The 72,089-nt window shown below is 45.8% G+C and overlaps 1 protein-coding gene across 3 annotated transcripts; it reads right to left on the reverse strand.

Annotated features, from left to right (window-relative positions):
• Window positions 1-786: 786 nt before the first annotated feature.
• Window positions 787-59,901, reverse strand: LOC135367037 (disintegrin and metalloproteinase domain-containing protein 10-like). Of its 3 annotated transcripts, XM_064600113.1 has the most exons (15): window positions 59,791-59,901; window positions 59,158-59,287; window positions 58,954-59,072; window positions 49,384-49,622; window positions 49,235-49,317; window positions 42,971-43,193; window positions 32,160-32,352; window positions 23,504-23,676; window positions 22,182-22,362; window positions 12,530-12,686; window positions 10,929-11,027; window positions 8,955-9,148; window positions 4,888-5,096; window positions 3,239-3,386; window positions 875-960 (listed from the first exon to the last, which is right to left on the reverse strand). In XM_064600113.1, exons 1-14 carry the CDS (start codon window positions 59,840-59,842, stop codon window positions 3,240-3,242), a joined length of 2,199 nt encoding a protein of 732 aa, XP_064456183.1. In that variant the 5' UTR covers window positions 59,843-59,901; the 3' UTR covers window positions 875-960; window position 3,239. The 3 variants fall into 3 exon arrangements, with proteins under 3 accessions (XP_064456193.1, XP_064456183.1, XP_064456174.1); XM_064600104.1 differs by lacking the exon at window positions 59,791-59,901 and having other exon boundaries at window positions 59,158-59,770; XM_064600123.1 differs by lacking the exons at window positions 3,239-3,386; window positions 59,791-59,901 and having other exon boundaries at window positions 787-960; window positions 59,158-59,770.
• Window positions 59,902-72,089: the final 12,188 nt, after the last annotated feature.

The following is a 72,089-nucleotide window of genomic DNA, read 5'->3' on the forward strand; positions in this document are numbered from 1 at the left end:
CTGAAGTATATGACTGTCAATAGCCACTACGCATAGCAAGTGCTGGTTCTTAATCGATGTGGATCATCCGATTTGTGCACGGCTGTGAACAACGTCAAAGTTGAGCAGGTGGTTCAGGTGTCTCAATTTAAAGCGTGTGTAACCTAGTCATTGCAGCCTATTGCTGCTATCTTGTCTCAAAGGAGTGCCGAATTGTGAAAGCAATAAAAATATCTTATCTTCCATAGCCTATAGTCCGAAACCACTCAGTAGCTTGTCAAAAATGTAAGATACCGATTGCAACAAATTAATTGCAACGGTGCTTAGTTTTGGCGCATTTTTTGTGTGGGGGTGGAAGGTCCCCCCCCCCGCTCCCGGGGGCATCAAGCGACTCCCTTCATGGGGTCACTTGATGCCAGTGGGGGTCAAAACAGATCCATGCCAGTGGGAGTCAAATGACTCCTCTTGATGGCATCAAATGACCCCCTGCCTTGATGGCGCCAGTGACTCCAGGAGGGTGGTTATATATGTGGCAGAGTTTGACTCCCGCAAGAAGAGTCACCCGGACTCCCTTATTTTTTACAGTGTAGGAATGACACTGCATTTTCACAATTGACTGAAACCCTTCCGTGATACACCGGCGGTTAATGTTTTGCAGGGTTTCCAGTATTTTAGTAATTTATGCCCTTATTCACTGAATCTCTTGCGGTGAGCTTGTGTAGCCTCTTCCACGTCGAGCAGGATCTGCGCACACATACTTATTCTGTGGAATATATGCCATGCAACAAATGAGTGACCAAGTTAAGGTGTTCGGAGTCACTTTATTATGTGATTCGTGCAAAACATCGCTATAAGTTGAGAACATTGCTATCAACGATAAATAAACGATAATCATTTGTTCTGTGTCATGTTGACTGGAGATGATCGCTGGTTCATAGCAGGGTAGAAATGCGTCTGCTGGTTGTGGAAGGGACACCGTATCTGAAAAATACATATGACAAAAGTACGTTATGCCTGTTAGGACAAATACAGCATGAAGTGCTGGCTAAGAGACATTGGGGGAGACACACCAGCACTGGGCAGCTGCGTATCAACATACACATGGCCAAGAAGTGGTGTCATTAGGTTATCTGAACGTGATGGCAGCATACAGCAATACTAGAGGACGTCCTGTAGCATTAGTATGCCAAGGTCTTCCCGTGAACACGTTGCAATCATAAACACAATCACTTTGGCAAAGTGCACACAGTGTGCTCCACATAACGTATCAAGTAGAAAGTTTTCCACTCGTCCGAAATGCGTCTGATCCGAAATTCTATTCTGATCCGAAACTCTCCTTTAGGAAATTCTATCCTTAAGGTAGCGCGTTGCGGAGATACACAAATACGCGAAAACGTAGGCTCTATATTGCAATCGCAACAGCTGAAACCCTGTATCACAGCTTTACGACGCAGGTGAAACAACGCCAGGTGGTCGAAACTAGTGCAAGTGGTGCAGGTGGTGCACTAAATATATTCCGAATTATGTTATTATTTCCTTCACAACAGCTTGACAACGCTGGGTTTCCGCCTGCGCTGAATTCCAGTGGGATATGGCATTTGGATCTATATGGGAACATTCACGCGCCATTAGGGAGAGCTTAGGAGAAGGGTGGTTGAAGCTCGCGCATGACCGCATACAACTCCGATCTGACAAGACGGCACTTGTATAACCTCTACAGCAGGAGCTTCCGCCATGTTAGCGAAAGCCATGGCTAAAGCGAAGGAAGGGCAGCGTCTGAAACCGGAAGCATAAACCACCTGACGCGGGAGTTCCGGTCAAATCTGCCTATTTCGGTGGAGCAGTCTGCGCTGATCCGTGGAGTGCAGTTGGACCAAAGGCCGCGCGAGAAGAGCCATTGGACGACGCTGCTCCCAATCTGATTCTTCAAGCCTTTATGAATCAAAAGTTCCTTCAGCCAGAGTAGCCAGACTTGCTCCGGAAGTGCTCCCAATCCGCCATTGGAATTCAACACTGGTTTAGTGCGAGAAGCTGCCGAGGGAGGAGAGACCTTTCATTTGCGCTTTACAATGGAGCGTCACTAATTTTGCGGCCCCAATGAAAGCGAGGGCAATCAGTTCGCCTGTCCAGAGCCCTATCGGAGCTTTCGGCGCGTGCGCTATATCGTGGGCTGCAACGTTACAAAAATGAAATTTCATCACTTATTTCGGTGCGGAATGCTGCGAGATGGCAGACCGAATATATACCCCTGCTACACTGGCAGCCTTCGAGGACCACTGATACCAACTGCCTTGGGAATTGTGCATAGCGCCAGCAAGCGTGTATCGTGTACCTGTCAAGCGGCATCGGATTCAATGCCATTTTAGACGTTGACACATTTACCCGGTTGCTGCCATACGCACTGGCGCTTGCATACGCGCGTTTCTCAAGGCAGTTGCTGTAGTTCAAGGCACTGTACTTTTTCGTTGTCGTTGTTCATAGCAATCGTATATCGATTTAACAATATCTTCATCACAACTAAATTGTATCTTTTAGCTGTTAATTCTTCAATTGTGTTGGGACTGTACCACAGGGCTTGGCCTCACAGTCCCGCTTTGTGTACATTTTGCAATATTAAGTAAATAAAGATTACGATTACGATTACAGTTGGCTTCAACGGTCGTCGAAGGCTTCCTGTATAACAGAGGTGTTAGAGACAGGAAGGAAGACAAGTTCAAGGAACACACATTGTTCAGTGCAACGTAACTTCAACAATATTTCAATGATATTTCCATTATAAATTCAACGAATTTCCCACACGGAACCGATGCTCTGGCTACAGCCTGATAGTGCTACAAGTGCAAGTGCTTGCGGTTTTGTGTTGACAGTAGAAAAAATCGCACACACACACTTTCACGTTGCCGTCGTTTGTTTCACCGCTACGCCGTCCATTGTGTTAACTAAAACTGTGTTACATATTATGAAGCTCCCCGTCTCACTTGTGCTACTAGTAATTGTTGCTCTGGGGACAGCTCCTTGCCCCTTCATCTATCCTCTTCATCTATCCCCATAGAACTCAGCATAGCCCAGCGATTTTGCTTGTAGCGGATTAGGGAGCATATTACAGCAACTGGATTTCAAAATCAATAATCATTAGCTTTTATCGAACTTATTAACGGTTCTCCTGTTTTCCATCAACAGGGCGTTCCTTATAGTGAAGAAAAACGTGTCTCTGTTTAAGCAACAACAACCTGATCAAAACACAGCTCATTGGACCTACATTAAAACTTCGTCATGGCGTCCTTAAATGTTCTGGCCGGGCGGAGCACCGGATTGTTGCTGGGTGTAATAACGGCGCAGCATTTGATGAACAGCGCTACGCCAAGGATGGAAGCAACACCAATGGCGATAGCTAACATCATATGTTCCTTAAAGAGAGAACGGAATCAATGGCCGATATAGAATGTAAGTGCATCGCACACGCATGATAAACGAAGGAAGGCACGGGGCAACGGTGTGCAACTGATAAGCGGATCGCCCGCTAGGGCAACGCTATTTTGCAAACAGCAAAAGAACACAACCAAACATCCAAAGCGGTTATGTGTTCAATTCAACGACTGCCAAACATGTCAGGGAGCCAACCAAAGATCAAACTATACACTGTCAAAACCATCATTGTCATGTCATGTCATTACCCCCAGTTCGAACCACTGCAGGCCACAATTATTTCTATACCATGCCATTTTGCATCGTAAACTGGGACTTTTGTACCCTTTCGGTACTCTCGTCACCATTACCGCTAGAGCTCACTGTTTTAGCATTAGAGTGTTTTCGTGAATCGTTCTCGCTCAGACGGTTCGTGAACGGTATCTATGGAGAAAAGAAGAAAAGGAAGCGCCCTAACGGCTCTTCGACAGAATAGAGAAGCCTGGGGCAAGTGACGTGAGGATAGGTGGTGAGCTGTAGCTTCTTTCGAGCCACGCCAGGGTCCCGTTACCTGAATAGCCCAATGAGGTCGCTTTGCACGCGCAACCTTGGGGGCCACTTCAGCTCGCTACCTGCACACATCTCCAAAGTATTCCGAAACTATGCGTTGGGGGTTTCCATAGGGATGTATGTAACTGAAACCGTAAGGCCAGCGGTGACGTCACTTGAGGCCTCCAAACTCGGCTTCACTTGTCAAAGCAATAGGGCTCCCCTCTTTTCTTCCTCCATGACGGTATCACAGGTGACCATGAGAAGGTGCAGTGACTCAGTGACCCTGCGGTTGGGCAGTAGTAAAGCCCTTCGCGTATAACCGTTTGCGATTGAGAAATGCTATGCCCTGAGGAACACTCAAGGGCCACGTAGGATGATTCGAAATCTCAATAAAAAAACAGCGCACTTACATTAGAATTGCTTGAAACCCTGGTCATGAAACTATTTTAACTAGAAGTTGTAGAGTTACTGCGCAATACTACCTATAAAAATTGCCAGCAAAAGCAGCCCATGTTGAGCAGGACCGTATAGCCAGCAGCCGCGAACTGGCACGCCCTTAGCGTCCTCTGGGCGTCACCGAGAGTTGTCAGCATCCACTCTTCGCTTACGGGCATTTTGAAGGAGCTGACACCTTTGTAGAGCGCGTACGGATCAGATTTCTCCGAGCCCACGCTACAGGTTACCAGCTATAATCTCAAAAGCGACGAATCGCTTCCTTTTCCTTGTGCAGCCTGCAGGTGCCAAAAGCGAACAACTTATGGAGGGCTCTGGTTAAAGCCGCGTGCGAGCGTGCCTTCATGATGGACACCTTCGTAACAAACCTTCCGTGAGGGCTGTTGTTCTTTTGCGTACGTCTTCTGCTCTAAATCCGAAATGTGTTTTCTAACTCGCTGTTCTGACTAACTAGGTCTACCTGACACGTTCCTATCATTGCGCCAAACGCATGCTAACCTCGATCCAGCGACGAATGGCGCCATGCCTGAAGAATATGGACTGTAACCTCGTGAGGGGACCCTCTTCATTGATATGTCTGCATTTCAGGAAGACGTCGCAGTATCCATTGTTGTTGTCACAAGGTGCCCCCGGTTGTCGTTTCGCGTCACAGAGGGGTTTCAACGCTGACACGTCACATGGGTTGATGCACTGCACGTCGGTATCATCTGAAAAATAAACGAAGAGCTGAGGACGCTTGGACCTCCCACACTATTGTTTGTTCATTGTGCGATAGCCAGAGTCTGGGTACACACACAAGGACGACACTAATGAGGTGAGTGTTTTGTTATACCGCTGTCAGATGGGTTAATTTAGTGTCGTTTTCGTGAAGTGCAGTATTTCTAAGAGTATGTCACTTTCACAACATGCTTGCTACACGTCTTATACTAAACTAGAATGGTACAAAAGCCAACGACGATACGTGAGAATGAACGGCGATAAAATCTGTAGGCATGCGCCACAATTGTGTCGTAAGAATATTTGCCTGATTTAGAAATTTGATTTGGCTACCTAAAATGACACAACCCTTACGAAAATGAATTTCTAGTTTCTATAGGAGTTTTATAGAATGCCTATCTAGCGTATCCAGTGTCCATCTTGTAGATAAAAACTGCATAGGATCTATATAGAGAGCTTAATTAGTGGGGTCTATATGTTTTCTATAGAAACATATGAATCCAGTATGTATATATTCTGTATCCATTATTTATAGATATAAATCCTCCATCAAACATATATTTTCTCACAATTATGTAGCTAGATACCTGCGCACTATCAGTAACAGGCTCTGCAGCAATCAAATTAATTTATTTTCTGTGGAGACATCCGAATCCAGAATGTATATATTCTGTATCCATTCTGAATAGAGACATATCCCCTATCGAAATGTATCTTCTCACCTTACGTAGCTCAATACCCGCACAACAGTCAGTAACTGTCTTTGCAGCTATCAAATTGATTTATTTTCACAAAATAAATTAGTGAAAAAGAAAATAATAACTTTCAGAACAAAATTGAAGAACTCAAATTATTTACATTGTTGCCCACTCACAACAGTGATTTTGTACATTAAATGTAAATAAATCTGAGTGTGTTTTACCTTACAACATCGTCACTGTTGCATGTTCCTCAGGGCTATGCAGTCAACCACCAAGCATCACAAATAAAGACAATGTATACGTGCTGTATATACATCGAACAAGAAATGTATAGAATTCGGACAGCTAGTCAATTCAATCTCTATTCAGTTTCTTTACAGTTCCTAACTGCTTTGTATAGGATTTGTATCCACCCGCCTGTATCCAGATTCTATAGAAACCAGTCACCAATTATCTATAGAAAATATATTTAAGAGTACATAAAAACTGTACAGTATTCCTATAGAAACTCAATCTGCTTTATCTAGGCATTTCTATACAACTCCTATAGGATCTAGTTAAATATTTTTGTAAGGGAAGTGCGTACTGCGTATCAACGTTGCTCTGTTTCTGGGACTTCGTATGACCACAACAAATACGGCACGGCCAGATGGCCAGACCAGATGACAGATCTGAGTCTGAGAGTACTTACATGTTATGTCACCTCAATGTCAATGTCATAAGCACGTTGTTGAAAAATAGTTGTTTAAAGAAGCATGGAAAGCGTATTCAAGCTGTCTAAAAACCGCTCGTATTTCGTGAAATGGCCAGTAAAAACATTCACGAAAAATATTGCGTACTGAGTATTAACGTTGCTCTGTTTCTAATACTACGTAAGACTAGAACAAATATGGCACGGCCAGATGACCACAGCAGATGCCAGATCACCAGTTCTCACAGGCAGTTCTCTACAGTACTTACATGATATTTTTGCTCAATGTTAAGCTGTACTTAAATCAAATAAGCGCGTTGTTGAAAAATACTTCTTAAAGGGTATTCAAGCTGTCCGAAAACCGCGCATATTTCGTGAAATGGCCAGTAAAAACATTCACGAAAAATATTGCGTACTGAGTATTAACGTTGCTCTGTTTCTAATACTACGTAAGACTAGAACAAATATGGCACGGCCAGATGACCACAGCAGATGCCAGATCACCAGTTCTCACAGGCAGTTCTCTACAGTACTTACATGATATTTTTGCTCAATGTTAAGCTGTACTTAAATCAAATAAGCGCGTTGTTGAAAAATACTTCTTAAAGGGTATTCAAGCTGTCCGAAAACCGCGCATATTTCGTGAAATGAACAATAAAAAACATACACGAAATATGGTGGCACTACATCGCAATTTAATTGTCAAAAACGCTGCCGCAGCGGGAGGTTTCCGGACACCATCTCCAGGGCACTCCTCCAGTCCTATGACGTCGCACCGGCAATGCACCTCATTCGCTGCGAAAAATTAGTCTGCTCTCGACAGACCGACGTTCTATACTTATTCACTGCTGTTCATTCTGGGATATCGAACAGGAAAATAAACGTTTTGAATACGGTATCGGTTTATTATTGGCACGTTACAATAGCTCTTTTGTAGTCCATTTAACATAATTGCGTGAGTCTACGAGCAAGGAGTACGTACAGTACGTATATTGATATTTGTGTCTCATATGTGTCGGTGTTCAATGTGGCCCTTTGCGGTATCATGCAACCCTTATTTTCGTTACATTTAATCGAGATACAGTCTGTGTAACTGCCTGTACACGCATGTTGCACAAGTGTATGTTTAATTGAAGAAGCCTATGATGATGCCATGTGGACTTCGAAGGTGCAATAATGAAAAAAAAAAGAAAACAAAGGGGACGCACGAATTTCAATGTGGGATGTTCAGCCTGGCATTAAACTCCGAATATGCAATCTACATTTCAATTAGACTGATTATGAGCCAACATCGAGTGCCGGGAGAACCGTAGACCCCGACTTCCGAATCGATGCGTTGCTCCGTCGTTAAATTTACCTAACGCGAGCGAGCAATATGAATGGCAAACAATGAGCGCCTGCACTCTAACCCGAGTATGAGAAGCTAGACATCAGAAGACGCTCCGACCTCCGCTGTGTCGATGACCGATCCCGGCTGACGTCTCTCCGTTATCCCTGCTCTGAGTATATGCAGGTGCTTCTTCACGTTCTTTTGACTTGTCACATGCCCTCCACAGAAAAGCGGAAAGCCTCGTGCGAACGGTCTAATGAAACGCCTTCCGTGGGCGCAACATGTTAGCTGGGGCAGCATTTAATGTGTAAAAACATAATACGGTGTTGAGACATTCGAATGCGGTTCAAGAGAACCCTTTTCTCTCCACTTTCCGTGCTCCTTCAGAAACATTGTGGTTGCTCGGGCGTTTTGCTTTCCTCATCATTTTTACATGTACCTCAAAGCCTGCTGTCGACGCTACGTACTCGGTCCCCCGAAGTGAAGTGAACAGAGTTTCGGAACTCATTAAATCCTTAGTCTACTTTCTGCCGAGTGCCCTTCAAAAATGCCGTATGGCAGCACATGAATGACATTTGTTGCAGAAGTTGACATTGTTCATCGCGAAAAACTAAAGGTGTCTCTTGTGCAATAAAAACGGTGTTCCGGATAAGTGTTCGGAACGTAAAAGTGTATCCCCACTGCCGGGCCGGAGCAGGGAACGCGCCTGCAACGTACTTTGAGGACGCAAGGAGGCCTGTTTTCTGGCGCCGTCCAAGCAGTCGCTCCTTGCCCGATTGACGACGGCGGATGGCAGCGACCAACCAATCACAGCGAATAACAAGATGGGGGCCCGCGGCACACGAAAACAAAATATCGCCTGTAGCGCGCATGGAAGTCTCACTTGCCTCGGTCTGTTCGGTTTGTTCCAGGAGTACAGGACGACGTCCCGGGCGGGGAACCAGCAACCTTTGGATCAGTAAGAGGATACGCTACGAGGTGAACGACCGAGGCCTGTCACTATAATATTTTTTGTGCAATTGCTTCACACATGCATCACAGCTGTAGCATTGTGAATATGGGATGTCACGATTAAGATATCTGTATTACTCCCACGTTATAGACAAGGCAAGCGGAGAACACTCACTTGAAGGACTTCGGCAATAAATATGACATAACTGGCTCAGTGAGTGTTGACTTCCAGTCAGCTGGCAGTCTTCGTAACCGTACTTCTGGCAGATGGAACCTTCGCAATGACCTTTGAGGCACACTTGCGTGCCCTTGTTGCATTCAGTAAAGTCGGCCTTCGGCTGTCTAGGTGTACACTGGGCAGAGACGCTGGTAATCCTTCGTTAAGGAACAAGTTAAGTTCAGAGTTACCAATGATTTGTAATTTCAAGAATATCCGTTTTTTGGACGGCGGTATATAGCAAATAACCATGAACAACGAGGGAACACCGTAAATTGATAGAACAAATAGGGCACATCCCAAATATCACTGTGGACTATCATAGATGTGTTACTTCGTACTATCAATTAAAATAGCTCAGAGCCAGTACGCAAAATATGAGTGCCTTCAGTAGCCATTACAGGATTAATGAATCGGCCTTCGAAGGGGGTTGTTGCCAGAGGAGTTGGTCGATTGGGATCTCATGGCGTCAGATTCATAATACTTCCAGCTATCATAGAGAAACGACACTTTTCATTAACACAGTGTAATAAACTTAGAACGCGATGACACACTCAGTAGGACGCGGAATACACTAAATTTATTGAGTAGTTCGCGCTAGATGCATTTCTATGGAAAATGCTTCACGAAAGATGGCTATGGATAATGGCAGATGCATTACGATGCAGATGCACGATGTTCGCCATGTGGCACAGGCAAATCGCCATCATAACTTATGCTGGTTCTTGAGGCTGCGTGAAATTCTTACTACATGTAAAGTAGGTTTTTCAGTGTCGTTTGCAGAGGGAGACGTGTCAGAGTTATTCGTAGCTTGCCACCAAATTTCCGCGTTAAAGACGACAACTTAGGCATCCACATACGCGTGCACCTCACCAGCTAGTCTAATCGAAAAGTGAGACGAGACACACTCGGGTCCGTACTTATCTTATTACCGGAGGGGTGTATCGCGCCTGGTGCTTATTTTACCGAACGCACATTCATAAAGGCGAGTACGGGTATAGCCTGGGCATACCCGCGCAAGTTTGTTCTTCACGTGTGCACGATTCCCTAACATCGCGGGCCAATGGTAAGGTGCGGTTGCACCCGCAATACCGGCAGGGGCATGGCCAGTTCGTCGGCTTTGGGTGGGGTGTGACCCGATTCATCGCAAATATTTGGCCCAAAATACTTTCCAATACGTTCTTCACTTTCCCCCATATCCAGACCTTCCGTGGTGTGTGAGATGACAGCTTTGCACCACCATTTACTGGCACCACGTTGTATGCTTACTCTTTCATTATGTTTGCCGCAACGGGCTAATTTTGACTATCTTTCGGCACCACGACGGGTACGCTTCGCGTTAGTAAACTGGCAACCACGTCAACAATCCCCATAGCGTCTGCCGCGTTGGAAAAGTGGCTCCCTAACGGACTGTGTCCCAAGCATTAATAAATCATTTCGTGGTCTGTCGAGTGTCGATATTGTGGCACAACTGAAACCTGCGTATGCGGGTACGCTTGGGGTGCGGGTGTACCTGCGAATATGTGGGTATGCGTCGAGATGTACGGGTGTGGGTTGAACCGGTGACATTACTGCAGGTGTGGTGCAGGTACGAATTTTCATACTGGCACTCACCTCTACACATTCGTCCTCACACACAGTCAGTCCCTCTCACACAAACACGAAACTAGCAGAGAATTACTCAGGACAATTAGGGCAACGCAATCACATAAGTCATCCTTACGATCAACTATTGATAACAGAAAGGCAAAGGAAATCGTCGAATTCGTGAGATAGGTGTGTGCCCCTCCTGGATTATGCAGCCCTTGTAACACTGCCTGGACGCTAGTCAAGCCTGAATATTCGGTTAAATCAGCGTTGCGGCCTACGACATTTTCCTACGTTCGTTCTTCTCAGGTTTGTTACGTTCTCTGCTGCAGTAGGCAAGGATATTTGCAAGTGGAGCTTAAATTACATTCGTCTTCCTCCGAGCACTTGTGATTTTGGTCCATGAAAGTACATGTTGTGCTGCAACATGCACCTGCAGTGGGGCTGGAATAAATGGGTCAGGGTGTTAACAACATCAGCCACGAAAATTCTGGCACAGAAATGCGGCCCTAACTGACTTAGATGTGCTTGTAAGTGAAATGTCTACCAAAACGAAAGTTAGTGAACACCAGTGTCGTACCGGTTGCCGTTACTATGGTATCGCGATACTGATACTGGTTGCTAGAGTAAAAAGCAGTGAAAAGCCTGTATCAACACTTCCTTTTTCAGGAAATGAAGTATCACTACCTTTACTAAACCAAGGAACGCGATATTTTCCTGAATAAATTTCATGAAGTTGGAGAGGAGGCGGAGTTCCTCTACATGAGTCCCGACCGACGCAGCCATGGAGATCTCGCTTACGTAACACCGCATTTCGACAACAGGGAATTGGGAGAATACCTTTTTCTGCCACCAAAAGTAAAATACTTATCATACAACTTAGACACTTTGGTTGACTTTTTACAATAGCTGGCGCTCAAACTTTCCGTGCGTCATCCTACATTGCGCTTTCCTGCAAGTGTGCATGCACATACAGTGAACAGACGTTCCGCTGAAGCACTAGAGAAGACTGCTTTGTTCACCTTTTTGAACACACGGTGAAGGTTCTGAAACATTCCGGATACGTCCTTGCCATTGCTGCGCGCGAGGTAGACCAGTGAAAGCGAATAAAGTGTAACAAATATGACAGATAACGAAAGGGTGCGAGCACTATTAAAGTTTCGGTACCGGTATCGACACCGAAAGCGCGTCAAAATAAATTTTTAAATTATTTTCAGATTGAGGAAAGTATCGCGATCTGCGCTTCGATACCGAAAAAAAGTATCGATTACAGTAACGGCGTTAAGTACAACACCGGTGAGCACTACCGCTTGCTCCTATAGCGCTCCCTCACTGCACACTAACGACGTTCTCTATTGCTCCCCCATGGAGTTCCAGTACCACTCATGGGCATATGGTGGGCTTTGACGTCATAGCTGCCTTGCGCAGGCGCGAAAGAAGTGCCGGTCTCCTCCGTGTACAGGCCGAAGTGCAACAAGGAAGTGTATGTACATCTACATCAAAAACCCGCACATGTGGCAAGTGCAGCGATAAGTTAGGGTTGTTTTGTTGAGGATTGAACAGAGCTATGTCTCAGGGAAGCTAAACAAAAGCTAAACGAAAAGCAAAATTGAGAAAGAGAAATGGACAGCTACAGCTAATGCCCCGAAGCGAACAAAAAAGTCATTGCAATGCGCTGCATCGTGACCTTTTAAGTGCTTGGCGATGAGCCCATTGTGCAGGAGATCCGATACAAAGAATCTTGTACGACACAACACCAGAAAGCCAGTCACAAAAAAAAAGCAGTCTAATTGTCTTCATCTTAGTGGTGACAATAAGCGACATTCTTGTTAACCTATTGGGATCCGGCCGCTTATGGTTGCTGTAAGTGAACCGACAGAGTTCCGTGGAACTCCGGGGCGAAATGCCTCGACAGCGTGAAGGGAACCAAAGACCCTAAAGCCTACCTGCACATTGCATTGGGTCGTAGTTTGCAACCGGCCTTCTTGTCTTTGTTCACTTGGGCATAGCAGCAAGGGTCTGTGCACTCGTCTCCTGTGAATCCGCAGTCGCATTCTTCCTCCCCCTCGCGAATGTTATTTCCGCATAGGGGCCCTTCGCTCTCTGTACGACACAGGTACAAGTATTAGATTCACTATTTTTTTTCTGGAAAATCTTCAAACCCTGTATCACTCAGCAATAATCTACCTTCTACGACAGGTCCTGTCTTATTCTCACTCCAATTCGGTATAGTATCCGAAGTGGAGTGAGTGTACCGATACTATACCGATACCGGTATAGTATCGGTATAGTATCACATAGTATCGGTCCCGAGCACACCCGATCTGGTATGCAGACGGGTAGAAATCCAGCGATCGGGTAAGGGAGTATGAAGGGAAGTGCCTCAGGACCAGAGCCGCCGATATTTCGAAGAGAGACTGTTTTTTCTGGACCGATATAATTATGTACGCCAATGACACCAGTATATTCTTCACTTCCCATTCATTAAAGGTCAGCTACGCCGATAGCCTAAATAGTCGAAACGGCTGTGATATTCTGAAAAGCCACATCCAACTCTCCCCAAAATTTGGCTTCATTCTCCTACTTTGGTACAGTACCACGTCAAAAAAAAAAAAAACAGATAATTCATTGCCAATCACACGTGGGCACAGCCATGTTTTTTTACGTAGATGCACCCGAACGGAAACTGTGACGTGTACGCGCCTTCGTGCTTGTCATTGGATTCCAGCTACGGCTTTTCGTGGCTTCACGTATCTGTGCTTGAAGATGACGGACAGCCGAGTTTCACTGGTTCCGCGATGAGTAAACTGTGCGGCAGCTGCGAACTCATTCGTGAACCAAGCTCTTTGCGATTTTGTGACGGGAACACGTCATTTGCGTTTTGTGAGCTCGAACAACTTGTATCAACTCGCGTTTGCGTTGGCCCCGAAAACAAACAGACCCAACAAAAACTACGAAACAGAAATAGTAAGAAAATTAGTAAAACTTCTGCTTTAGCCCCGCCTGCTTGATTGATCGCAAAGGAGCGCGCGCCAAATGTGCCTCTGGAGGAGAATATGTCCCTGCCTTTTGCCTTCTTTGTGATATGATGGAATTGTCACCAGCATCAAGGTCAAAGCGGGGAAAGAAAAGGTAAAACAAAGAGGTGGAAACACATTCTCCTCACCCCGCACCTCCCGTGCGTTCTCCTTTGCGACAATCGAGCAGGCTGGGCTAAAGCGGAAATTTTCCTAATTTTTTCGACTATTTCTGCTGCGATACTCTGCATAAGCTCTGATACTCTGTTGGGGCTTTGGTTATCCGTGGAGGACTTCATATTCCTGTAAAGAATTCCTGCTTCGCTTGGCAATTTTCAAAGTTAATTGGACCGACAAAAATAAATTTCCCGAATTAACAATTGTCCAAAGTCTCCCTAAATGGCGGCAAAAGTTTCCAGAAGGTAATTGATTAAAGTCCCACAATCCTCCGGCGAGTACGTTGCCAGTTAGAATTTTTTATCTCGTTAGGTGAAACAAACACTCTGTATATTCCCCAATTATTTGACACCCGTATTGCCATGTCTGCAAGCGCGCTTTCGTATTTGGGATCGGCAGCGCCCCCAAGATCCCACCGCTCATTAAAACAGAACGGAAAAAGAAAGAAAAGAGAAAAAGGTGCGGGAGCGGGACCGGCCCAATCACGCATTTTGTCTTCGCAAGGATATCTGTTCGCAGGCATCTGATAATCACGACATCGGATGTTTGTCTGTTTATTCGTTTGTATACTGCTCTGTTGTCCTTCCTTCACCCCGTACCACGGTGTAAGGTAAAGATAACAGGTGATGACACCCACGCTCCAGATAATGTTTGCTTTCCAGGCCCCCTCGCCTCATCGCCATCTCTCGGCGCGCAGTAGGACTGACAGGACCGCCAAAGGTTACCTATGCCTTTCCCGGCGTTACAAGCGAATGTCTTGTGCTCTTGGCCTCGGCAGCTGTGCGCACCGTGCAGCTATGCAGCTGTGCGCATGTGCGGCAGCTTGCGCACCGTCAGATGGCGATCAGGCGAGGGGGCCTGGAAAGCGAACATTATCTGGACCCCGCCTTCGCATGGCGAGACAAGAGTGTGTCATAACCTCTTATCTTTATCTTACACCGTGCCCCATACCTTAGGAGGGACAACTTGAACGAGCGCGTCTTGATGAGCGACATTTCCCTTCTTTTTTTTTTTGTGTGTGTGTGTGTGGTTGTTTTTGTCAAATTTTTGTGGAAACATATTGTGAAAGATCCTGTATTTGTGACTGAAATGGTGTGTTGTGGGATTGGCTTTCTAATTAACGAAAATAACGTTACTTTTTCGGGGCAAATTCTTGAGCTCAATTAAGTTGATTAGACTAAGTAATGAGGTACACTCGCAGAAAACACCTCTTTGGGTGTTTGGGAAAGGTTACCCATATACACCCTCAAGCCTGCCTAGTAACTTTTCGAAAGCACAATACTTATAAAGAATCTCTGCTGTTAGCAACTCCTAAATCCTGTACTTTCGAAAAGATAAAGGCACTAAGCAGGCTTGATGGAGTAAAAGGGTAACCTTGCAGAAGAGATCGTTGCTCTTTGAGGTTATTTGAGAAGCAGGTCTGTCAATAACAATCTTGTTCGTCAGTCTGTGCTGTGGGTTGTGTCGTCCTTTTGTTTGTTGCCCGGCACGGGTGTTTTTATCGCTTTTAAAGTATGAAATACCGAGGAGCGCAATTTTTAACCAGTTCCTATAAAAGCCACGTGCCACGCGCGAGTACCGTAAGCATCCATAACACGACTGGGAGCTTCACAGGTGGACGTCGCTTTCGGTATATTCGCCGGATGTCGAGTGTCGGCAGTTTCAAAAATCTTCCTAGTCTTGACGGAATTCTCTGATGGAATGGAGTGTTGCGAGAGAGAAAAAGACGCACGATTGCACTGCAGAAGAACGATTCTAGGTGGATCTACAGAACATCTAAACCAAAATCAGTAAGAAACACAGACGTTCCGGTAGTCTTGAGTGCGTACCCCATGCCATTCATGGCTTCAATGTTGCGTGTGTGAGTGAATTAAATAAATTTAGCACCGCGCGCCTTCTGTTTAACTACGGCAGCGAACTGGGCCATCGGATTCGCCAAATCACGGAAGACAAGCTATAAGTATAGTATATGTGCTGTCTGCATCTACTTCCGGCTTGATGCCAATGCCTCGAAGGAAATGAGGCTAAGTGAGGCATTGGTCGTTCAGTTCTGGAGAGCGTTTATTTTATTTTTAACTTTTTCTGTTCGTTCCTTGAAATGCTGCGCGCATTGTATTGTCTTGGAAACAAATGTAAGAATTGAAGCAAGAGAAATTAGATTCTGTTATGACAGGGGTCGGAAAAGACAAAGAAACAATTTGTGTTTCTTCCAGGGTGTCGAACCGAACCCGAACCGAAAACCGTACCCGAACCGTTATCTTTGCCGGAACCGAACCCGAACCGGAACCGAAATCATCATGGCACTGTTGAACCCGAACCGGAGCAGAACCGGAAAAAAATATTAGCGGTAACCGGTTCGCAACGAAACGGTTTGGACGTAAAAGATGTCAGTATAAAAGTTCAAGTGCGTCTCAATCCCCGAACGAGGAAACAGTGTTCTCCATGACACGGATTTGACCTAGGATGCATATGGCGAATTCGGGTGATCATTTCATGGCAACACGGCCTAGCGCTCGGAAATTGCTAGGTTGCCGCCCGAGCTGGATCACGTGACCGTTGCCACCCGAACATGAGAGCGAGGAATCTAGCGGTTTTAGTCCGTTGAATCACGCTAGAGTCATCGCGGTCGCCCGTGTTCGGGTTGCGTCGTCTGCTAAACCACGTGAACTTCGACGTGCGGGCCAATGAGGGCTCTCGCCACCGTTGCATTGCGGATGTCACGACACCGGATATATTTGGGCAACCCTCAGTCGTTCCGAGACAGGCGAAAAAAGTGCTAGCTGGCAAATTCCGAGCGCTCATAAAGGGCTACGCGAACATGCGACATTGCTTCGCTTTAACCAAACGAACATGACTGTTTGGGATATGGCAGAAAAAGTTGCCCTGAAATGACCACCCGAATTCGCAGATAGTAAGTATGTTTTCAGCGTCTTGTTTTAACACGTTGAAGCGCAATTGCTCCTGGAGCGCCGCGGCTGGCGCCCCACGCACGCACTGCGGCATCTGCTCCTAAAGAGGAGGCGCCAAGCAGACGTTTGTCAAACGCTGGGTCTTCAAGCAAACAACGCGGTCGTCCTCTGCTCTGTATTTTTTGAAAGGTAAGTGGCCTGCCATCGTCTACCGAGTGAAGCAGGAATGGATCAGACCAGTTGTGTACGCTATATAGGACTCATACGGTGATCAAGCGAGCGGCCAACATTTCGCTTCACACGTGAGCAGTAAAAATTAAACAAGTCAGAAACATGAGAAGTGGAGAAGAAGCATAGGCGGAACGGTGCCTGTATGATTGTTCATGCATACTGGCAGTGCAATTGTGTTGTGCATTAACTAGTACACTTCTGTGAACCCGGACAGAGCACTGCTGGCACACTTATTTTCGACATGCTTCAGTTCCGTTTCAGATCGATTCAGACTGCGAATGCAATGCCCAAGAACTTAAATCAATTATGGCGAGATAACGTGTGTTTAATACGCTTCTTTCCGTCATAGACTTGGATATGGGCCGCAAGAGAAAGAATCCAGTGCGGAGATACTTTACCTACAACGCCGCTGCCGACGTGTCACGAAGCAACTTTGCAACATGCAATGTAGACATGAAAGGTCAACACGCTGCCAATCTTCAACGCCACTTAGAGCGACACCATCATGAGATCTACAAAGAGATCTGTACACAGTCAGCAGGACTGGATGCCGGAGCAGGAGGGTCACAGGAACTGAAGCGCCCCCGAGTGTCCATGCAGCAAAAGCTTACGTCTATGGTACCTTCTAGCGTAGCCAAAGTTGAGATAACTCAAGAGGAGATCTTGAGCGTTTGTGTGGAGCTTTGTACAGTTAACGGAAGACCATTTGCCTTAATGGAAGATTCTAGATTCCGCAGACTCCTCAATCATCTGCTGCACGGCACTCGCTCAAAAATGACCATAAACGCCGAAAACATCCGGACGGAAGTCGCTAAGCGTGCAGATGACATGCGGGAAGAAATCAGGCGGGAGGTTAAGGGCATGATGGTGTCGCTAAAAGCAGATTGCGTTATGGATAGATCTATACTAGGTATAAACATCCAGTACATATCAGATGAAAAAATCGTTCTCCGGACTCTTGCCATGAGAGAACTGAAGGAGAAGCATACACCGTGTTATCTGCATTCTGTGTTGCTCGAAGTCTTGGCCACGTATAACATCGAGCTGGCGCAGCTATACAGCATCACGATTGACAACGGCGCGAACCTGGTGAAGTATGTGAAGATGATGCCAGAAGAGCAAGAGGCGCAATCTGATAGCGAGGATGAATGTAATACCCAACCGGAACATGCAGACGTCAACGATAGTTCATTTAACATTGACTCAACTGAGTCCTCGCCCGTGGTCCTCAAAGGAGTGCAGTGTGCTGCGCACACCCTGCAGCTCGCAGTAGACGACGCCATGAAAAAAGCATCGGTTAAGGGAACTATTGCGTGGGCCCGTGAAGTCTGCAAGAAGCCGCGATGTCCTACAGTCATGATGGTGATTAAAAAGCTACGTCTAAGAAAACCCATGCTGGACTGCCCAACACGCTGGCTTTCTACATGTGACATGCTACAAAGGCTGATGGATCTTCGCAGCTTTTGTGTGGACATGGCTTCTACGAACCGCGAGGTCTTTCTGACCACAGATGAGTGGGGAAGAATAGACGGAATTATCAAGGGTCTTCATCCAGCAAAGAAAACGACACTCACTCTATAGTCGGCACAGCTAACGTTTGGGGACTTTTACGGTGCGTGGATGAGGTGCATCATAGGAACAAGCAAATTGAACTCTCCATTTTCCCGTTGCCTCTCAGAGGCAGAGGCAAGCACGAGAAGTCCTATTACTTGAGAACGATGCTTTCAGAGCCGGTATTTTTCTTGACCCGAGATACAACGTACTGCTTTCCGATGATGACAAATGAAAAGCTCGTGCGCAGTTGAGCAGCACGTGGGCAACAATCAGCCTTCTTAGTCGGGGGATGGACAGTTTGGAGTACCAGGAAAGTGCCGAATCCTCTCGAGACAGCGACGATGATCTGGACGTTCTACTGAAAGAACGCGAAAAAACAAGAGTTTTCGAAGAGTCAAACAAAAAGACAGCGACAAAATCAATATCAGCTATGTTGGACGAGTTCGAAAAACAGAAAGGACTGAAGAAAGACAGATATCCTCAACTACTGGGAAGAACAACGAATCCAACACCACGTCCTTTACCAACTTGCAAAAGTAGTTTTGGCGTGTCCGGCAACAAAAGTGAGCGTAGAAAGGACCTTCTCCGGATTAAAATTCATTCTTTCACCACAGAGAGCCAACATGTCAGAAGCCACAGTTGACAACGTCATTCTCCTTCGTGCACCATGACCGAAAATGATGACCACAAATGTACGGTGCAAAAGTTTTCCTGCATGCGCGATAGCGCTTTGCTTTGCCGGTTCAAGCTGTTCTATACCTGTAGACCATTCCAGGAGCAGTTACGTTGTAGCAATTGGATCGCAGTTAGTTACTGGACATAAATTGGAAATAACTTGACATGGGAAGTAAAATAATAAAGTATCTTCTGATTTGGCAAACAAATTGTCAAACTTGTTACACAGGAACTCAGGTTCCAAAGGAACCCCAGCCTTTTCAAACGCACCCACGCCGGCTCAGCACCGTCGTCGATGTAAAATGCTGTCAATCTTATTTGGCTTCCTCTATGTGTATGCTGCTACCACTGTGCGTGTGAAAACAGCGATTTTGGGAACAGACAGTAGCAGGATTACACCGCTTCATCAGGGTGGACGCTATTTGCAAGCGTTCATTTCTTTCTCTCGCTAAAGGGAGTACATGGCCACTAAAAACCTCAATGCAGACAACAGCAGTAAGCTATTAGTCCCGCATTTCCTGATAAACGCAGTTTTATGGGACATACGAAACTGAAGCGTTGAATCGCGAACCGGTTCAGGGCTGCGAACCGGTTCACAAACCGGTTCGATTTTTGGCGCGGCCGAACCGGAACTGAACCGGAACTAAATCCGAGCAACGCGAACCCGAACCGAACCCATATTTTTTGCGGTTCGACACCCTGCTTTCGTCTACTTTTTTTTTTTTTACTTGTGTGGAGCTCCCACCAGGCCGTAGACCCTTAGGTCCTAATGGTCCCATCAAACCGCTAAACCGTTAGTCCTATTGGGGATTACGATAGGCCTATTGACCTAATAGTTCCATTAGGATTGGCTGTGATAGATTTCTCGATCAGGAGGGGCGCGCGTCCCTATGTGACATGAATGGGAGGGACGCTCCTCATTGGACCTGGGATCACATGATCCAGGTGAGCAACACCACGCAAGCCGGAGCGTCTGCTACAGTTTCGGAGACTCTGGGCGTTCTCCGGCTGGGTGATATCCGAAACGGAGGATTTGAAGACTAACAACGACACAATCTCGATTTTTGGGGACCGCTGACACCACAGGAAGCACGAGTGGTACAGCACGAATCTAACTGCGTGTTGTACAGCGATACCCCAGCGCTTCCCGACATGTTGCATGTTCGACTGCATGTTCGAAGGTTTATATCTTGCTTTGTATCCTGACGTTGAAATAAAGCGAGCCTGTTGCTTCTTCCTGGCTCATTCGGCGGAACCTTGTGCAAGCGACAATCAGGCGTTGCCTTTCTTACGGCCAGTTTCACCAAAGCCGATTAACGCTTTTGAACAGAGAGCAACGGTCCCTTAACTTGAATTTAACGCTTAGCTCTGCGTCACTAAAGGAAGTTATTGGCACCGAAACATTCATCACATTACCAACGCGCTTTTGTAAAACGAATTGACTGTTAACTTTAGCCACGCTTGATCTCGGTTCAAAGTTAACCAGCGTTGGTGGAACTTCGTACAGCCCTGAACTCCTCGCTTGTGACCTATACGGCCACACACTTCGCTGATGTAGGTAGGTACACTTCAGATCCGTTTGCCGTGACTGGGAATTAGGGGATACATCGGAGAGGCGCCCTACAGCAAACGCTTTGGAAGTAACCTCACTTTGAACGGCGCTCTGGCCCGTACGTCGCACCCTATAGTTGTATACATACAACGAAAGATTGCACAGAATCCACGGATATTGCTCTTGTGATCGCGATCTTGTTTTCTCGGACGGCATATATGCTTTATTTTTCAGAAAACGAGATATAAATCATGTAATGAATAGTAGTCAACAAGAAACAGCTGGCAATGTTTGTTGCAGACGGTTTTTTCTACCAACGAATGAACGGCTCTCTACCACAAACATCACAGTAGAGAGTAGACTGGGTGCGGTCTGCAGCTGGAGCGCTCCGACCTGTCACCGCGGAAGCGATATTGCAAATTAATTGCGCCCGGGTCAAACAACTTTGGACAGAAATATTTTGTAGGAATGCGATTTGGTTTCTGTAGCTATGTTGATGTTTTATACTGACTTACATTTGTCTCTTTTGACCGGCTAATATGTTATGCAGTGACGCGCGTTTCCTTCGAATGTTGCAGTGTATCACCATTGCCAATTGGATGTTGCTGGGAGCCCCTCAAGTCACTATAGTGACTTTTTTTCACAGCTTCCACCACAATTTTTCTTTGTGGAAATAAATTCACATTACATTACATATTGCTTTACACGATGACAGCAGTTTTTGGCCATACTGGATGCCACTTTAATGCTCATTTAACTTCATTTAATGGAATATCAGGCGATTGTTATGCGGGGGAACCGCGTTAGTACCCCGTCACTCTCTCCTCTGTCACCAATTAGAAATGTTTTGTGGATTTGGGGCTTTCTGTTCATTAAAGGGTCAGCTGTGCTTGAGATCGTGTGCGTGTTATTCTCTGTCTTCGCTGCCCCGGGTTTTTCGCTGAGTAAGATGCCTACTGAGACAATGGTCCTTTATACCGAACGACGGATACGGAAACGGATATTCTTAACGAACCACCTTCGAAGATGGGAGACGAGTGCATTTTTTGTAAGCAACGCTCTCGTTTCAGAGCCCCGCGAAAGTGACGTAACGTGCCATCACCATACACAAAAACGTTCGTTTTCTCTCATCCCACATGTTCTGCAAGGAAGAATCGATTAACCTGTACAGAAATGGGGGATTTTAACATCTGCTACTGTGAATTTTGATAGTGCTCGGTTTTTCCAGCATGCAAACGTAATACGCGGCTAATGTGACTAAAATCTGATTCAGTACTGGTTGTACAGGACTGGACAGGACACAGCGATTTAAAGGCAAATATCTACACAACTAACTCGCTTCCTGATCTAGTTGTAACAGGGGACTGTGAAAACTTTCCATTCAGAACGTAGAATCGACCGTTTTCTGCCATGGTTCACCTATACCAAACTGCTGTTCCGTAGAGCGCGCTTGATGGGTTACCCTATAGAAGAATTTTCTCACCAAGGAAACAATTCTCCTTGCCGAATTCTTCGTGAAGCACGGCATGGATAACTCCGGCCATCAGTCGAACACTGCAGGGCGAGAACTTGCAGTTGTTCTCCTCAGTTCCAGGTGTGGCTCGTGGGTACATGATGTAGTTGCCTTTAGGTTTGCCCGGAGCACACTCTGCAGACGCATCGTGCTGCAAATGTCAACATTCTTATTTTTCCACAAGTACTTCAAGGCTGTGTCTCCGTATTCGCGAAGCATCTGATACAAATGATCAAGTCTGAAACTGTCTGTGAACTAGTAGGTACCTGGTACCCTGGTAGGTACCCTCTCGTTATGGCTGCTAAAAGCATTCCACAGAGACATGAGCCGCAAATGCGAGACGGCATTGAAATCAGCTTGATTACAACAGATAACACAGCAGATCCATGTTTTGTGGCTTGCACCTGTAGCGTCCTCTGTAAACCTAGCTATGTCTTAGTATGAAGTATCTCCACAACTTGCTAAATGTTACGAGACGCAGGAAAGCGTTAAGGTTATGGCATAGTTTATTTTATTTTTTCGTTTCTTCTGTCGCCTTAGGGCCGCGTAGCAACATTAGCTATGAGCGACCTGCACCACGTGGACTAATGTGGAGAGGACAGCAGGAAGGAGGCGAAGACAGAGAGGGAGTATACATCGCCGGCCATCTTAAAAAAAAAAAAAGATTCACTACTATGGAATTTTTTGAGTCTATCAAAGTTTTTCTTTGGGTCTCGGAGTACATGGAACCAAGGTCATGGTGATCTAAATTTTACGTAGCTATGTGGTGGCCTGAACATGTTCGACCACGATTAAGGATAACCTAATCGGATGTTTCTGAACGTGCCAGACGTACAGCGCAACTCCGCTTAAAACATTTATTCATTATTCAAATTCTCAGAATCATCATTAAGATGTGGCACGTAGAAATTACAGTACATTTAGTATGCATGTTCACTAACAAAGCAATCAACTTCTCCGCTCAACATCCGACTACAGGTTTTCCCGGCGATTTTAATCCAAGTGCCAGCTAAATTAATCCATGCCCCATAAAGTTTGCATGGCACATGGATTAATTTCGATGGCGCTTGGATTAAAATCGGCGGGAAAACCTGTAGACTAGACTACACTTGACGTGTGTCGTTTGGGCAAGATCAGCATCACTACGTGCATTTTCTACGCTCCCTTTGTGGGAGTCTGTTTTCGATGTTCCTTTATCAACCTCTTCATATTTATTGTATTAGCCTGTCTTCAGAAGAGATGAAAAGTAAAATATTATTAGTACTATTATGACATGCGCAGGCTGGACTTACAGGAGAGCCGAAGTTATGGCCCACCTCGTGGGCAAATGTTATGTGGCTGACCCTCTGAGGAACAACGCTGCCGTAGTTAAGGAACGTCATAATTCCCGTGTTCAACCCCACCGTCCGGACGCCGTCCTTGAAGTGCATCTTCCGGTACTTTTCACAGATTCCACCAGCTTGGTCTGCGTGAAGATAACGACACCCTATAGCTACCTTCATGTAGGCGAGGTTATTAAAAACAATTCCTTCGACGCTTGTGGACTACTTCCTGTCTGCCGCGCTTTATTTCTTCACATGCATCAAGAACACTGCGTCACTGTCTCCGTCAATGTCAAATTTTCGCCTGTAGTTCTCGCTGCGTGCTGGAATCGTGACTGATAAGTTGCTCATATTCGATTATTTCAAAATATAGTTCGTTTTCCAATGAGTTTGTTGACTGCGAATACAAACGTCAACGCGCTTAGGAATATAACGAAACTGCACCGAACAGGGGGTGACACGTGCCAGGAGCCCGCCGCCTTTCATGAGTGGAGTTCGGGCAGGGTGTCTCGTGTTACCACTTTGTACGTCCAATTCTATAAATTTTACTGCAGGTCAGCTTTTTTTCTTTGGCAAGGAAAACCTCTTACTTTGGATAAATACATTCACGGGTATCGTGACAACCCCGTGACGCAAAACTCGTTTCAACCGGGAGATGTTGATTTATCTTCTTCACATACATACATACATACATACATTATTTATTTATTTGCTTAGTGCTACACAAAATCAGGAACACACTTGAGGTAAGGGATCGTGAAGGGAAACCCTGTTAAACGGTCCCACAAGAAGACACGTTATCCAAATACATCTTATGTGGGAGAGGCATTGTAAAGGCAGTAGCGCACACATAATGAGACAAGGAAATATACAAGATGACACACGTCAATACATACAATATGCACAAAGGGGGCAGGTTGCTACAATGAAGTAATGGACATGAAGACAGGAAGAAATGGACATGTCATTGAACTATATAAAGAGATTAATGACGCTGTTGCAAGTACGATCTGCAAGAGCGCTGCGTAGCGCTCTTTCTAACGAGCGCTAATTCTAATTCACGTAGTGCTCGAAATGGAAACTGATTGACACATTTCCAGCTATTACACGTGTGTTATTCCGCTTATACAGGGTGTTCCACCTAACGTTAAACGAAATTCTAACTGGCGACGTACTGGCCAGAGGATTGTGGAACTTTCGGCATTTACCTTCTGGAAGTCTTTACCACGATTAAAGAAGGCTTTGTACAATTTTTAATTGCGGGAATTTTATTTTTTCAATTAAACTTTGTAAATTGCCAACTATCCCGATCGAAAAACACGACAGAAATTTCTGTCGTGACAACAGGATTTTTTGTCGTACGACAGGCACTTCTGTCGTCACTACAGAAATTTCTGTCGTCATGACAGAACTTTTGTCGTAACTAGAAAACAAGTCTGTAGTTACGACAGGGGCTCCTGTCGTAACGACAAGCACTTTTGTCGTGTGACGTACACGTTTGTCGTCACGACAGACTGTTCTGTCGTTACAACAGGCGGTCGTGTTGTAACTACAAAAGAGTCTGTAGTAACGACAGGAATGGATGCTGTACAACAAGCAGCTTTGTCGTACGACAGACATATTTCCCATCGCCGCAGATAGTCGATCTCGCTGTCGCGACAGGTACTTCTCTTGCGATAAACAGCATGGGAAAGTGCACCTAGTAAATACAAGAAAAGAAAAAAAAACAAGAAGTGACAGCTGTTGTGTTGTTATTATTGCTGTTATTATATTATTATTGATGTTATAATTGCTGTTATTATTGGTAGCTTGGTGTGTGGTCACATTTGTTTGCTGGTGCCCGGCTCTCGGTGCCGGTAACAGCTGAGTTGCTGACAATGGTTTGAGGGCGCGGGCTCACTAGCATCCTCTCTCACAAAATGATGTTCACTACATCTTTGCTTGACGACATCGACACCACAAAAAAGAAAGAAAAGAAAAGGACAAAGACAGCAAGTACCGGCACCAAAAACAGCTTCGCCGATACGACGATACACTTGAAATCGCATTTCGTGCGCGTTACTCTGGCCATGTTGCAAGAAAGTCAACCAAGAACTTTAGAGAAAAGGGACAACGAAATATGAGCAAGAAACGTTGCTTTACAGAAGAGATACTTTTTAAGTACAACGAAACAAGGAAAACTTGACACGTGGTTTTCCTGAAAATAACTCGATGGAGGTAAGAAATTTTCCAAAATTCGATTAGTTATGTCCTAGGAAAGTAGGAATTTAGTTCTTATTAGTTTAATGTACTGGTCCTTTTTACGCCTCACGCGCACATTAATTCGTAATGGATATTTCCTCTCCGTGTGGCTTTCGGTGACGACTAACATAGCGCGCCACCTGTACGCGTAGTAGGCCTGATCACATCCCAGTACTTGCTTTCGCGGACGATATCCTGCTCATAACAAAATCATCAGAAGATTTACAACACCTCCTTGACATCTGTACAAAAGAAGCACGGCCCACCGGAATCAAATTTAGTCAAGCAACGACACAATGGATGAAGATTGGAAGAGAGAGTGACGCTAGCGAATCCATCTCACTCCAAGGTTTCAAAGTCTCGAAAACTAAGCAATATAAATACCTGGGAATAACTCTACAGAATCAAGCAAACTACCTAGAGGAACATGAAAAAAAGATGTTAACAACGAGCAACAGAAGGAAAGCCCATGTCTGGCACCTCGCTCGACACTCCTATAATCCGTACACCGTAGGGACTGTACTTTGGAAAACGGTCGCCGTCCCGAATGCAACTTACGCCAATGAAGTGTTGTGTTACCGTAACGACACGACCAACTCATTGGAACGACAACAAAGGGAAATTGGAAGGTGGATCGTGGGAGGAAACATGGCAACAGCGAATGCTGCGATTGAAGGAGAAACAGGATGGTCCAGCTTTGAATTTCGAGAAGCTCAAAGACCAGATATTTTGGACGCCTGATCCACCTACCAGAGACCAACTACGCCAAACGTATCTTCCATCACGTGCGATACAAAGGAACAAAAACAGAATGGATTAAAAAAAATGAACCGTATCGACTCAAAATATAGCCAGGGCACCAATCGGCATAAATCCAATACCATCATATTGTGGCATAGACATGTAAATGAAGAAATGCGGAAAACGAAAAACGAACATTGGAAAAGACGAACCCAGAAAAAGCAAAGTATGGATCTATACAACAAGTACAAGGAAGAGCCAGCACAATATAACCAGTATAGAAGCGATCATCAAAGTGGCATCCTGTTTCAAGCACGAACAGGCGCTCTCCTAACCCGCTCAAGGCTATCGAAATTATTCGACCTGTATCTTATGTGGGGAAGAGCGCGAGGACCTCGAACACGTAATGCAACGATGCCCAGCGACACTGTCAACCCGCCTAAACCAAAAGACACCAACGGCACTTGGACTAAAAGCCCCATCAAATACAGAAGAAGCCAGCGACATCGCTGAAAGATGCAAGCGCCACCTGGCAAAAAGGGAAAGGCGAACAAGGAGCGCCCTGCGCAATCGACCTCATTATTCCCCCTAATAATAAGAAGAAGAGTCGACCCGACCGAATCGACAAGCACGGCAAGCCTCCCCTTCGGATGAACGACCGGAAGCGGAAGGGGACCCTGACGGATCCCAAAACTCGGAGAGCCCCGAAACATCACAGAGGCAGCCCTGACTCCAGTCTGGACCGTTCCTGACGGCCCTGACCCAGCCTGTGGTATCCTAAGATACCTGACTCAAAAGGGAATAAGCAACCCTAAACCTAAACCTAAACCTGATCCTGATTCTGTTTCTGGCAGTTTCTGAACATGACGGCGCCATTATTATTTGTGTCGCTCGGTGTGGTTCCCTTCGTTGGCAAGTTTGCAGCAGTTATGTTCCTGTTTATTCAATGTGCGAACGAATCGGAAAAGCATGTCGCCGAGCACAATATCATTGTGAACTTCCACGCAATAGAATACTACGACAAACGAAAGTTTTTCGGGGCATTTTGGAATGCGACGAGACGACACATGTTACACGACAGGTAAGGTGATTTCGACAGATCAGTTTTCTTACTTCTTTGTCGTAAAAACATTCCAGAAACAAGGCAGGATGAATGAGCGGCACTGAAGCAGGTGTAAAGTGGATCACCAGCCACTTGCAGAAGAAAAAAAGGTAAGAACCGGCAGTTGTATTGCGCCACGAACTGATTTATTCTGGCGCTCTAATGGCTGATTAGAAGTGAATACAGGTCACAGGTTTTGCTCGTCGCACGGTGTACGCCTGTATTCGCTGATCGAAACATGTCGTCTTTGCGGCTTTTAGGCAAGGCAGGACAAACAAGTACGGCACGAAGGCATGCAGAAGAAGACACTGTTTCTGCCCCTGGATTCCGCGAAAATCAGTGAACAAAGACCACGAGAGTTTGAAGACATGGGACGTTTGCAGACAGAAGTGACAACGCTGGCGCAAATTAATCGTATGCTGCAAAAGGCCATCGCTTCAAAAGTCTTTCAAAGTGGTAAGCAGAACTTTGCGTATGTATGCTAGCTGTGCCAACTTGTTTGTTTTCAAGTTTATTTATGAATGTACATTTGGTTTTTGTTCACAAGAGATTTTTATGATGCTGTTTTGATGTCTTCCTGCATGTTGCACTTACTGGTGGGTGAATACTTTTGGGCATTTTTTTTTGAATATATACAGTCGACCCCCGTTTATCCGGATGGTGCTGTTCCCGGCGAAATCGTCCGGATACCGGGGCATCCGGATAAATGAAACGACCGAATAGAAACGTCCTACAGAGCAAGGTTTAATTAAAACACAGGAAGCTCGTCAATGACAGCTGGTACATAGTAGTGTAGGCACTCAATTCCTGCAAACTTTTGCTCCATGACGAAAACCCGAGACTGGGAAAAAGACGAAAAACAGACGACACAACACAAAGTCTCAAAAAGAGACTTTGAGACTTTGTGTTGTGTCGTCTGTTTTTCGTCTTTTTCCCAGTCTCGGGTTTTCGTCATGGATCTTAGCCACCAGCTCGCTTGCTTTTAACCATTTTATCTGTAACATTTGCTAATTGCATAGACTTGAGCCACGTTGTTGCGCTGCTCGGAAAATGTCAGTGCGGACGCAAAGTGTCAATGTCGGAGCTTTGTTTCTCACTGGCGTCATCGGCACCGTCTTGCTGCACATCATCGGAGGCAACAGCAGCAATCACATCGTCGTCAGTCGTAGCTGTGCACGCGTCATCATCCTTATCAACGTCAACGTAGTCAGAAACCGCAGCATCATCTACGGCAGTCGCAGTGAGCTTCTACATTAGGGATCGCAGCTGAGCTAAGGGAATGTCTTCATCGGCCAACGGGCTGTAAGCAGCAGGCCCTCGGGTTGGAGTTTTCCCCTCTAGAACCGGACAGTTGCTCGAGATATTTCCAAATGACTCGACTGGTCAACGTGACCCAACGCACACAGAGAGAAAAGGGGGTCATCGTGCACGGTTGTCTCCACCTACGGAGGAATGTATGTCCCTGACGTGTGACGGGAATAACCCCAACACAGCAAAAAGGATGACGGAGCGGGGTCAGCGCCTCCTCTTACTCACGGTAGTCCGGATAACTGAAGCTTGATTACAAGAATTTTCGACTTTCGTTCCCTGGAATTCTTGTCCGAGTCCGGAAGCTGAAGTCCGGATAAACGAGAACGAAATACATGGAGGAAAATCCGTTCCCGTGCCTTTTGTCCGGATACCGCGGGATCCGGACAAATGAAGTCCGGATAAATGGGGGTCGACTGTATATGATTAGCATCGAGACAACTTTCAAAGCTAACTGTACGTGCACTAGAGGTACATATATGCACTGTTGCTCCGCTCTAACGAGTGGTGTTGACCAAATATGACTGTTTTTGTGACAGCGACATTTTTCTTCTTTTTCTTTTTCTTACTAGCAATAAATACTGAAGCCATGAATGAGAAAGATGCTGAATTACCTGTGTGTGTGTTGAAGTGTCATTTCTGCTAAATTTGACAGAATAATTTGTCGCAACTTATAGTAATAAATGTCAGAGGTAAGAATTACATGGTTAAAAACATATGATAGTAAAAACAAAAAGCTTGTGCAGTAGGCTCCATATCACACTTTTTAAAAGTATAGTAAATGCTTGTGAGCTCCTTATGTTTTGAACAGTTATAATTCAGAGCGCATGTGTTCAGGGTTTCAGAAATATGAAATCGACAAAAAAAAGTTTCTTACAAGTAGTTCGCCGGCGGCTAAAGCATCATGTACTGTAACTGCAAGTCCAATTATGCGTTCTATTAACTAGAAACTACTTTGACAGATTCCGATAAGACCTGTTTGAGCACCTCTCCACTCCCAGTCTCTCTTGGAACCATGACAAAAACGGTACGAGATGATTGAAACGTCCTCACATTTTTATAATTTTGTGTATATACTGTCAAGGTTTAGCTTTCAAGGTCATGCATAGAATCGCATATGAAAGAGATACGAATATGACTCTTACCAAATGCTGTCATGTTATGACACTGATATCGTCTCTTTTTTTCTTTCGTACAGGCTACAAGAGGCCCCATACATCCTGCTACAGTGAACAGTGTATGTATGAGTTTTGTAAGTGAAGAGACAATAAATAGATGTACTCTTCTTCGTACACAGGTTCTCCCTCATCTTGCACGTTTGCATGCAATCATACATAGCCGACACTTGTTACTTGTTACTGCAGATGCTGGATGTGATTGACACAACAACAGGGCAAGATTCATACGACACAACAAAGTACACCGGACGACAGAACAACACACGAGAGGCATCTACAACAGAACGACACACGACAAACATCTACGACAGAGCCGCACACGACAGGAATCTACAACAGAACGACACACGACAGACATCTACGACAAAACTGCACACGACAGGAATCTACGACAGACGCCCATTTTTCTAACGCACAAGACCTCTGGAACCTCAGTCGGCCATCATGACACCATGGAACTTCAACGCCCCTGTCACGTGGTCTCGAATTCGCGTAATACGTTGTAGGAAACCTGCTCAGCGTTAAAGCTCAATTTTGGCTAGTTTTCAATGAAGTTCATAAAAGAATTCCTTCAAAGAAGAATTCCTTGCAATAAATATATATTCCCCCCCCCCTCATAAAAGAAGACGACAAGGTCCCAATATGCGACAGCCTTGTTGTTTGTCGTATTTTTCTGTCGTTTTTTTTTTTCGACTGGGTAACCTTACTTTTTTTTACAGAAATGTAAAGTCCTTCATGGATAACCACAGTCCCAACAAAAACTATGCACAGTATTACAACAGAAATAGTCGAACAAAATTTGTAAAATTTCCGCTTTAGACCCGCCTACTCGATTGCCACAAAGAAGAGCGCACGCGAGATGCGGGGAGAGGAGGAAGTGTTCCCGCCTCTTGTGTTAACCTTCTTTCCCCCGCTTTGACCTTATGATTGTGACAACCGTCTTACCAGAAGGCAAAAGGCGGGGGCACTTCCTTTTCTAGACATACATTTGGAGCGTCCTTCTTTGCGAAATCAATCAGGCACGGCTAAAGTGCAATTTTTACTAATTTTTTTTATATTTCTGTTTCAATACTGTGCACAGCAGTTTTTGGTGGGACTGCGGTTGTCCGTGGAGGGCTTCATACTTCTGTTTAAAAAAGTTGGGTTCGTTGGGTAATTTTCGAAGCTCAATTGACAAAAATAAATTTCCCTCAATGAAAAATTGTCCGAAGCCTTCGTAAATGGCGACATAAATTCCCAGAAGGTAATTGCCGAAAGTTCCACAATCCTCCGGCGAGTTCAAATATTTTTAGCCCTTTAGGTGAAACACACTCTGTATGCGTGTTGCGTATGTTGGAAAGACATCAGCAGTGACATTCAAGCCCACATACTCCAGTAAGAACGTAAGAAGAATGTTACCAGTTAAATATCGAATTCACTATGAAACTGCTCATTTTAAGACTTGTGTGTGCATCCAGGCCCTTAACATGGCACTAGAGGAGTTGGGCTTACAAACAATTTCATACCGGCAATCATATCAAGAAGAGATACTGATTGCACAACGTACAACATGATTAGTAATAGTAAATGTGTAAAATCAAAATCACGAATCGGAATTATGGAAGGTGCAGATCATTCCAATCTCTCATGGCGGAGCACAGGAAACAATTAGGGTGAGCTGCCGTTTTGCATAATGGGTGTTCGGTTTTGCAGGGATGGTCTATGCGCAATGGCGTGTAGAATGGTGATGGCACGAGCATGGATGATTGTGATATATTTTACGAACAAGCCATAACCGTAATATACTTTAGGGCGAAGTGACAGACCAGGTAGTGTCACACTGTTGGTCTCTCCATGTTTCTCTCATCAACTACTACGTGTCGTCCTATTACATCTCGTTCTGTATATACCCAGTTTTCTAACGCACAAGACCTGTGGAACCTCAATCGGCCATCGTGACACCATGGGACTTGAACGCCCCTGTCACGTGATCTCGAATTCGCGTAATACGTTGTAGAAAACCTGCTTAGCGTTAAAGCTCAATTTTGGCTAGTTTTCATAAAAAAAATAAACCTACACCCGGCGCTTCCGACGTAAGCCAGTCCAAGCGTTCCCTGGCTGAAGTCCCGGAAGCTCCAGAGAAATGCCAAGCAGAACTGGTTGTGGTTTTGCCTCGAAAACCGCTCGAGCATCAAGTTGGCGTCCAAGGTATCGTCGCAGAAAGGGTTACTGTCTTTTACACTGCCCTCACATGACTTGGTACTGTTGATCTGCATACACGGTCAACAGCACAGTTATAAACAAGCATATTTGATTGAAGGTAGCAATGAATGCCAGGGCTGACACGAAAGCGTTGAAGCACAGGTTTAAGCCCACTGCGGGCATTCCGGCAAAGAAAACTCGTCTTCGTCAGTTCCCCAAAACTTCATGACTGATAAAGCGAGCATCATGCACTCTGTAAGGAGAAAAGTTAAAGGCTGTTCTTAGTGTAACTGAAATTAATATCTCTTGCAGGAGGGTTGCTCGAGCCTGACCGCCCGAAATCATCTTATTTCCAGAGTTAAGGCATGTTCTCGCATAGAGCGCTCTGCTCCATAGCGCCATAAAAGATCGCTTAAAAGCTAGCGCGGTTTTCTGACTTAGTGTTTTCACTTGCACAGTTGAGCTTAGAGTCACGGCCCTTCGATCATCCCTCTTTCCGGAGACAACGATCGGGGGCCGTGGTACAGCGCTCTCCATGCCTCCGACCTCTCAGGTCACGCCACATCTCGTGGCAACATCATGCACCGGCATTTTGGTGGTTGCAGTTTCCAGGCCACCACCACTAATACAGGGGATCCGGAAGAAAGCGCTCACACAGCTTCCGCGACGTCATAACAAACGGAGCAGTCTGATTGGCCAACAGAAAACTAGCGCTAGACGTAGCGCTGAAAAAAATGACAAGAGTTGAACTTCGGCAAGTGCTGTCTTCCGTCGCTTCATAGCACTCAGAGGAGGAAAAAAACAGAGCTGTTTTTCAGAGCTCTACGTGGGAACTAGCCCTTATATGTGCGAACTAGCGGTGGGCCCGCACCAATGGTGTTTCACTGTAGGCTGTTCTGGTGTGAGCGTCGTCTTCCGCTCTGCTAGTCACGTGTTCTCTGCAACGAGACGGGAACAATTCTACGGCGGGAAAGACGCATACGCTTCTCACAAAGATAATTTCAAACTGGTGGATTCCACTGTATTATAACGTATATAATAAATGACTCCGCTCAAATTGCACAATGCACTGTGCATCCAAACAGAAACCTACGATTTGACGTTTGGAGAGACAATTATCCCTTTAAGCGCAAGGTACAACTACACTCTCGGAAAAGCAGCTCTTAAAATAACTCTTACTCCGTGTTTTACTCTTAGAAACGTAATATGCGACGACGACGCCAACTGCCCTATCCGTTATCGGGTATTTTACTTGTAGTATCCGTTAAACCCCGCACTGTATCCGTTAAGGCACTTGTTTTCACCGTCATTTGTGCATTGACCCTTAAAAATTGACGCATAGAATTTCCCCTTGACGGATAAACAAACGTCATGCATCATGACGTCACTGCTTTTACGCTTATTCTTGGTGAGCCTTGCCGAAAAACAAAGTCTGCGTGTGCGTGCTTGGTTTGGGAAGCAGGCTTTCTCGATTGGATCTTCCGCGTTTCGAGCAACCTAACGTTTTCGGCGGCGGTCCCTAAGGCTCGCGGCCGCTCGACGATGTTTATCAAATGGAAACTAGCGCCACTCCGTCGTGTCGTGCCGTTTTAAGTTTAGACTGGCGAGCCTGGACTTCAAGAGCGGCGGGAAGCACGTGCATCTGTCGTGAAGTAGAACGCGTTCAGGAGGTGAGTGTTGTAGACTTTTCGCAGGACCACGTGGGTGAGCCCTGCAGATTTCTTGTTTTATTCGGTGTGAATGCTCCTCGTTGTTATCCAGAGCACAGGTGATGGTTGTACAAGCGCCAGTGGAGAGATGGCACAAACAACATCAACGGATTTAGTCGGTAAGCTGCGAGGACGCTGTCAAAACTGCCACTGTTCGGGATACCTGCTGGCTGTAGACTCGTTTGCCTATGCTAAATACTCCCCTGGCTGGTGTTTGATGTGTGGCCACCTTCCCGCAGACCACGGTCTTGTAGGTGGGTTACCCACTCATTGGCGTACACTGTGATTCGTTCTGTTGATATAGGTGCACTGTTGCATCGGTTCGTCGAATTGCCCTGATGCAATCGCCGATTTCAGAACCAAGATGGAACGCATGAGTCGGCAAGAAACGTTCCTTCTTCGGAGGTCGTCCTTCTTTGTTGGCGCTACAGCCGATGCGAGCGCAAGAGGAGCACGATGTTGCCTTTGGGGGACCAAGGGAGGCCACCTTGCACCATTGACGGCCACAGAGCTTGTTCGTTTACCCATGCTATGCGGTATACGTGCTCCAATAGGCGGTAAGGGTAAACATGTGACGGATGGCGTAACAGTCAGCCATTGCAAAGACGGGGGATATGTAACGCAGTGGTCTGCTGCATTTTCATTTCACATGCACATGAGGCACCACGTTACACCTCGAGCGTTACTTGCCGTCTTACCTTATTGTCCTAAGCGGAACCTTATTGTCCTAAGCGGACTGAACTAGTTTGTCCGCACTTGAACAAGTACATATTCTTTCAGCCCAGATAACAGACGTGACACGCACATTTTGTATAAGAAGAGACGTGCTGTACAGCATCCCAAATGCAGCTCAACTTTTAACATTTTAACATAACTCTATCCCACAGCAATGGGGTAGAGTATAGCCCCTGGTGGTGAAACTTCCCACCTATCATCTCGAAATGAAGTTGTTGTTGTTTCGAGAACCGGACATTCCTAAGACCTAACGCTGGTAGGTGACTGTTGTCATCCCATCGACGCGCATTGCACAAGTGTTCAGCCCAAAAGCACAAGAACTAAATGCACAACACAGTCTTTGTGCTTTTCGACTAAACAGTGTTACGACCGCGCTGGTACCAACTACTCCGCCTGGCCACTTTGGTTTAAGAGGGCTATTATCATGGCACGCCGGAACTCGTGGGCATACTTCCACATTAACTAATTAGAAGTAGTTCACAGTTACTTAATTAGTGGCAATTTTTAAGTTATTGATTCCATGGATATTTACATTGTTTTGAGAAATTTTTGCTCGGTGATTGCAGGTATAGAGTCAGACAGGGTGGTCTGGTAGACCTCTCATATGTTTTTCGTTCCAATATATATTGGAGTCTAGTGTTTAGGCAGTAAATTAGCGCAAGAAATTGCTGGAAATATCTTATATTTGATTTTTAAAAGACAATCTTCAGGAGTGGCCATTTCGAGCAGTGCACTTCGTCGTTCAATTTTCAGGCCCCGTACCACTGTAACCATTAAGGCTGTGCAGTTTTTTTTATATATACCTGTTGACCTACTGCAGTACTATTCGTTCTATCTTTGGGATTCTATCTTTTGCAGGTGCCTAGATAAAAAATCTCAAAGTCGTCGAATTTGCAAAAATAAAGAAAAGAGAAATATCGCACTTTATCGGCGGGCAACTTCTTTTTCTTTTTGTAAATACCAGAAAGTTAAGATGAGCGACATCATGCTGTTAGCCTTTAAATGCTCTTTCAATTCATATATTGTTGGGAAATCTCTGACATACTTCCTCACGCGCGTTTAGGTATAGAGGTGGTAAGGCAAAAGAAAGAAACACGCAACTTCCGTAGCGTATTTTTCATATCCTCCCACTAGTGGTGTGGTTCATATTCCGCACACACATTGTTCATAAGAAGCCCGCATAGCGTAAACAAAAAAAAAAAAAAACGTCACTTCTGAAGCAGCTGAAGTTCATTCTCGGGCTTTCCACGCACCCCTGCCATGGTTGGTTCGTGATGTGCGCAGTGAGGGCGGGCAGCGGAGATACGTGCCTTTGTGGCTTTATGTTAGATTTGAGATACTCAAGTCGGTTTATAAGTAATAAAGTAATAAAGTTCAAATATCAATACACAAAGACGGGAGATACGCTCCGTAGGCCGGCATGAACGTTGGTCACACATACACAAAACAAAATTAAAGCATGTACAGTGCTTAGTTGGTGACAAACAGAAACGAGTTTAACAGAAAAGTTTAACAATTGAATGCTACTTTCCTCCATGCAGCCTTTGAAGTTTGTAGCCGTGTACACTTCACGGACGCCATTACCTATTCATCCTGCTCTCCCACACATGTATTCCAGGAACGCACTGGAGGTGTTACCATTCTCGTTATTTATTGTTTAGTTTTTTACGGAAGTTTACGATTCCTTGTGCCGCCAGATGAAACATCTGGATATTAGGCGGTTTCGCATTACGAATTACCGTATTTACCGTACATCTGAGGTTGCGCAGTGTAACGTTGTGCTTACAAAGTCGCCGGCGGAGTCGCATCCACATTCACTCTTCCCGTATCCCGTTCAGTGGCGTATCCAGGGGGGAGGGGGGCAATCGCCCCCAAAACGTCAGTTTATACATTACGTTTCCCTCTCCCGCTCCCCCACTGCGGTCATCGACAAAGAAGCCCCCCCCCCCCCATACCGAGGGTCCTGATCCGCCTCTGATACCCGTTGCAGGAAACACCAACTTTGCTACTAGGTAGCTTTTGCTTCTTAGTTCTTTGCACTGTTGTGCTTACCAGCGTAGTCCGCACAGGACACACAGTATGTGCTGTGTGCTCTGTTCTTTGGACGTCCCTACAAAAGAGCACTGAGAGTTTTGTGCTCCCACATACAGCAGCAATAGAATGGGTTCTGCCTAGACGAAGTGGCATGAAGACAACAGGAGCGACGGAAAGAGACGCCTTCCCTTCTTCTGTCGATCCCCTCCCAATAACTACTTGGAAAGCGGACTTCGCTCCAGTGCTTTATGGCACATTATCCCAGCCGCTCTGTAGGAAATGCGCAGATTCGCAATTTGCACCCCGTGCGTGACATTCGTCAAATTACGGCGCCATCTTGGCGGAACATCGGACACTTCTGAACTGATTGTTTTTTTTTTTCATAACGCCATGTGAGTGTGCCATGAACAACATGTGTGAGGAATATGAACCAGTTCAGTCACGTCACGAGTGGGCCGATGTGGAAAATACGCTACTGAAGTTGCGCGTTTCTGCCACTACCACCCCTCATTAAACCGGTGTCAGGAAGTGCATCCGAGATTTCCCAGCAATGCGTTTTATACAGGGCTCGGAACCGCTATTTTTTGGGGTTCGCTTCAAGTTTCGGTTCAAGGTTATCGGTTCCGTTAGGGTTCAGCGCAACCAAAATAACGGTTTGAACGATATTTATCGGTTCGAACCGGTTTACGTCTACTGTACTAATCAGCAGAGTTCGACGTAAATCGTAAAAGTGACTTGTACTAGAGTTCCGGGTTGTCGAATTTATCCGAAAAAATCCGAAAAACAAATAGCCGGGTAAAATTTTAAGCAATTCGGATTAATTCGAAAAACTCTTCTTGGCAGATGTTTTGCTTTTTTTGTTTGTTTCTTTTCTGATAACCGTGTTATTGTTCTTGGCCTCCTTTTGTGTCCTGGGTTTCTTCTGACCTCGGATACCGTCCCCGTCGGAACATGATAATGGTCTCCGCGACCTAGCGTTTTCTTCGGCTGTCATACCGACCACTTTGAGGATTCACAGCCCGGGTTTTTTCCCCCGTCTGTTTCCCTATTTCCTTGTCCTACATTGACCTAAGCACTAAAATGAGCATCGAACCGAGGTCATACGGAGTGATCTTTTTGGAAGGGCAACTAGTTGCAGTGCTGACGAGATGATGGGACGCAAAAGAAAGCTGCGCTGAGACTACGTGAAGGAGTACTCTGATATCGAGGAGTGCACATCGTTCCGAGATCTCAGTGTAGAGGTTGTCGTATGTAAGCACTGCTATAACAGTGACTACAGTACACGGAAGGGTGCATTTGTAATTGTGGAACACTTCAGCGTGCGTAGCACGAAATGTACTTTTCAGCTTGAGTCTCTCTAGTGTTGCGTTTTCGTTGCACAACCGTGCGTGCACCGTCAAGTTTTCTCCAAATTTCGGATATTAACTGAGCTGTAAATCATACATTCCGAAAAACTTCGTTCTTCGAAAAACCAATAAACTCCGAAAAATATCCTTCCGTAAAGCCTAGAAATAAAACCCGGAATCCTACTTGTAAATCAACTCGGTACTTTTACACCGTTGTAACTTTCAGAGCGACTCGTTTCTTTTCCAGGTAACTTTTTCAAAGTAACTTGAACTAAGTTACAGGTTACTTTTAATTCTTTTTTTCACTCACTTACACTTTTCTTGCTTTCTCTCCGGTTCTTTCAAGGCCATGAAACGTAATATTCAATCAATGACTGTATTCTACTCAGGAAGTAAGAGCCGCTGCCATTGAAATAAAGCTGGACCATTGTGCACTCACAGGGACTAAGATGCAAAGCGTTCGAATTGTTGGGCTTAAACGAAAACGATCTAAGCGTGTTACACTCCTTCGTAGGCAGCTGAAGGTTGAACTCAACTGCTCAGACGCTCAGCACATGTGTAGTGTTATTTTATGTCCGAAGTAACTTGGAAGTAACTCGTTCTTTTTCTAAGGAACTAACTGTGAGTTAATCTCAGGCTGAAGAACTTGGATACTACCTGAGTTACGTTTTTCATACGGTAACTTAACTCGTAACGAGTTCTTTTTGACGGGTAACTTCTCTATCTATGCTAATTAGTGTATCACATGTGAGAGGTAATAACAGGGGCCCTATTCCGAGCCAGTGCCGTGTATGCCAAAAGGAATCTGGCCATTAATGGGACCTGCCTATACCTGGAGCTCCACCCACTTTTTGAGCTCTCTGGCCAATCACGAGCCAAAATATAGTTCGCTATTAATCCCAGGCTATCCAAGCTATATAGAAGCAGGAGTGCTTGGTGCTTGCTAGCAGAACTGATTGGCCGGCAGAACCGCTACTTGGAACATGCTGCCTCTATTATACGTATTGTAACCAGGAGATATAACAAGATTGAATCAACAACGGGCAAAGGTGTGTATATGGATAAAAGTATGTCATCAAATGCATTTCTTACTATTTGCCTGTGATCGCTGTCGTTACTAGGCCTAACAAGGACGATGAAACATTATTTTCAGGTAAACATCGACACTGGAGCGTAATTTAAAGGTGATTTGCAAGATAATTGCAACACAATGTACATTTACGGAATAAAATTGACGTGACTTGTGAAAAAAAATTGTCATGAAATCCTCGCTTCGCCGTTTCAAGCTACGCCGCCATTTTCGGGAAAATTTTGGTGTCGTGGCGGCATGCATAGAAAACAGCAGCCAATGAAAAACGCTCAATTTGATTGACAGGTCGAGCCTCTTTTTTAGGCTCCTCCTAATGGCCAGACTCCCTTTGGCATACACGGCACTGTTCCGAGCTAGAGCACTGCACGGGCCCAATTTTCAGGCCCGTGCCCGGCCTAGGCCCGGCTGCTACGGCCCGTACCCGACCCGGGCCCGACGTCTTCTATATATTTCCAGCCCGGGCCCGGCCCGAGCCCGACTCCACCGGCCCGGGCCCGCGGTCCAAGCCCGCCTCTGCTCTATTTGTTCTCGAGGCTCGGAGGCGTATTTAGATTTGCTAAAGAGCACAACGCAGCAAGGAAAAGGACGCAGCTAATTGGTGGAGAGTCAGGAGGTACACTCGAACGCAGCAGCGGCTGTGTTTTTCTGCCGGCAAGCCGCTTTGTGCTTGGTGGTTGCTTGCTTGGGAACGCAGCGCGCAGCGGCGCGTGGGCGTATGTACATTACGGTTCAAGAGAGACTCGTCGCCGCTCTGTTGCACATGCTCCGGTGTTAGTTCCTCTTGAACTTTCACGCGAACGAAATATATGTCAGAACACCTAACCTAACCGACCCTCTTGCCGGACTCTCATAAAAACGAAATATGTCAGAACACTTAACATCAATGACCCTCGTGCCGGACCCTCACGAGAACGAAATATCTCCCGACACCTTACTTAACCGACGCTCGTGCAGGACCCCACGCGCCCCACGCGCAGACCCATTCACGAAATAAGCATGATCACATGTAAAAAAGTGATAGTTCTCAGATGAGAATACCTGATAGCCCATACCCAATGGGGAAAAAAGTAACGTGAAAATTCAGCTGTCCACTCTCGTGAAGTGAAATGTGTCCGCGTACATGCCCGACCATGTCTGGCGTTGTCAATCCCGTACCCGGCCCGGGCCCGGTGGCTGAAGCCCGAGCCCGACCCAGGCCCGCCTAAAAAACGCCAAGCCCGACCCGGCCGGCCCGTGGGCCGGGCCGGGTCGGGCTTGGCGTCTATATAGCTTGTGTAGTTTTTTAGGCCGGGCCCGTGCAGTGCTCTATTCCGAGCCGCTGTCGAGCGCCAGCGACGGTGTCGATAGATGAGTATCGGTAGAACGCGCTAACGAGCACCGGGAACGACACCTGCCACTTTTGGCATTCCCATGTAGCGTTTAACGGCAGTGCGCTTGGTTTGTTGACTGTCGTTAGAGGTTAAGACGTCTGGGAACAAGACGCCGCACTCTGAGCCAATAGTGTAGCAGGAGGAGAATCACGCGGAATGCATTATTTTGGAAGCAGACGACGACGACGACGCGTTGACGATGGAGAAGTCTCGCGCTTCTCGCTCAGCGCGCGAATAATATGAAAATGTGTTGCTGTTCATGATAGAGCACCACAGTTTACTCACGGACATATTGGTGATGACCTACACGCAATTAGAATCAGTGGGGAGAATCAGATATGAAATTCCCAGAGAACGAACTGTCAGGACAGTTAACAGGTGGAGAAATGTTTTTGTGGCAAAGTGGTTTCATCTGATGCAAACCCGTTATCGATTGATCTAAACACCGGCGCCAACCGTGATTGTATTTATATATGAGCCACGCGAAGTAACCTGTGGCCGTCTTGACAGCTCTCGGTCCGCTTAACGACAGTATCATCCGCCATATCGACAGGCTGGAGGCTGTCGCTCCCGTGAGCGACACCGTCGTTTACGGGCGACGCGTTTGGAGCGCAGGGAATACCAAATTCTCATCGCTAGCGTTACGTTGCGTCACATACCACGTGCTCTCGCTCCTGAACGACACGTTCCCGCTACCGACATAGATCGGAATAGGGCCCCAGGTTCTGGCGATGGCTTGCTCCTCGTTCCTACATCTTACTCCCTCGACAGAGAACCACGAAGTTCACAGAAGATCATCCTTTACTGTACTGAAAAGTGCTGGGAAATGGGAAATGAAGCACAGCGTACCATTGAACTTCATTGCAAAAGGCTATCGCCAATTTCTCAATAAAAAAGGAAGAAAGCGGCCATGTGGTAGATTGGAGTGTCTCATGCGCAGGCCAGCACGCTCCCCGCTGAAAAGAGGGCGGGAGGCCGCTCCTGTGTTCCCTTCCTCCATGCTCTGGACCACACGCCAGCCTCTTTCCCTTCGTCGCTAGTGGTCTGCGTTGCTTCTGGATGTCACTGTGAACAACTTTACGCCGCCTTCACAATGCGGTGCTGAATGAAAGGAAGCCGCCGAGGCAATAATACAAAATGTAGCTGTCTTGTATAGCACATCTTTTTTACTCATCGAGTTACAAAAATCTACAGGGATGTCGTGAACCTTCTGGAGGTGAAGCTGTAGGAGGTGCATGGACTAACCAGTTCTTAGTTTATTTATTTGTCTGTCCTATAAATTCGGCAAGATTCCTGGCGATGCAGGGAGCTTATGCGCGGCAGCAGAGTGAGAAGGTATAGACGTTTTTACCGTCTCGCGAACCGGTTACCGCATCATATTTTTTTCGGTTCAGTTCCGGTTTGTTCAAGCAGGGAGAAAAAATGTTTACGGTTCGGTTCGGGAAAAAATAACTTTTTTTGCGGTTTTCGGTTACGGTTCAGTTCCGGTTCCGACCCGAGAGTTTAAAGACGAACAGAACAATTCACTGATGTTGACCTTCAGCTATTTGCAGAAAAGCAGTTACGCGCCGCAAACGTGCCATTTTTTACAAATGGTGTGACTTCGCGATTTTTTATCTACACACATGCAAAACCTAGATAGAGTCTAAAGATAGAGCAATCAGTATCTGTACGCTCACAGCACAGCAGCACATAGGCAATAAGTGTTGAAAAAATTAACTGCATAGCGTTGATTGTTACGAAGATATGACGCCTGAAAATTATGAGGAAGCGCACTGCTTGAAATCGCCATTCTTAGCGATTTCAAGATCTTGAAGATCTTGAAGATTATATAAAAAAATGAACTATAAGGTCTTTTCAGTTATTTCTTCTGCCAATATACTTCCTAAGCACTAGACTACAATGTATATTGGAACGAAAAAATCTGAGTTGGACTTGACCACCCTGCCTCAAATCACCCACTGTAAGTGAATTACATTTAAGAGAATGGATTTTAGGTAATTTGGCATCTAGGTAGTTACCATGAAAAAACAAGGCGGGATCTCAAGTGGAATATCGTGGAACCACTTGGTCATCAAAGTTTGTTAAGCAAAGTCAGGGGTGTCGGAAAATAGCGGCAGTCCCGCCCCTGATCTCCTTGTGGTGGGGTTCTCGCCCCCCTTTTCATTCACGGAATGTTTTGTACACTTTTCGCTCGCGCTCACATATGTACTTTGCAGCTACACAATAGGTACGCGTTTTCCATTTTCTTTTTCGAGGACAACTCACTAGTATTATTTGTTCACACTTGACGTAACATGCCGTCAGTAAGTACTTGGTAACTAAAGCCTGTCTGGCTGGCTGGCCTGGTGGCTGAGCGCTCAGGAAAGTAATTTCTCTCTCATCTTGATATTTGAACTTACAATCAATGCGTGCACTTTGAAGCTGATACCGAGGACGCCACCGAAATTAGTATTGGAGTAAATTCTGGTGATGGCATCCACATGGTTCGCGAGGGTGGTGGTGATGCGCTCGCGGACAGAAGTGTCGTCGGCGCCTCCAGCCATATACAGCTTGTATAAAGTATGGTCGATTGTCACCTCAAGGTTACACAGTCGACGAGAGAGACTTTCTTTCGTCACTGTCCTGCATGTAATAGGGGTGATGAGTTGACGTTTTACGGCGCATTGGCGGCTGTCGTTGTGATACGCCAAGCAATGATGACTAGTGAACGAAGAGCAATAGTGCATGTATCCCCTCTACACGACCCCTGCCACACAGGCATTCTCCAATGATCATTCACTTCAATGCCAACTGAACCAGACCAGTGAAATGTAACTGACCTTGAACCTGGATACTTCGCACGCTATATGAACCACTGCTTTACTTATGGGGACCCTCGGCGAAATATATTCCATGGAAAACAAATGAAAAACTCACTGAGTCATTAATCAGTTTCAGTCTACATATTTCGTCCGCGTATCAGTGCACCAATGCGCTCTTTGGCCCAACTATCCGGTTCTCAATTTCGCGTTCATGGGCATGACGGACACGCACGGGGTATGAGGATACGGAACAGCCGCACGACCGCAAGAGACGAAGCAGTGGTGTTCATTCTCCTCCTTTACCAACCAGATCAGAGCGCTTATTGCAAGGTATATCTAAACAGGTACCGCAACTCCCATAGGCCCTTGTGTCTTCAGAATGACGCCATGAGACAGACGGTCACCGCATTTCATCCGTTGCGCGGACTTCTACGATTGTAAATAAATGACGTCAGAGGTGACGTCAGCCGTATGAATAATAAGTAATTTATAATTAGCCATGATACGTTTACGTTCGCGCACTTCGTTTGCGTTCTATTCCCTTTACCTCACCCGGGCAACAATACCAGACGAGAACACAGAAAAATATATCGTATCAGGTTTAATGTAACATATCAATTCGAAATACATAAAGTTATCACAGATTTTGACAACTCCAAACAGAAGCGCATCGTGATGACCACGCAGGAATTAGAGATATACGTATAACCGTAGTGATTAGACGTTTGCATTTATTCAATCAGTGGAAATTATAGGCCCATTTCAACAAAACATGAGATTATTTGTGCACAGCTGATTCCTGCTAACGATCACGCTATCGTGGCCGCTCGTCCCATGAGTTTCTTTGTTTTTTTGTTTTTTCGCGGGGCCAGCAATAGGCGATGCATTGTATTCATCTGTTCACGCATAATATTGGTCTACAGCTCCGAGATGTGAACGTCGTTTCCTTTTTAACCCAAGAAGTGTACGAACTCTGTATTACAATGCTCGGGCACACGGCACGCATGCACAGATGCATGGATAAAACTACGTCACCATGTATAATACAGGCCTAAAAGCTTCGCGGGTTCCCCAGTTGGGCGCGTGTGCAGGCAGTGGCGCTCGTTCCGTAGCCCAGATTGATGTCGGCGTTGTTGGGAACAACCTATTTGTATGGCTGCCTGCGCTAAGTATCGGATTTCCCGCCGCATCTCTCGTTTTGAAAACAGAAGTAATTTCTGGAAGGAGGCATGTTACATGACCGTGAGGTATGCGTGTGTGCGTGTCGCTTTATATAGTTCTCTCTTGTATTTAATATATATGTATTTTGATGATTTTGATAAATGAATCATCGCGTACTGATGGGGCAATAGCCTGCATGTATGCGTGCCTTCTCAGAGGGGAGGAAAAATTGCCACCAACTTTATTGAAGTAATTTGGAACATTTCATTGAATTTACACTGTTCTTACACTGCGGCAGAGCAGGAGCACAAATTCTACGAAAATAATGTTGCGAAGGATATGAACTTTGGGAGTTTCGACTGCCAAAAGCGGGCGTCAGCAGTTTAATTGGCACTACTGAGCAAAACGTAGAAAAATACTCATTTGTCCCTCTAAAACAAAGCTATATACTAACAGTGGTTATTTGCAAATATGTACGACACATACAGTCATATTTCTGACCTATTGACGTGGAGTAGCAGGTACTGCTTGCGACACGGTTATCTGGAATCTGGATATCATGACTCAACAGCGTCCTTCGGTCCCTCGCAGAAATGGCCTTTCAAAACAAGTAACAAACAGGTACATCAGAGTTTATTCTTCGTGTTTACGACTCGTTTTAAGTTGCCACTTTTATGGGAGACCGAAGGATGCCGTGGAATCATGAAATCGAGATTTCATGTAAATAGCTCCGAAATATGGCTGTATGTGTCGTACATATTTGTAAATAACCACTGTTAGTATAGCTTTGTTTTAGAAGGACAGATGAGTATTTTTCTACGTTTTGCTCAGTAGTGCAAATTAAACTGCTGATGCCCGCTTTTGGCAGTCGAAACTCCTACACTTTATATTCTTCGCAATATTATTTTAATATAATTTGTCCTCCTGCTCTGTCACAGTGTAAGAATAATATAAATTCAATGAAATGGCTCAAAATTACGTCAGAAAAGTTGGCGACAATTTTTCCATCCCACTGAGAAGGCACGTGAAAGTGCAGGCTATTGCCCCATCGGTACGCGATCATTCATTCATCAAAATTATTTAATTTAATTACTATTAAATTCATCCCTCCTTTCAGACGGGTCGTGAATGCAATGGTGGCGCTAATCCATATTACCGTTGAGAAATCACTTCTTTTTTCAAAACGAGAGCGGGAAATTCGAAACTTGGCGCAGGCCGCCATACAAATAGATCGTTCCCAACAACATCGACATCAATCTGGGCCCCGGAACGAGCGCCACTCCCTGGCGCGGCCAACTGGGGAAGCAGCGAAGCTTTGCGAGGCCCTGTATTATATGTGCTGGCCTAGGATAAACACGCCCACCGTGACACATGCGCAAAGGAGCAGGATACGGAAAAGTACTCGGGTGGTAGCTGATTTCGTATATGTGCACAAGTGGGGCAGCAATTTTTTTTTTCTACATTGGAATTATGAATCACCTATTAGTACACACACACAACCCATGCCCACGTTGTAATTTTTTTTGTTTACGATCGTACCTCTACTACCAACACCCAGGATCGCCCGCGCCTCATAGTGTTAGCCTTGCCGATGGGTCTGATTTGGTATTTTCAGTTGTTTTCGCTACCAGTTTAGATATACCTAGCTTATTGCGCATTCGTCATCATTCACGATAAGAGCATACTATCTCGCCTTCGGAACGGCAAAATCGCCAGCGCTGTTTACCAGCCGCTTTGAGAAGGAATATCAAAGCGACTCTTGCGGCTGTTCGTAATCTCCTGTCGCCTCGTGCGTGAACCAGGAGGATGCACACGAAATGGGTGGTTTGCAACTTCCTGTCAAAATGACGTAAGGGAAGTAGCAATGTCACGTGGATTTACGCTTCCGGTCCGAAGTTGTGCTGGAGTCGCATAGAGTAAGTGTGATTTTCAACCTAAAAATAAGCCGATGTTCCGGGCTTAAATGCACTAATTCTGCAGAAAAGGGACAAAATGTATCGCATGCCCATGGATCCTGCGCCTTTGGGAAAATGTTGTCAACGTAAACGAAAATTGAACTAAGGGGTGTAGGCACTTGTCACCAAATGCTGTGCTGTGTACTTATCACGTTGAATCACGTGGGGCTGTGATAAGATTATCAACTCCATAATCTGAATAGAATATCAGTAAAGTCGCAGCTTCGTCCCAAACTAAAACAAAACGATTACATGCGTACTATCGTCAGAGTGCCGAAGATCCCTGCATAGAATACTGCCTGTACATTTTGTTGTGCCGTATATGAAATATTCCTTATCTTTGTTATTTGAAGCGTCCAATTGACCGCCCCCCCCCCCCCCCCCCCATTGTAACAGAACATTTCCCACAGCAAAAGATTGCGATTTTGAAGCGCACGCCAAACGAAACCGAAACATGTACGATGTGTCACGAAATCTTATCTCTGTCATACGAAAAGTACGTGCGAAGTCTTTGTTACTGTAGCTTACTTCTTTGGGGTGCAGGCGTTCCCAGGCGAACTCATCTTGGTTGTCATTTAAGCCAGATCGTATAAACTTTTGCTTTGCTCAAACTGAGTGAAATTTCGGACCGGAAGTTCGAAGGCCCAGCATGCGTAGCGCCACTTCTCAACTTGAAAACCAACAATTAACAGCCGAAGAACTGATCCAAAGAGCGCGGAAGAAATATGAAAACCGAAACCGAATAATTAGCCTAAGACAGTCGCTAAGTGTATGTGCGAATTTTTCTGGGAATGTTCTGCGCTGAAGCTCCCCATACGTAAAACAGGTAAGCGCGAAGTAAAATTAGAAGTTACGTTGTTTATTTAATTATTGAGCGTATGCAATTGAGCCACTCACTATACTCAGGTCATGGCCAATGTCCCAGTGGTCTTTATCAAGAAGAAAGTTCTTCGATGGCGCCACCTGCCTACGAATTATTGTCGAGTGACACGAAATCCTCGCTTTGCTATTCGAAGCAACGCCTCTATGATGGGCAATTTTGGTGTCATGGCGGCCCCCAAAGAAAACAGCAATCAATGAGATGCGCTGACGTTTAATTACCAGATTGAGCCCCTTTTTTGGGCTTCTTCTAATGGCCAGACAACCTTTTAATACACTGCACTGATCTAAACACACGAACGCGGTGGCCGAGCGGGCTAAGGCGTCCGATCTTTGGAGGTAGCTAAGATCGTGCACAACACTGGGAGATGCTGGATTCGAATCCTACGCCGGCTGTGCTGTCCGTGGTCTGGGTTTTCCGAGGGCTTTCCAGACGAATGTCGGCACAGTTTCCCCTGAAGTTGGCCCAGGACGTATACTAGCCCCGTTGTCCCCCACTCCTTCCTGCTGTCCTCTCTCCATCTGTCCACGCTTATACACCGCTCATAGCCACAGTTGCTTCGCGGCGGTAATGCGCAATCAAAGCTATGCGAAATCTTTTATCCCTACAATTGCAACTCTAGTATGATTTATTATTGACTTTAACATGTTGTGACTGCTCACTTACCACTGTTTCAGACTCTGTGTTTCTGTACTTGAATATCTCCAATGTTCTAGATGTGCCACTATAACCTTTACTAGCTTCTATTATGTTGTTGATTGTGTTTGAATTTGGGGTGCACCATCACCTAGGCAACTGCTGCTCATGGGCACCATAAAATACCAATAAATAAAATAAAAAGAAGAACAAAAATGTGAACACGTGCATAACGCCACCCAGCGTCTAGCGTGTCAACTTCTCATGCAGGCTTCGATAGAACGCTCCTTGACTGTTTGATGTGTGGCTTTACAGAGTCGCTACACACGTGTTCACAGGTCATTGATTTAAATGACCACTGGAGACTAAACACGCGACCAATGTTGTTATGCTGGTTGTTTTGCTGTTTTCAAGAATGTCCAAATCCACGTTCTTTTTTATTCCATGTCATTGGTGCGAAGGAACTGTTGCTATGAGCGGCTCTCTCTCCGTGAGGAGTGGGGGACAGGGGTTAGTATGCCTCCTGGCACGACTTCAGAGGGAACTGTGCCGTCCGGAAAGCCTTCGGAAAACCTGGGGAAATCCTGAGACAGCATACACGGTGGTAGGATTCGAACCTACCACCTCAGTCTTCAGCACGAGCGGGACACCTTAACCCGCTCGGCCATGGCGCTGGTAGAATCCACGTTCTCATCTGCCACTTCCAACGAATCTGCCTTCCAGAGTTGGTGGAAAGCCCCAACGACCCCTTGTCATCGCGTGAAAATGGCGAAACAGGGACGTTAGTCGCGGTTACATGAATGCGACAGAAGCATATCGTATCGAGTTATTGGACCTCCTCGCACCTATCCCGACTGGTGGATTGGTTGATGTGGCCCAGTCGAAGAGGCTTCGTTGCGATAAGTCGACACGACCAGCTTTTGTCGCATTCATGTAAACGCATGTTTTTATTATTTATCGAAACACAACAGGAGTCTGAAAATTTCTCGCACGATTTTTCATCGCCCAATACACGCCACTAAAGAAATTTTGCAATGTCTGCCGCGCAAGCGGTATTTTTTCCCTGCGGAAGTAGCGGAATCGCGTATGTATCTTGGGTAAGCCTGTATATCACAATTATCGACGCTGCATTCAAACAAAAGGACATCACGCTCAAATGAATCCGCCGTGGATGTCGTAAGACTTGCCTTTTTTTCTTTATTTTTCCCCCATAGGTTACGGTTTACGAACCTGGGTTTCTTGGAGTGTCCGTCCATGATTGGTTTCGCATCCACTTCGATATAGTCCGATCCCCGTTTATATCGTCGATGAAGCTTTGAATACGGAGTATGAGACGACTCAATGACATCACCACGACTATGACAACAAAGTACACTTACTTTTTCGGGAGTGGGAGCAGTATCGTGGACGTGGAGCTTGTCTACACCGCAGCCGAAAGTCGATGCTACTTCAGGTGGTATTTCCACATCGAGCGCTGAGTAGATGACCGAGAAGTTCGCGCCACCATCGAAGTACTTCCAACCGGGCTCCACGTAGTACTCGGAACCATCGCCTGTCTCGATATACCCTTCGAAGGTGCCATGCCTCACGGAGCCAAACGCCCGACTTCCTGGGCAGCCTAATCCAACACACTTTTCTTAAACCCTGACATAGGTAAACGGGCATGACGGGATGCAGTCATACCCCGCTTTAATTGCTTTCGTCAACTTTTGTCAGGTGCGAGGACACGTTTTTTTGCCCTTAAAGGGGCACTAGGGTGACCGATGTATGGTTCTTCTTTTTTTTTTTCGTCTTTTGTCGCGGCGTGTTCTTCAGCGAATAAAACGAACTCCTGTGAAACAAACACTGGCGCAGGTAACCTGCAGCGCGCGAAAGAGGCCTCAGTTCCGCACATTTTTCAAAACTTCTCCACTCTTGGGAACGGCCTATAGGGACGTTCGGGTAGAGTATGGCGCGGCGACACTTGTGCCGGCCTTTTTCCTTGGTGGCGGGCGGAGGAAAAGTTTTCCAGTATATTCTACAAGCGTAGATGAACGTCTTGGCGATTCCACATGTCCTAGCGTGAAATTTCTCTTGCATTGGAGCTACTTCCATCAATGTGTACAATGCCTAATGAAACAACGAAATAACTGAAGCACATGCTGGAAACAACTTATCCTTGCCACCACAGGTGACACTGATGGAAGTGAGCGAGGACACCCCCTGGGCATCTGAACGAGCCCATTGAAGAACGACGATAGTCGTGACCACGGAATAGAAATATGGAGGGAGGAAACACAAGGAGTGGCTCTTCGCTCCAGACTAGCGTACACTGTAAAAAAAATACTGCGATCTCTACGGGCGTTTAATAGTATCTGACGACGGCGTGTTACCGTAATCACAAATACTCCGAAAAGTACGTGAAACGGTGGCGCCATCATCATGCGCCGGCAAAAAACTTCAATCCGGAGGCAAGGCGAAGCCAAGTACGGGGCATTGCCGTCATTCGCAACCGCCGGAAGCGAAACATCGTGCGCGGACGATGGTTAACGAAGGGGATGAAGCTGTTGTTGTCAATCTCGTGAATGCACGTAGTCAGGTAAGCACATTTCTGTTCGTACATCCTGTTCTTTGCGATTTGAGCGTGGTGCACCGTATGCCTGATTTTTGTTCAACTTATGTGACACCAGTAAATCGTGGCTCGCGTTTCCTGTGAAGCGTCTCCCTAGTTCTCCGTGTGTCGTGCGTCCTGGCTCGTAGGGTGATCAAGGCGCTCTTATTGTAATGTATGGTTGCGGAAGGTGCCCTTGTGTTTTTAACACTCTGATGAGCTAGTTGACCACCGTAGAGTTGTACGAGAGAAGCGAGTAGAATACCGTGCTGTCATGCATTATGTGTGTACACGGCGGCGAACTATGCAAAACTCGATGTCACATTTTGGGACGTTACAAGAACACACCAGGACGGTCGCCTCGAATCGATTTGCTCTCCGAAACCAAGAAAGTATGTCACGTCCATTCGTGTTCGCGTCTGTTCACTACGAGATAGTGTAGCATATGAAGCAGCACATACGAGAGGGCCATGATCAGATGTCCTTACGAACGCTGCCAGAAGTACTTCCGTCCCGTCTCCACGTTTTGTGTGCACCTTCTTATGTTCTTCCTTCGAAAAAATAAAACAGTGAGTCTAATTTCCTTTCTATTTGAAGTGTTTTGATGGCAGAGCTGACTGATGGGTGCACATGGTTCATTTGTATGTTCTTCCTCCGAAAGAATAAACGATGGGCATAACGGCATGTCAATTGCCCTGCTCCCTGTGACAGTTTCCTTTCTCTTTGCAATATTTTGGTGCCAGAGCTGACTGATGGGTGCACATGGTTCCTTCGTATGCTCTTCCTTTGAAAAAATATACGGTGAGTATAACTGCATGTCAATTGCCCTGCTCCCTGTAACAGTTTCCTTCTCTTTGCAGTATTTTGGTGCCAGAGCTGACTGATGGGTGCACATGGTTCCTTCGTATGCTCTTCCTTTGAAAAATATACGTTGAGTATAACTGCATGTCAATTGCCCTGCTCCCTGTAACAGTTTCCTTTCTGTTTGCAGGGTTTTGATGACAGAGGTAACTGGCGCATTTTCATCACTATGTACATAGAAAATAAATCCCAATGTGACAAACATCACAAAGTGTTGCGCATGGTCATTGCTTAAACTGCTCTCATTGCTATGACTATATGTAGAAAAAAAAAGAGTGGCTCCAGGGACGGGCACACCACGATAAGGGTACACGGCATATGCCAGTTAAAATTACTGGGCAATGCAGTTGTTTTAACGACCACAGCACAGTAATGCTACACGGCGTATCCCTGTTAAAATTACTGGCCAATGCAGTATTTTTTCACGGGCACAACTTATACGGGGCCACCGTAAAAGAAACGGCCAATGTTTGGCAGCCAACTTTCCTTGCATTTTTTGCAAGTAGTCCAAATTTTTACAGTGTAGCCACCCTCTAGCGGTCGCTCGAGTCAAAATCGCCATTGCTTCCTGTCCACCACGTGCCCCCCTCTAAAGTGACGGTTTTCCAAGGCTTCGTTTCTCGCACTGTTCTCTGTATAATTTTGCTTTTTGAAAGTAGTTTATTGTGAAAATGTGAGCACCATCGTAGAAACGACGTATGATAATGTAATCCTGTCTCGGCTGCGGCCCTCGTTGAACTGAAAGCAGCTCTGTCACGGGAAGCCGTTTTGTTCGTACGTATACGGTAAGTTGTTTTAGCCGCCCGTGTGTGTTCGACTCATCTTGAATTGTTCATTTGGGACCTCAAACTGTGTCGCAGATTAATTTCAGATATTCCGTTGTTGTACAAATCTGATTAATGGTATTTTGAGAACGGCATTCTTTACCACTTAATCAAGGAACGTACATACGTTGGAAGTAGCCGTTGGAACACGTGATGTTTCCGGTCCTGCGTACTCCTTTAGCGTTCTGCACACTGTGACTGGACTTCTAATAGAACAGCAAACATTCGAACACACAGAAATAAAGTGCAAGCACGCGTTCAACGTAATACTGCCATCTGAGCTGTGACACAACTACAGCTCGCGTCGTCTGCTCTGCTGGCGCCATGCTGTCTCGGAGGCCACGTGAGCGGTCACGTGGTAGACAGGAGCATCCCAGAATGCAATGCGAAGCCGGCTACGCTCGTCCCGATAGAAAACTGTCGGAGGGGCCGCTCCTTGTGTTTCCTTCCTCCATGAGAAATAAGGAGACCGAACTTCGCCATTGATTCCTCGAACCTTTTGCCTCCGCGGGGCGGCGCTCGCATTCTCTCGGAGGCTGACTCACGAAGATACACGCTTTGGCGGTGCTTTGCATGCAACCCAGTGCTCTATAAATGTATATCCCCCCCACCCAGTGCTCTATGAAGATGACCGTACAGAGTGAGTTTGAGCAACAAACATGCACTTCGTGTGTTTGGCAATGAATTAGTGTCTTACATCGTCTGCTGTTAAGCTGACCCGCCGGGGCAGACCCACCAGACACATATATGAACGTAGAAGTGAAATGCATGCGAGCCATATCACGGTCGGCCGCAGACAACGCGCGTCACATGACCCCGCCGAGCGTACTCCAGGAGTTCTCAACGAAAATTATCAGCACGCTGAACTGTCATTTCTCGTTCGCTTCTTGCTTAGGTTGATGAAACTTGGTACGGAGATTGGAAACCTGGCTCTGGTCTCGTCCACCGCCATTGACGTGCTACGCTTATTGTAAACTGCACGACATGTTATGCAAGTCCATGGTATGTAATTGTTGGCCGTCAAGCGGTCCACAAATGGGATCTTGATGTCAAAGGATAAAAAGTGTATTCCTCTACCACGTTTTCAAATTTATCGGGCCTATCTCAATTCGCGCGAGATCTATTTTTTTTCGAAACTGGACGCGGGTGTTATTTTATAGAGCCACAACCGGACTGGCTAACAGGCATCGCATGATGATGAACCATTTCAACCACTGTATTATAAGAACCAATAAACACTGCTCACCTCGCTGCAATTGCGTAACCCTCCATTCAAATTTTTGTACTTGGCTGCAATATTATTTTAACGTTCGTCGTGGCGCTGGCATTGGGTCATGATGGAAGCCAGGTCCAAGATTTTGTGAGATATAATTCCTGTTGTACATATTTTCTCATTTGTACTCGTCATGCATAATCTTTTAATATTGGTTTCTCTGGAGCTCTGTGCACCACAGGATAAACGTATCAGTTACTGCAGTAACAGTAACGAATAAAACGTAACAGTTACTGCAGTCTTTGTGAATTTTCGTAGGCTTTTTTTTTTGTGGCCAATTACAATCGAGACATTCATATTCCTAACGTTTGCCGGACTTACTAGATCATCCATGCTTGGTACACGCCCTCAAAACACGTAGGAACACATACGGACAACACGATAATCCCCAGAGAACCAGCCAGCCTGCATGTTGTGTCTTCGTCACACTGTTTCTCTTCACGGCGCTGAAAGGTGATCCCCTGTATGGAGGCTTACCCGCTCTGCTCAGGCTGTGCTGAAGGAGCGTGTAGTTTTAAACGGAAACGTGAAGCAGAAAAGAAACAAGAAAAATGAACTTTGCTGGACATACAAATATCGCGTTCACTTATCGATTTTTTTTGTTTTTTCTGTGAGCGTATGTACTGCATGAGGCCGGTTTCACGTCAGTTCAGGCAGAGAGGTCCCATCGACCTCCTGGATTTTCATTATTTTTTGATATTTAGAAGCTCATCGTACATGATGACCAACAGTGGTAAAATGAATAACTGATACTGAATAGTTTTCGCGCAGAAAAAAGCGAGAAAACCCGGTCTGAATTCGAATGTTTCAGTTTTGCCGTGTTTGCACGCGTATATCTCCCGAGTCTTAAATTTTTTTTATGCTTCAGTATGCCTACAGGCCAGCACTCCGAACGCAAATATTGGCGCGCAGGAGAACACTGATATAAAAAATGGCGAACATGCTCTCTCGCGCAGTCTCGTTCCAACTTCGACGCGTGATTTCTCTGGCTGCAGGTATTGCTCACTACCATATTTGGTATCACTTCACTCAGCCTTTAATGCACTTTCATGTGATATATATATCGCGCGTATACCTCCTACAGGTATCTGCTGAAACAGACAAATGTTAAAGTATATATCGAAAATAATATCGAAAGATTTTGAGCGTCCGTTTCTCAAAAAGGCCCCTTTTTATTTCATTTTACCAGGACATGGCCCTATGCTAGACCTTTGATCTTATGTAAAAAAAATCTGAAAATCAATCAAAATGATAAAAAATCAAATGAAAAAAATCAAAAGGCGTACACTGGCGATTAGCGCGTTAAAACGCGGCCCTAGTCTGTGTGCGTACGTGTCGGAGCGCTGCCGGTACCGCGGGATGGCGGTACCGCAGGCCTTTAGTCGATGCTCCCTTTGTTTGGGCAAGGTTGTCTGGCCTTAGCCTTACCTGAGCTATTCGTCGGCAAACTTTTGACGTCCTACTGATGAAATAATTCACGCCTTGGAGTTAGCGATTTCCAACAAAGGATCTGAATGAAACACTACGTTGCTGTAAAGCAGTATTTCAACGGCTAGGTCAAACTCAATGGTCAGCGAAGGTAAAACCTCACTCTTGCAAGCTGCGTAGACGATGATACCAATACTGTACAAATAAATATCGAGAAGGAATTGCTTTTTTCAGGGTTCCCGCAAGTTCCTGCGATGCTTGCTTTAATTTATTTTACAACTTTTCAAGTTATGCAGAGGTCTTTTAGCACAAAACGCGTGTTCTGTGTTGAACTTACAGCAATACATTTTTTTCTCAGAGCTAGGGAAGTGGGCGGGTTCTCGCATTTGTCATAGTTACATTAGAGACGCTCAGAGCATAGCCATACGGGAGACGCACCTAATGCACTTTGATTTCGCTCAAAGCTGTACAGTATCCATGACTAGCGAAATGCAAGCGTGCCACTGGGGAAAACAGATTTCCATATTTACATGTGCGGTAACAGCTGGCTCGGAAACGCAGAGTTTTGGTGTGGTGAGCCAAGACTTGTGTCACAATTCAGCTTCCATAGCTATTGATGAATGGCTTGACGAGCATGTTCCTCTTGCAGCTAATGATTGACGTGTGAGATGGAGCGGCGAGCCATTTTAAAAATCGGCATACGATATGAGCTCTCCAAATCTACTTTTGCGAGCGCGACATGGCTGTTCAGGAACAGGCCACGACAAAAGTGCGTGTGACAGGATCGGTGGAATAATCAAGCACCATGCCACGACACCTAACTTGCGTTAACTCGAGCAAGACGTCATTTTATACCCCTGTTACACGGGCAGTCTTAACCGAGGTTACGGGTACCTACGGTTTTCCGCAGTTACACGGCGAACGCAAGCGCAGTTACCCGATTAGCCGCAGTTAGCGTAAACCTCACTTGGCAAGCTCGGTTTGTGCTAGGTAACCGACAATATGGTAGTATCCGTGCCGACCGTGTGTGAATCCGGTGAGTCTTCCCAAAATCATATGAATTGACATTTCGCAACGACAGAAGCATCGTTACGCATTTGGGAAGATAACTTATCGGTGCTACGCTCCAACACATACGACGCGTAATCACACTCGAATGGCAGAACAGTTGAATGCTGGACTGCCTCCCGGTGAAGGACCGTACATGGTTCACGGTTTCATTTTCGTCATCCTAATCTGCGCCATCGTTTTTCAAAGGGGTTGCGATAGATCATCCCAGGTTACGCCAGCTAAACATAAAGCGGTTCTTTGTGCCGGTATGAACCAGCATTGAAAGTTTCACGGAGAACAGGGCAATAGAAGTGGAGAAAATGAGCACGCGAATACCGAAACTCACGCGACTCTGACATCACAGCCCTCGCCGCCCCTAGTGAGGCAACGCACGAGAACGGCTACGGCTACTAATGGGAATTGACGCAACTCTGAGCTCTGTGACGTCTGCGCTGTGCTCGGCAGTGTGTTCGAGGGCTTATTTCCGCTAAGTACGAGACGTAGAAGAATAATTATTTTTTCTTCAGTATTCTGGCGTGCGCAGCACAATGCGCCCAAGATATAAAAACCACATCTATGAAAGTACCCCAACGCCTTTAAGGACATAACTTTGGACTGTCTGTAGAAGTTCATATTAAAAGTGATAAAAGCGTAATCATAATGACAGGCGTTTTTGTTGTTTTGTGTGCGGTTTTATCACTATTAATGTGGTATTTCACGCTGTGTTGCAACCCCCGCCCGTCTACTTTCAGTGCACCACATTAACTCACAAAATCGAGGATGCACAAACAAAAATATGGCGCAGACAATAACACTGAGGATCTTATAAGAACATGCAGCAAACATCGTCGATCAATTGCGATCTAACAACAAAGTCAATTGAGGAAGACGGCATTAAATGGACGAGGTAGGAAACCACCAGAAGACCACGTGACCTTCGTCAACGCTCTGACTGATTTGTGTGTAACAGCATCGAACTCTGGTTCACGGTAACTGCAGTTTTGTGGCCTAACTGCTGTTAAGCATAACATCGGTTAAAGCTGCCCGTGTAACAGGGGTACAGAGTCACAAAATATGATAACGTGCTTGCCAAAACACCTAACGCGTGTCCATTTACTCCATGTACGGGATCGGGACGTGGCTTCTTTTAGAATGCAAAAGAAGAATGAATGGGTAAACGTATACCGCATCAAAGTGGCATACAAGTTTCGCATGCGGGACAAAGCAAGACATCGGAAAGTCGAGCGTGAGAGACATTCATAGCTAGTACCGTGGACAGTGAATGCAGAAGAGTCACGTTTTCATGGAAAGTGAGTGAAATCATTTGTTGCTGTCATTGCAAAATACTACTTTTTCGCAGTCTTGTAAATATATGGACATAAACTAGCACTTTTGATTACATAGTTGTCCCTTTCTTGTACGACATCGACAGGATGCCCGCCATCCCGCGGTATCGGCAGCCGGGCTCCGACACGTACGCACGTAGACTAGGGCCGCGTTTTAAAGCGCTAATCGCCAGTGTACGCCTTTTGAAGCAGAATTTTTTACGTAAGATGAAAGGTCTAACATCGGGCCATGTCCTGACAAAATATCAATGAAATAAAAAGGGGCCTTTTCGAGAAACGTACGCTCAAAATCCTTCTTTGTTTGAAATATACCTTAACATTTGCCTGTTTCAGCAGATACCTGTAGGGGGTGTACGCGCGATATATATATCAGATGAAAGAGCATTAAAATGTGGGTGAAGTGAACAGTCAGAGAAATCACGCGTCGAATTTGGAAGAAAACTGCACGAGAGAGCATGTTCGCCATTTTTTATATTACAGAGCCTTGCTCCAGTGCGCCGAAATTTGCACTCAGACTGCTGGCCTGTAGGCATCCTAAAGGATAAAAATATTTCACTGCAGTATCTTTTAAGACTCAGGAGATATACGCGTGCAAACACGGCAAAACTGAAACACTCGAATTCAGGGCTGGATTTTCTCGATTTTTGTGCGCGAAAACTATTCCGTAGAAATTACTCATTTTACCGCTGCTGGTCATCATGTACAATGAGCTTCTAAATATAAAAAAATAATCAAGATCCATGAAGTCTATGGGACCTCCCTGCCTGAACTGACGTGAAACCGGCCATGAGGTGACGTGAAACCGGCCTGAACTGACGTGAAATCGGCCAGAATTTGGAAAGTGCATTACCACACTCTTAGAAATGAACTTCACTGCATAGCACGTTCCTAGCCAACAATCATCTCGAATGATATCGTTATCTGCCCTGATTTGCTGAAACAGGGAGGCGTACGCATTTTTTGTGACAATTATGAACCGCATAAGTGTCACAAAAAAGGCGTACGCCTACAGATTTGAACAAATCAGGGCACCTAGCGATATTATTCGAGATAATGGTTGTCTAGGAGCGTGCTGTGCGGTGAAGTTTATTTTTAAGAGTGCAAGGCAAGAGGCTGCGGAGTCTAGCCTCCCACGGCACGCGAGCGCCACGGCGCGGCCGCAAGAGGTTCGAGGAATTATGGACCATAGTTTCTCCGAGCGGCGTCGGTCTCCTTACTTCTCCTCCATGGTCGTGACGTAACCTGCTCCCCTGACATGTGACACGTTTCGTGGACCGGGGCAGCTCAAGCGGGCGTGAGCTCAGAAGAAAAACGAAGGAGAAAGGCATGGGGCTATTGCCGATGACGTCACGCGAGGATCGTGTCAGCCGTCTGCGGTTGCTTTTACCAACTGTTTTCTAAATTTCATTGCCTCGTGACAATAAACCGCACAGCGATAGCGAAATATGGCGATGGCACAGCTAAATATTTCGCATAGTGACTTCTGATTGAGGAATGAGCCATATTATCTTGTTTTCGAACCTTTCGAGTCACCTTAAATATGAGTGCGGGCATCGATGAATGCCTCTCATACTTACCTGCGATCTTGCCGGAATGTATGTGAGAAATGTCCACGTCAACTGTCCCGACTGGGGTGATGGTCATGAAGTGTTTGGCGAACACGGATGCATCTCGCCACAGAACCAGATGGAATTCCCTTGAAATAAATGTGGCAGGAAATATAACGACAATAAAGTACAATTGTGAGTTTAGTTCATCATGAACAAATGTCAGGGTATTACCTTCCGAAAGCAACGAAACGGATGCTAGCGTCAGGGGAATGCACAGAACGCTTGTTCCTGAACAGCACGTCAGATGGTTCGAGAGGAAGCCACAATGGTTCGTAATGGCGAATAAACTTATTGAGGCGTCCTGGAAGGGAAAGAAGCAGAAGCAATACGGAGTGGCTACGGAGGAAACCGGACATGATCTAATTCCTGTTTTGTTTCCAATTGCCCACATTTCCAATGCTGCACCGTTGAAATGAGTGAAAGTGTAAATAATGGCTTTGATTTTCTGGCTATCCCGTAGAACTAGTGCCGGCCGGAGCATAATTTCGGAAGCGTTTTATCTGCTCTGGCTCAAAGACGGCCCCAGGGGCTCCAGCGCTTTTACTCTTCAACCCGCGTCCTAAGTTGATCAACTCCATACTAAACGTGACCCAGCTACGCCATCATTTTTGTTGGTTTCTCCCTTCACGTGCGGTGTTTCGTTTAAAAATACATTTTAGGGCATCACACACGACCGGCCACCAACGAGTTCTGGAAACGATATTGACCTCCATGAAAGCTCTCATAACTTTGGCGTTATCTAGCAAGTCGGCTCCACCTAAAGGTTGCATTTGGATAAAGCACCTCACAGGTATTCTACCCTACCTGCCATGCTTTCTCTGACGCAGGAGAGAAACACCAGGATCACAAGTACCATTTAACGTCAAATCCAGAACTGGGATGTCTGTATCAGAATCACTGCACAAAATAAGAATATGCTCTGCGCGCTCGCTTCTTCTTCTTGTCATTGACAAGCAGTTCGTGCATTCTGCACATGCGGACACTTATTATTTCACTTACTACTTTAACTAAAGGGACCCTGGACAAATCTTTCGTTGACCTCTATTACAAAAGTATAATATGCCTAGCCACACGGGAAATGTTTCGGCTATGCGCGGCAGCGCAATTTGCCAAACATGGAACTGAAAATCGGATTCCGCCTACCCCTCAACTCGCGCAATAGGCGCCGGGAACTAGCGTCCGTATAGCGATTTTCCGCTTGTGTGACGCGAACACGAGACTCATGTTCATTAAACCGGGACTGGAAGTTCTGTTGTTTCTGAGTGAGTGAGAGCGGCATCGGAAAGACATCTTCAAAATGGACGTTGAAGCAAGAAATGCGCAAGCTCCGAGCCCTGAGCCTTTCTCTGGTCCTTCTGCGATACAGAAGGGAATTCTTTAAAAGCGATAAAACCCCCGTGCCGGGGAACAAGTCAACAGACGACACAACACACAGGCACAGACTGACGAACAAGGATTTATTATCAAACTTGGTTTATATCCTCTAACCTAACCAACAACGCCCTCTTCAGCAAGTTCCCAGTACACCCCCAGCATGCCTAGTGACTTTATCTTTATCAAAAGTATAAGACTTATCTTGCGTCCCTCCTGTTTGAATCTTCCAAAACCTTCTCGACTGGAGCAGTTATCAGCACTGAAGGCACACTCACGCACCTGGACCCCGCATTTTTTATACTTAAAGCTTCACGATATAATAAAGCACCGCCCTTATTACTCTTATATAAAATTTTTGTCTCATGGAATTTTGCAACACAACCCTGGCACCTTTTTAAATGCTCAACCAAGTTTCCATACCCCCTGCTAACCGAATAACGATGTTCCTTTAACCTAACATTAATGCACCGGGATGTTTGCCCAATATATTCACGCCCGCAACTAAACGGTATGCAATAAACAACCCCAACTATACAGTCCACAAACTGATTTTCATGACTTATAGAGCACCGAGGTAACTGCTCCTGATTTACCTTCCTAATCAGTGATCTTAAGCCGGGTTTTTTACGAAAGACTACTTCAACATTGTACTTGCTAGCTACTTTTTTTATCCTGTGAGAGGCTTTATGGGTATATGTAATTACCCCAAAGTTCCTTCTTTCAGGGCTTTCGGTTTTTTTGCCACTACTTATTTTCTCTTATGTGCCCCAAATGAAGTCAGGGAGGTTGAGGTCAAGGAAATTTTTGAAAAAAGTGGGGAAGGTTTGAAGTTTACCCTGGAGACACAGGAACAGGGGAGGTTGCAATTTCTTGACCTTGCTATCTTTGCTCATGCTACAGGTGTTTGTTGGCAATACAAACAAAGATGTAAAAAGCCTTTAACCCCGTATGGGTCCTGTATTTCAAAGACCGTAAAAAACGGTGTAGCTAGATGCGTCATTAATAACGCTCTGAGCAGGTGCTGCATCCACTTGCTGAAAGCTGGTTGTATAGAGCAAATTCAGAGGTTAGAAGAAGCAGGATATCCTGAGAACATCATTAGGGATATCCTAAACAGAATCATCAGAGAAATAAGTAGTAACTGCTCCAGTCGAGAAGTTTTTGGAAGATTCAAACAGGAGGGACGCAAGATAAGTCTTATACTTTTGATAAAGATAAAGTCACTAGGCATGCTGGGGGTGTACTGGGAACTTGCTGAAGAGGGCGTTGTTGGTTAGGTTAGAGGATATAAACCTAGTTTGATAATAAATCCTTGTTCGTCAGTCTGTGCCTGTGTGTTGTGTCGTCTGTTGACTTGTTCCCCGGCACGGGGGTTTTATCGCTTTTAAAGTATGCTCTACCGAACAGCCCAATTTTTAACCATTTTCGATGTACTGTCTAGTTATATGGGCCATAGATTGTGTTTTGACAATCCCGTTTGGGAAATGACCTCGAGAAATGTCCTGATCATGGCGAAGCTTCTTCAGACCTCCAATGATTTGGAGGTAAAGGGAAGAATGTTTTCCTTCTACCTAAGAAAAGGTGGGTTCCCTGAATGCCTTATGGAGTGCCTGGGACCCTTGAAACCTTCAACTTCACACGGCCGAAGATTGTTGAAGATGTGCAGAAGTCAGGCCTATCATCAAAGCAAGCTCTTTAGGAAAGCTGGTCTCGCCCTAGCAGAGACCCTGTGGGGTCTTGGATACAGAAATGAGGGGGCCTTCAAACATCTTCGGAAGTTGAGTGATGAAGATCTCAACTTTAAGTGGTTAAAGGTGTTGCGTTCCTTGCCAAGGAAGGCACCTCGAAGGGAGGCTACGCAAACTGTTGAAAAGATTGGGGAGGCAAGAGCATCCCAAGAAACCGTTCAGCTCCTGGCAAAAGGACCCAAGTACACCCCCTCTTCCATAACATCGAAGGACACTTTAATTGATATGGTCCACCAGGTTAGTAAGAATGTGAAAGAAGATGATAGGAGCCATTTCATTGATGAAGCTATAGTAGCTGTCTCTGGGTGTGAAGATAAGATGAAGAAGAAAAAGAAAATTGACAAATCCACTACCAATGTGGTTAAGGATTTAAGGAAGAACAACTGCGTCCTTTTGGAAGTCGATAAAGTTAGTTCCTTTGTTATTTTGGGGGTTGAAGAGTACAAAAATAAGCAGATGGAAGCCATTGCCAAGGATTTCGTGAGTGTTAAGGGCAGACCTAGTAGGAACCTAAAAACAAAAGCCAGACAATGGTTCATAGATAATAATTTAGACAAAGTGGCTGGTTTGATAAAAAAAGCACAAAGTCAGTATCTTGAGGCTTTTCATACCGTAAAATTACACAAAAAGGGATTTCCCTTTCGTACTATAATTTGTGAAAAGAATACCTGGCAGGGTGTAGTTAGCAGATTTTTACAGGATAACCTTAAACTTTTGACTGTTGATGATCCTTTCCGGGTAAAAAATGCCTGTGAAGTTGTGGATTTTTTAAAAACTATAGAGAATCAAGAAGTTAAATTCTTTTCTTTAGATGTTGTTGATTTGTATTATAGTCTGCCTAAAAAGATAATGTTTGAAGTCGTTGAAGAGGCTATTGAATTGTTCGGAGGTGTAAAATTCCAAAATTCCTCTGGTTGCTCTGTACAACAGTTCTTACAGTTACTTAGTCTGTACTTAGAATCAACCTTGGTGGAAGTAGACGGAAAGGTTTACAGACAGAGGACAGGGGTTTGTATAGGCTCAAGTATTGCGCCCATTATTAGCGACTTGGTTATGGCAAAAATTGATAGGAAGGTTATGGGTAGCTGCAGCGAATTAGGCATGTTAACTATCTTGAGATATGTGGATGATTTTCTCTTATGTGCCCCAAATGAAGTCAGGGAGGTTGAGGTCAAGGAAATTTTTGAAAAAAGTGGGGAAGGTTTGAAGTTTACCCTGGAGACACAGGAACAGGGGAGGTTGCAATTTCTTGACCTTGCTATCTTTGCTCATGCTACAGGTGTTTGTTGGCAATACAAACAAAGATGTAAAAAGCCTTTAACCCCGTATGGGTCCTGTATTTCAAAGACCGTAAAAAACGGTGTAGCTAGATGCGTCATTAATAACGCTCTGAGCAGGTGCTGCATCCACTTGCTGAAAGCTGGTTGTATAGAGCAAATTCAGAGGTTAGAAGAAGCAGGATATCCTGAGAACATCATTAGGGATATCCTAAACAGAATCATCAGAGAAATAAGTAGTGGCAAAAAAACCGAAAGCCCTGAAAGAAGGAACTTTGGGGTAATTACATATACCCATAAAGCCTCTCACAGGATAAAAAAAGTAGCTAGCAAGTACAATGTTGAAGTAGTCTTTCGTAAAAAACCCGGCTTAAGATCACTGATTAGGAAGGTAAATCAGGAGCAGTTACCTCGGTGCTCTATAAGTCATGAAAATCAGTTTGTGGACTGTATAGTTGGGGTTGTTTATTGCATACCGTTTAGTTGCGGGCGTGAATATATTGGGCAAACATCCCGGTGCATTAATGTTAGGTTAAAGGAACATCGTTATTCGGTTAGCAGGGGGTATGGAAACTTGGTTGAGCATTTAAAAAGGTGCCAGGGTTGTGTTGCAAAATTCCATGAGACAAAAATTTTATATAAGAGTAATAAGGGCGGTGCTTTATTATATCGTGAAGCTTTAAGTATAAAAAATGCGGGGTCCAGGTGCGTGAGTGTGCCTTCAGTGCTGATAACTGCTCCAGTCGAGAAGTTTTTGGAAGATTCAAACAGGAGGGACGAAGGGAGGGAAGGGAGGGAAGGGAGGGAAGGGAGGAGGGAAAAGGCTTGCGAAAGTCGCCGATGCCGCGAATGCAATCCGAAGTCGGAGCTCCACGAACGTCGGGCACAGACGAAGCAAACACCGTCACTCGCATGTCTTCGACAGACTGGTAAGTGATGAGCTTTTTAGCGCACGTTATGATCGAACACCTAAAAAGTTCTCTGTAGATTTCCGTTTGTCCACATATTTAATGAGCACTTGTTGTTTAAGGTGCCGGTGCGGCTGGTGTGTCATAATGCCCAAGGAGATCGAATGCTTGTGCTGCAAGGAGCTGGAAAGCACTCCCGACGAATTGCAGTACGCGTGCATTACGAACCATGAAGATTTCCAAGTTTTATGCCTCAATACGACTGTCCTGAAGGTGGCATATTTTTAGCACCATAGGCAGCGCGAACCGATAAGCGACCATATTCACCAGTATGCCACACGTGTTCTTGTCGAGCGGTTAAAGCTGCTCAAAACTCCAGTGCAGGGTGACACATAAAAATATGACACAATACTCAACTCTGGACTGACGAACGGCAATATAGGCAGCTAAATTTGTGTAATTGTCAGTTAAGTGCTGTGTCTGAAGTCGATTTTTTATGTATTGCCATTTTTCGCGATGTGAAGTGTTCTTGCTTGTATGATTCAGTGAAAGGTAAAAATGCTGGTTTAAAAGAACACAGTGCAGTTTAATACACAGGTTGGGTGCTGATAAACTGCAGTGGGTGTCAGGTACGTGTGCAAATGCCACTGGAGTTTATCTGCGCGCGCCCTGTGCTATAACCGGCTACCGACTTGCTTAACCTATATTGTACGTACATCTGCGTAGACGATATAGATACTCTGCATATCGCCAGTTTGGCACAGCAAAAGAAAGCCAGGCGATGGTCATCCCAGCCTGTGCAGTGAACAAGATTCGGCAAGCCTTCCCCACAGAAACTGCCACGCGCTTCAACCACCCAAGATACTAACTGGAGGTTCGTCTTGGCACAGCTCGTCTATCGCATTTACAATAGTAATTCAGCATCTGTATTTTAGGTTGATTCATGGCTATGCAAGATGATGCTTGGTTAAGAGTTCCAAAATATGTTGTGTTGAAACACAACAATAAAGTCCTTTTTAATCAGTCTTGCGGGACGGTCGGTGAATTGAATTGAATTCTTATTTCATCAAATATTATCTTATGGGGGAAACTGAAAAAAAACGCTACAGCTAGATGAACTGTCCTTTCGTGACATTGTGTACCGTTGCTACCAACGAACAATTTCTTGAGCAAGACTGATGAACAAACGCACAGTATATCTTCCGAATATCAAAACCAGAAAGAGATATAACAACATTTTGTCATTTAGGTTTCATACTTGAGGAGTCTTGCCGGAGAAGCTTAAGCTCTGGGCTGAAACTTTGTAACCTACGAGATAAATATATGTTTCCTGTCCTCCTGGTTTTTCAAGCTTGTTGAACCACTAAAACCATTACACATGAGAACAAAATTACCTTATCAGATAACTGGCTATTAAAGTTGCACGTTGTCACATAGCAGGGGCCGCACTAGAAAATGCTATTGTTGCCTGAAGTCCGTATCTCCCTGTTAGATGTGTTGGTTGCATGCGTAGTTTTCTATTCATATGTTTACCATGCATTTGTATGTGAAGAAGCGCCATAGCAGAGACTTGGGAAGTGCCTGCTCTTCGCGTCCTCCTATTGGCCCACATCCAGGAGGCGGAGCATCCCTCGCCTTGTACAGCAAACGCAAGGATAGTCCTAGAGACCAACAACAACTATCGTGGAAATTCTTTCGCACGAAAGTACACGGACGTTTCTTCCATCTCACTAGCTTTGTAAATAGATATGATTGTGTTTTTACAAAATAAAGGGGGAGTTTAGACGATAGATGTTGCATGGAAGTGAGAGAGCGTCACATACTGAATCGAAGTATATAAGAATTATAAAAGTTTATGCTCTAGAAGAGTTTTTAGAATGGTTTGTGGTACGCTCTGTAAACTGGCAGAGAGTATGCGACATATTTATATATATGAAGAATATATATGAGGTTGTAATGTTGAAACAGAAGTAAATCTAAAAGGTAAGAGGAAAACAGAAGTAGAAAAAGTCCCATTCTTTGAGGTGGCTGAGGAGGAAAATTTACTTGTGGCAGTAGTGTCGAAGGCGAGATAGCATGGTGCCTGATGTGAATACCAGGTTTTTATGTAAGCAGATTGTGGAAGCTGTAGGAGTACGCAAACACCGAGACTGACCAAGGTAAGATGAGGAGAGCCTTTTATGTATTGCACACATTGGGGAGTGAGTCAGTTCATGTAGAATATGCACACGTCAAGACTGACCAACGTTAGGTCACGAGAGCCTTTTACGTATGTCACACGTGGGGGATTGACTCAGTTCATGTAGAATATGCACACGTCGAGTCTGACCAACGTTAGGCCAAAAGGGCCTTTTACGTATTTAACACGTTGGCGAGTGAGTCAGTTTACGTAGAAGGTGCGTCTGTAGATGTTTGCCTGGAAGCTTCGTCAATGTTTGAAACTATGCAGAAGGGGGAAAAAATAGTGACTGTGGGAGTTTAAGGCGTGATTGCGAGATTAATAGATGCTAGATTTCGTACTCACATGAGTCTGCTTGAAAGAAAGCATTGTCCCTTGTGCTAGTATCGGAATATTAAGTGAGCAGATTCTCAAAGAATTGTTTTAGTTCAAACCCGGATATGTGTTCTATCACAAAAGGGACATTTCCTGGTCCTCGGAACAAGTCCGTGCTCGTTAAGCCAGTGCAGACAGCTCTCCTTGGTTTCTAAAGGCACACCCAACCTCATCAGGCTCATGACGATTGCAGAACATGGAGAAAAACGTTTGTGTCGTCTGTATTGTTTCCGGTACGGTGAGCTAGAATGACTGGTGTGCTTACCGGCCTATCCAATACACGGGAGCGCTTGGCCGCGGAAATGGCACCCGGTGACGTAATATTCTTTACAGGGATTCGTTGACGATCATGCGCAGTTACCGGAACGATTTTTTGTGGCTCCGAGGTACTCTGGTCATTCGAGTCACATGTCCCTCCCGTGAAATTCAAAGGTTCGCACCGCTCCGGCTAAGAAACCGAACAGTACCGATGGATGGCATATCAGGGCATCATGAGCGCTTGCTTAGTACAAAGTCGTTGCTAGCTGCATGAGGTTCTCTCTCTGTCTTGTAATTTATTATTTGTTGCTTCACGTCGTGAGACAACTGCGACCATGAGCGACACAACGTGGTCGGTCTGTTGATTAATTATTTTATAATTATTTCTGTTATAATGTATGTCTGTATTTATCGTGCGCCTAAAGCTCAGCAGACGGCACACCGTATTTTACGTCCCTTGAAAAGACGGCGTGTCTAAGCAAATCTACTTGCTCACAATGAAAAAAGGAAGTCACGGAAAAGGTTAGTCAGCTGTAGCTCGCTTTGCAGCAGTGTTAGCCACTTGAGGCTGGTGTGTTGTCCTTTCTTCTGTGTCCCAGCTCCAGGACATCCATTTCCACACTTGTTAACAATTGGGCTGGCTGGTACAGCTTGGGACAAAAGCTTACGGAACACGGCGTTGGCGTATTTCTTCCTCGGAGCGGCCCCGTCATACCTGCCAGGAATAGCTTGAATAAGAAACAGGTGAACAGCTGTTCTCTCAATGTTTTAGTATGTGTGTCTGCTCCCGTTTGCTGCTTGGGTGCTCCTCAAGTGGAGAAATGTCACATCCCGCTGTTCCGTAAACTTTTGTCACAAGCTGTACATACTTGCGGCAGTGTTGTTCAAGTTATCGTTTTCAAAAGTTTTCGTTCGGCGGAACTTGATAGCGTCCTCGGCCGGATTCGAAGACAACACCTATTGCCAAAGATTTTGAGGTTTTAGGGAGTGGAGTGGGTCTCGATAGATCACTCATTGTAAAGTACGGGTAGATTTGGTGAGATGGAGTACAATGGCTGTTCCTTGCAGTCTAGCCCTGCTTGTTTCCTTCCGTTCGAAATCGGGGAAGGGGGGAATTTATTGGCAGAAAAAAAGGGAACGGAAAGATAAAAGGAGAAAGGTCAGCCATGCAGCACGCCGGCTTGCTGTTCTCTAGACAAAAAATAAATAAAGGAATAATAAGTACATAAAAATAAATAAAAAAGAAACCCCCCAGGCAGCACAAACCCTTGGGGAAAGAATGGGAACCGCAATGGGGGCTTCGGCTCCTGAACGGGCGATAGTGCCCGACTGGTTCCCAGCGGTGTGGGAACTGAGGAGGTAGAGCATAAGAGAAGATAAGGTAGTCCCCCGACGGTGCCCTGATCATTTCCCGCTCTGGCCTCCTTTTGGTCATGCAAACAATAATATAGGATCGCTCCCCGATGCTGCTCTGATCATTTCTCGGTCTGGACTGACCTTGGTCATGTGACCAATCAGTCACATGACCGGAGTGCAGCAACGGATTTCCCTTCCCAGACTGTCAGGCGCCGAGTGATGCAATCACGTAACCGACAGTTTCGAATATGGCCAATGATGTTCCTCGATCATCCAGCTGTGTTTGCACTGTCGGAGTCCCCGTCGCTCTCGCTGGTAGAAACGAATGTATCTGGCCGTGCTTCCGAAACTTTCGAGGAATTCCAACATTTTTAAGCGATTCATCGAGTGATAAGTGCTATTTCTTTTTGTGGTATATTCCTCGCATTGATAAACGTTACTCATAGATGCTTTTCAACATGAGTGACACCGTTCTAGAAGGCTTCTCTCGAAACTTAGCAGCGCAGCATCGGATATGACAATGAAAAAACGGCTAGAGTTCGTGTTTGTGTCTGTCCTTTCGTGTTCCCTAGTCTCGGGGTTTTACATTATGCAGCATCGGATAGTTTCGATTTCAGTGATCCATTGTGGTTTATGCGTTGCTTTTAGGATAATGGACTCCGTTTTGGTGAAAGTATGGTTCAGTAAGGTTTGGAATCGTATGTATTGTGTATTTGACATCAAACGAAATATAACCATTTCTCAGGACGACTGCGTGCTCCAGCTGTGCTTTCCATCTCCTGCGTGCGTACAAAACTGGAATGCTGGAGGACTTCAGCTCAATGTTCGTTTTTGTAGTCATTCTAAATAAAAAGAAAAGAAAAAAAGGAACCTGCGAAGTGAATAAATTATTCCGCTTTAATCCATTTCGCGTAATGTGATCGACGCATGATATGTCAATTTGTTTGAAACTGTGAGTGAATGAAAGCTATCCTGATCTTTCATTAAGAATGTCGTGCTGGACCACTACCAAAGCGTGCTTAAAGAAATCAATGCCTTGATGAAGGTATCACCGAAGTGCCTGTATCGGAATGAAGCCGATAGTAATCTTATCTGTTGGGTGTCAACACGTACTCCCCCTACCGTTCTGTATAAAACCAGGTAATAAAGGAGCAACAGGTTGTTGGGCACCGTGTCTCTGCCTGTCGAATGACATCACGAACCACGGTATAGGTCTACACGCGCTATTTCGCTCCTTTCTTGTCTCTTGTATTTCCCAAGCTCTCTTAGATCCGACGGTCCGTTACATTGCCCCCGGGTGCGGACTGTGGCTGTCCCTCTCGGTGCGCACTCAGAACTGTGCTCCTTCGGCTTTTGACACCTTGTTTGTCGTGCAAGACCGCGACCCTGTCGATCCTCACCACGGCGATGGCCGCTGAATGTACGGGCGCTCAGCGTCATCCCGACCACCCCGACATGGCGAATAAAGACATGGACGGACCGCATGGACGTAGCAACGCCCCCAGTGACAATGAATCAATTGGCTCGTCTATGATGGACGAAAATGGTTTTGAGATACCCCGGTATCATCTGAAGCGTCGGCGCCGTAGTGCCTCCGGCTCCAGCATCGAGACCGTCATGTCCGCTTCTTCTCGTCAAGGTAATGTGCCTCGCACTGTTCTCTTCCGGCCCTCAATCAAAGGGGACAGTGTTACTTCGCTTCGACTGGTGAAACTCGAAGATTTTCTCAACTCTGAAGCTCCGAACGAACTAAGGGAAATCCGAATCAACCGCGCCCTCAATATAGTCGCAGTGGATGTCAAAACCATCGCCGGCGTCACCCTGCTCCTCGCCCTCAACCGTCTCTGTGCAATGCCGGTTCGTGCTGCAATGCCGACGCACAAATGTGCGAGTACCGGTGTTATCCGCGTAGTCGACCTCTCACTCACTGACAGCGACTTGTGCCAACGCCTCCGTTCTCCAGTGGATTTCTCCAGCGTAAAGCGACTTGGAAAAGACTCCGAGTCGGTGAAAATTGTCTTCGTATCTTCGTCCCGTCCATCAATAGTTCACATCCGCACTGTAAAGTGCCCGGTCTCCGCCTACAAGCCCAAGCCAACGCAGTGTTTTAAATGTGGGCGCTTCGGCGACGTGAACGTGTCATGCCCAAGGCCGGAACAGTGCCTTATCTGTGCCGGTGACCACGCTACCAGCGCGTGCCCGGAAGGGAGTGTCCCGAAGTGCTCCAATTGCGGCCTAGCACATTCTGCTGTCGACAAAACCTGTCCGGTGAAAAAACGGGAAACTGCTGCCCATCGCTACGGCTTGAAAGAAAGCATACCAACGAGGAAAGCTCGGAAAATGCTCAAGAATAAGGGCCGCATCCCCCATCGTCCTCCGGACGCCTCCTCACTCCCTAACCGTGTGCCACCGACAAACATCGACGCTAACGCACCTGCAGCTCCCCGCCCATCCGCCGAAATTGCTCACGACCACGAAATGGCGTCGCGCCAAGTTGGTACAGCAACTCAGGACGTCACGTCGAGTTCACAGAGAACATACAGCGCCACTCTCCAGGGCAACAAGACACACGACACCGCATCTCAAGAGCTTCGGGATGTCGATGGAAAACGCGTCGCGCACCGTTCCCCAAGCCACCATGAACTTCCCACAGCTCCCCGCCCAACTGACCACAGTAATTCTTCAACCGTGGACTGGGGCAACACCTTGCCCACCTTCGCTTCCTTCATCAAGATCGCCTTCCTTGTACTCAAGACACTGGCACAATGTTGTGCCCTTCCATCGGGACTCAGGTACTTTATCGCCTTGGTCATACCCCTGGAACACTCTATCGCCAGCTTCTTCGGAGTACAATGGCCTCCAGGTCTCCCGGCAAGACCATTTCGTCCCCACGGTATTATGAACATGGCTCCACAACCTTGCAACTCGACGAGCGAGAGTCGCCCCCGCACAGACACAGCCCGATCCAGCTCAGTGCCTACTTCTTCCAACCACGGGGCTATCCGTTCCCGTACAGTGCCTATCATCATGCAGTGGAACTGTAACGGCTTGAGAAGCAGTCTACAGAAACTGCATCTCTTTCTCAAGAAATACCCTATTCCCGTCCTAGCATTCTCCGAATGCGGTCTTCCCAGTGACAGCGGAATAGCTGGTTACAGAAAATATGTGTCGCCCTCTATCATTACGTTCCCTACCGGCTCCGCAGCCTTATTCATCAAGAAGGACTTGCCGCAAGCCCCCGTACCTCTTCAATTCGCTTGCAGTAGTCAGGCTGAATTCGTCGGCACTACAGTTTTCTTACACACAGTCAAGCTAACCGTAGTGTCTGTTTACATCCGACCGGGAGCGCCTATACAGCAAGTCCAGCTAACGAACACTCTTACACGGATACTCCAGCAGTGCCCCGGCAATATCATTTTATGCGGAGACTTTAATGCGCACCACCAGCTCTGGGGCAACAACTCGTCAGACCGGCTCGGCCAAGAAGTACTCCAGGCTGCTGAAGACTTAGACCTCACCATCGCAAACAACGGCGCCCCCACCTTCTATCGACCCCCCTCCACTTATAGTGCTATCGACCTGACCCTACATTCGCTGAACCTTCAAGTTGAGTGGAGAGTTAATCCCG

Source organism: Ornithodoros turicata, chromosome 1, assembly GCF_037126465.1.
Source record: "Ornithodoros turicata isolate Travis chromosome 1, ASM3712646v1, whole genome shotgun sequence".
NCBI classification, from domain to species: domain Eukaryota; kingdom Metazoa; phylum Arthropoda; class Arachnida; order Ixodida; family Argasidae; genus Ornithodoros; species Ornithodoros turicata.

Coding starts and splice junctions, on each gene's coding strand:
- LOC135367037 (XM_064600104.1), bottom strand. CDS start 59,342: ATGTCCGGTTTCCTCCGTAGCCACTCCGTATTGCTTCTGCTTCTTTCC. Junction 59,073..59,157: donor CGTTTCGTTGCTTTCGGAAG/GTAATACCCTGA, acceptor ATTTATTTCAAG/GGAATTCCATCTGGTTCTGT. Junction 11,028..12,529: donor CGACCCAATGCAATGTGCAG/GTAGGCTTTAGG, acceptor CATTTATTCCAG/CCCCACTGCAGGTGCATGTT.